Consider the following 70,589-nt stretch of genomic DNA (forward strand, 5'->3'; position numbering starts at 1 on the left):
TTTCTTCCTTCTCTGGTAATTCCTGTTAAAAGGAAAACCCCGGGGTTTTCTTATCTCTTATGTGGCGCTCAGGATGGGCCTCCTACCTCCCTGGCGGCCCAGCATCCCTCTCTCTCGCACAGCAGGAGCCCAGCTCGCTCCATCCTTTCCCGTGACGCCGTTCCCTCCCAGCGCCCCCTTTCCGTCAGGCTCCAGAGAGAGAGCATGCCGACGCCGTGAGCGCGCACGTCGAGGTCCCCCCTATAACCTGGGCGTCCGTGCCCTCCTCGTCCTAGGGTTCCTCCCTTTCCTCTCCTGCCGCCACCACCTCTCTTCTCCCCCATCTCCATCTCTATTCTTCCTCCTGTCCTGGTAAGTCTGTGTAGAGATTCAGTAACAGAGAGAGATAGAGAGCTCCGCCGCGTCTACCCTCGCCTCTCCGTCGAACTTCGCCGGCGACCATGTCCGGGGGCTCGGGTAGGGTGCCCGCGCTCCATTCCCGGCGCTAGGAGCTCCGGGAGACGACTGCATCGACGAGCTCGACCTCGTCAACAGCAAGGTCCCGGTGGTCTCTCCGTCCTCTGCTTCGGTTCCACGTCAGGGGCTCCTTCCGCTTCGGTCTTCTTCCCCTCCGGTCCGGCTTCCTCCCTCAGGTCGGAGCCCCCTTCCTTCCCAAGGTGAGGACGCACCTTCCCCTTCCTTCCTCCTCCGTAGTCAGCCGGGATCTGATGAGTGCGTGTGCACCCTCTGCCTTGAGCAGCAGCAGTAGCAGCGGATGTGTGTGTACGTGTGTTTCTCCTTCTATCAGGGCGACGTGTAGGTTGCAGCGGTAGCAAGAGCTCTCCTCCGTCATGTTGCGACGACGTGGAGATAGAGTCTTCCGGTAGGAGCTGCAGCAGTAAGGCACGGCGACCTCCCTGTCGCGAGTCCTCTGCCGATCTGCAGCAGCAGCAGTTCGTGTGTGTGATGTTGTGGGTGTCTCGCCGTTGCAGGGTAGCAGGGCTCCCTCCCCGCGTAGCCGTCGAGTAGTAGCAGTACGTGATAGACCTCCGGTAGCAGGCGTCCAGCAGCAGCAGGCGTCGGCCTCCTTGTCGTGCAGCAGCAGCAGCAGAGAAGCGCACCGTCGCCTCCGTGTCGCCGGCGTGCGTGCGTGTGCAGAGTAGTCTGAAGGCACGGGTTTTCTTGATACAGTTCCCCTAGTTAGCAGACTTCGATTCATAGCACAGTGGTTGGAGTCTCGTGTTTGTCCTCGTGAGGTAGCGGGTTCGAGTCCCCCCTCAACCCTTTTGTTGTCTGTCTATTTTTTTCGTGCAACAGTAGCAGCAGGGGATGGCTTATCCTGTATAAGCCCTCTGTTCTATCGAGAGGCAGGTGTTAGCCCAGTGGTTGTGTGGTGGTGTGGTAGACCAATAGGTCCTAGGTTCGATTCCCAGGGCATCCTCTTTTCTTTTTCTTGCTATTGTTTTTGCCTTGTGCTGTTTTGCCTTGCTAGTAAATTGTGATGCTTGGGCAGCAAGGTTGTGTTGCCAAAAATGTGGACACCAGTAGGTTTTACCCCTTGTTATAGTTATGTGCATGGTAGATATAGCTTGTGAAGGTAAGCATGCATATATTTGAGAGCATATATGGGTGTGTGTGTAAGTAGATGTGTGTGTGTGCTCTAGAGGGAGTGCATGTAGGTGCATATGCTAGTATAATCTTGAGCTTGCAAGCATAGCATTTTGTTGTGTGTGATGCACTAGAGTTTCATGTGTAAGTGCATCTTATGGGGGTTATGATGTGTGCATGGTTGCCATGTGATGCAAGCTATGTTTAACATGTGTGAGCGTGTGGTGATGATCTTGAGCATGTTGTGCTTGTGGGTGATGTGGTCTAGGTGTGTGTGTGAGTAGCATCCCACCTTGGCAAGCAAGCCTTGCACCTCCACATGACTATATGTGAGAGGGCATGATATGTTGTTTGTGTGGGAGGCTTAGTAGTAGGGGTTGAGAAGTTGATGTGCATGACGCAAACATGGGGTTCAAACCCCCATGTCACTTTGTCATTGTGCACATGAGCTCAGCCTTTGTAGTTGTTGTTTTAGTAGGAACTACATGAAATGATGCCCATTCCCTAGGCATGATTTGGAGTAGTTCCCTCTCCCTTAAATTGTGGTCATTTGATCCAAGTAGATGCCCACATTTTATATATGTTTTTAGGGTAGAAACTCCCAAGGAATCAAGTGGTGAAGTTAGTTTTGCCATTGGGATACTTTATGGAGTGGACATATTCAGATTTGTTGCAAGTTTGATCTTGGTTTCCATGGAATAGGTGGAGCCCAAGGGCATGTGTTTTTGTTGGATAGAAGTAGGGGTTTTGCTCTACACCATAGTGGTGTCATTTATCACTTGGTGTTATTTGCATGCAAACTATGCCTAGACAAAGTGGGCATGTGGCTGAAAAAGTCCAGCTTAGTGAAATCTGGAATTTCACCAAGTCTAGGAATTCTGGAAACATTTTCTTCGCCTATAGATAAGGATGTGATGGTCATTGTGTTGAGAACTAGCCTTAGTTCAGTGCTAGGATTTTGGACCTTATATGTGTGCGAAGCTCCCTGTCAAATTTCATCTCATTTGGAGTCCAGTAGGTTGTGTTTTGATTGCTGTCAAAAAGCTTCAGAACAAAGACAGAAAGTAAGGTGCAGGAATTTTTACTAAGTCCCTGAGATCTGATGGTTTTGGGAAAGTTTGTGGCCTTGTATCTTCTAGAGTTTAATTCCTTTTGCTGTGATTCTTGCTGGTGCTTGTAGTGTTCTTGGTTGGCTACAGCCACATATATTATTTGTCATAGTTAGAGGGCTATAGCTATGTTGCATGTAGCTCAAAAAGAGCTAAGATGCAGATTATGGCAGATTGAGTAGTATAGTCTCTTTGATCATTGTGTGTGCTTAGTTGATGTTGTGGTGTTCTTCCTTGCTCCAATCCATTCATGTTGGGTTGTTATATGTCTTGGCAACCTGGGAATACCAGATTTGTGCCAATTGTGGGTGTGGTGTTGATTCTTCCACGTAGAGCTTCATATCTTGTTTCGTTGATTCCCGTTGATCCGTAGCTCCGTTTGCAATGTTCTTTATATGGTTTTGCATCGTTTTCACGAGACGCATCTGTTCATGCCATCCTCATGCATGTAAAAATAGCTTAGTGTACAGTTCTGTCCAGAAACTTGTAGTAGTTTCTTTTGCTTGTGCTAGTGATAGAAATAGTGGTGCATGCTCATTTATTATCTCATGCATCATGTGATTATTGCATCTTGTGGTGCTGCTGTTAATTGGTTGTTATTCTTGTGTTGGGTAGCACCGGAATCGGAGAACGAATACGTGGAGTCAGGAGAGTACGTGCAGGACGAACCAGAACCATTCCAAGCTGAGGATATCACAGGCAAGATGATATGACCTTGATTCCATCTCTAGACTTGTTATGCTAGTTTCGTTTCCATGTCATATTGCTCGCTGCCTATCACTGAAATTAAATTGCCTCTTCATATGACATGAGCCCAAACACTGTTCCCCTTCCTAGCAAAACTTGGATGGCTAAGTAGGCTTGCTCAGCTACTAATGTTAGCGTTGCTAGTTGCAGGTGCTTTGACTCATGTGATAACATGAGCTTGATATCATTACCTTAAATTCTGTTATTTAATTAATGCACCTATATACTTGGTAAATGACGGGAGGCCTAGCCTTTTGCCGGGTGCTTTGTTCCGTTATTGCCGCCTTAGTTACCGGTTGCCGGTGTTTGATTCCATAATGATCGCTCCTAACACGTTCGGGGTTGTTATGGGGACCCCCTCGATAAATCGCGTAGTGCTAAGGCTTGTCCGGCAGGACCCAACATTGGTGTTAATTTTCTAATCACTTAATAATAATCTGCATAGGGAGTAGCTACCCCGAGGACTTTAATCAACAACCTGGGCCAGTGCTCCTCATGAGTGTTGGTCCAACCCAGAGCAACTTATTACGCTCCCCGGGGCAACTCGGTGTTTTGGCATGGTAACCATCGCTCATCCGGCGTGTCCTGAGACTGAGGTACGCGGCTCTTATCAGGGTCGTCGACACGTCGGGAGGTCCTGCTAGCCTTGTCTTACCTTAGCGGTATATCTTGCGTATAGGAATCCCAGTGAAGCTTTGGTTTCTCCCAGAGTTGAGGTTTTCCTCTAAGGAATCCGACGAGATCACGAGATTCGTGATAGAGGATGCCTTTGCGGCCTGTGTTCGTTTGTGATGGACTAGTTGGCACACCCCTGCAGGGTTTAATCTTTCGGAAAGCCGTGCCCACGGTTATGTGGAAACTTGGAATATTTTGTTAACATCCGGTATTAGATAACTCAAACAAAAGCTAATAAAATTGCCAACTGTGTGCGTAACCGTGACTGTCCCCTCGAAGATCTCTCTTCGATCGGGAACACGGTGGGGTTATGAATGCCGTAGGTAGGTGTTCAGGATCACTTAGTGATCAAGTAATCCCGACCGCTAGTGTTGAAAAGACCTCGATGACGCCTAGAGGGGGGTGAATAGGCTATTTAAAAACTTCTTCGGATTTGGCTTGAACCTAATGCGGAAATAAACTAAGAGGGTACTTGTCAAGCACAAATCCTAAATGCACTAGGCACTGCAACGTGTATCAGCAACACGATCTACAAAGATGGACACAATATAGTTACTAACAAGCACATGTAAGTTACACAAACTTACTTGAGCTATACGACAAGTAGGTGAACAACACAAGATACTAGATCACACTATATCACACGATATATCAAAGGCTGCAAGTATGAACGTGTGGATATAGAGGGTATGCTTGAATGATTAATCTTGTACAAGAAATAGCCAACACAATATAATGAGCACAACCAATATGCAATGTATGTATGCTCAAATAACACAAGTAAACCACAAGTAAGGAGTTAGGCTTAAGGATAACCAAGGTCACTGAGACGAAGATGTATCCCGATGTTCACTTCCTTGGAGGGAAGCTAGTCACCGTTAGAGAGGTGGATGTTACCACGAAGGCACACCAACGCCACGAAGGCTCACCCTATTCTCCCTTTGAGATAACACCACGAAGGCGTTTCTCAACCACTAGTTGTAAGCCTTTGAGGTGGCTTCCAAACCCTCACAAACTTTTCCGGGGGAAATCACACGGATTGATTCCTCCCCAAAGAACTCCTACCGCCTAGGAGTCTCCAACCTCCAAGAGTAACAAGATCACGGGGAATGCTCAAAACTTGCTCAAATCACAAATAGCTTGGGTTGAGAGAAGGAGAGGGAGACGATCTATCTTTTGATTGGAAAAACTCTCAAAGGGGCTCACAAATGCTCTTGGGATCTAAGATTTGGAGTGAGCAAATGTGTGTGAGGTGGAAATGTGTTCTTATGAGGACAAGGCTGTGTTAGGCAACCCTCTCACGAAGTGGGAGGGGGTATTTATAGTGGGGAGAGAAAAACAGCCGTTGGGAAAACTTTAAGTCACACAGGGTCCGGACGTCCGACAGTTTCCGGAAGTCCGGGCGTCCGCGAGGGGTCCGACGTCCGACAGGGGTCGGTCGTCCGAGGCCTGTAGATATCACTGAAAATACTGTGATTTGAACAGCGACCGGACGTCCGGAGAAGGCCGGAAATCCGAGTTATTCAACTCAACTTCTACTGGTGGGAGGTTCCGGATTTCCGAAAGGGGACGAACGTCCGGCCCTCGGACGTCCGGAGGGAGCCGGAAATCCGAGTTATAGAGATCATGTTCTTCTGGTGCAGGGCTCTGGATTTCCGAAGCTAGTCGGTCGTCCGACCCTTGACCGGCCCTCGGACGTTCGGAGGGAGCCGGAAGTCTGAGTTATATGGCTCAAGTTTCTCTGGTGCATAGTTTCGAAATTCCGAAGCTGGTCGGATATCCGGGCCTCGGACGTCCGGAGGGAGCCGGAAGTCCGAGTTATATGGCTCTGATTTCTCTGGTATAGGATTCCGGATTTCCGAAGTAGTCGGTCGTCCAGCCCTCGGACGTCCGGAGGAAGCCGGATGTCCGAGGCATTGGTTCTGTTTTCAGATAACAGCAGAGCAGTGGAGATGTGGTCTGAGCAGAACAGTGGAGATGTAGTTTGAGCAAGTTCATCGCAAAACCTGTGATCCCCTCTTAATAGTGCGGGATCCCTAAAGACTCAAGAATCATAAAAGGGGTACTGATGATCCATACTTGAGTGTATACTTTTATTCGCTGATCATCACTCCGCACAACTAACGTCAAAGGAACTGATACCTTTGAGTTAGCCCTTTCACTTGAGCTTGATGTTGTTGTTCCTTCTTGGCTCAAGTTGAAAGCAAGACATGATGAAGTCTTCAAGTAGCTCTCCCATACACAATGTGGAAAGCCTAGCTTATGTATTCATCTTCATTTGTCCACCATGTGAACATCCACAAGAATCAAGCATGTAGTGCTCAGGAATGCTTATCTTGATCTTGTCCTTGTTAGCACATGAGCTTGTCCTTATCAACACATGATCATTAACAATAGTTTCAATGATATATTCGTGCTGATCCACTTGAACTTGCACACCACAATCTTGATGACGATCGCCACTTGACGTCATCCTTCATGGGTTGTATGAGATCTTCCTTTTGACGCAAGCCCATGGAAGCACACCTAACCCCCACATAGGACTCTCACAAAGACCATGGGTTAGTATACAAACACGTAATGGACAATGCTTACCATACCATGGGATCACTTGATTCCTCTCGGTACATCTTATACGCTTTGTGTGTTGATAATCTTGATTTACTCTTTGTCTAAGATCTTGATCAACCTAGTGTATCTATGACCATTCTTTGGATAATACCTTGAATACCATCTTGGTCATCATATAAACTCCTTGAACCCAACAGATGGACTTCAAGAAGTGCCTATGGACAAATCCTATAAATATAACTTAAGGCAACCATTAGTCCATAGGAATTGTCATCAATTACCAAAACTACATATGGAGATATATGCTCTAACAAGTGTAGACCACCTTCACAATTACTTTGCGTAAGTTAGCCACTAAAACAAGCTTAGGACGCTGCAGCCTTATACACTTCACCCTAACCCACCTAATAACATGACTAGTTCTGGCACCAAGGTCTTAGATTGCTGAGTCCCCGTGGCTCACGGATTCCTCCGAAACTCCCAAAAGGTACACGTACCCCAGAGACAGATGATCCCGACAGCACCCAGCTGGCGTGGCAGTACGACGAGGAGACGGACCGCCTCTACGTGAGCTATCCAGAGGACTGAGCCGTGGCCGTGATCGTGGGCCTACAGGCAGGGTAGCATAGCATTTTCATGTTTTGTAGTCCGTAGCGGAACTACCATGATTGTATCTGTGATGTACTCTGAGTTATTAATGAGAAGACAGTTGAATCCCGAATTGTCTACTTTTATTATTATTTGTGCTATGTTACTTTCTTGCGAAACGCTTAGATGCGCTTCTTTCCTATTTGGGGCCCTCGACCCCAGATCGGAAAGGACCGCATCTTGGTCGTTACACCTAGCTAACTATAGGTCGTTTCGAAGCTAACTTGGGTAAAATAGGTCATTTCAGAGCAAACTATGCTTATTGAGCCATTTTGGATCTAGCTAGGCTAATTATAGGCCATTTAATACCTAAGTTAGGGGGAATAGGTCATCTTGCAGCTACGTAAGCCTTATTATGTCATTTAGGAGAGAACTTAGCTAACTATAGGTCATTTTTTATTAAATAGGTCATTTTGCAGCTAACTAAGCTAATTATGTCCTTTTGTAGGATAATTAGGCAATTTAGTCTTTCTTGGATGAGTCTAAGCTACGTAGAAGAAGAGAAAGCGAAGAAGAAGTAAAAGAAGGAGGAGGAGGAGAAGGAGAAGGAAGAGGAGAAGAAGAAGAAAAGAAGAAGGAGAAGGAGAAGGAGGAAGAAGGAGGAAGAAGATGGAGAAGGAGGAGCTCCTTCTCCTTCTTCTCCTCCCTCTTCTCCTTGTTCTTATCCTCCTCCTTCTCTTCTTCTTATTCTCTTCTTCTTCTTCTTCCTTCCTTTCATTTTCCTCTTTCTTCGCCTCTTGTCCACTTCTTCGGGCTAAATTAGCTAAGAATGCCTTTTTGGAGCTAATTATGTCATTTCGAGGAAAATTAGCTAAGTATAGGTCATGTTTTATTAAATAGACCATTTTGGAGCTAACTAAGCTAATTATGTCATTTAGGTGGAACCCTAGCTAACTATAGGTCGTTTCGGAGCTAACTTGGATAAAATAGGTCATTCCGGAGCAAACTATGCTTATTAAGCCATTTTGGATCTAGCTAGGCTAATTATAGGCCATTTAATACCTAAGTTAGGGGGAATAGGTCATCTTGCAGCTACGTAAGCCTTATTATGTCATTTAGGAGAGAACTTAGCTAACTATAGGTCATTTTTTATTAAATAGGTCATTTTGGAGCTAACTAAGCTAATTACGTCCTTTTGTAGGATAATTAGCCAATTTAGTCTTTCTTGGATGAGTCTAAGCTACGTTGAAGAAGAGAAAGAGAAGAAGAAGTAAAAGAAGGAGGAGGAGGAGGAGGAGGAGGAGGAGAAGGAGATGGAAGAGGAGAAGAAGAAGAAAACAAGAAGGAGAAGGAGGAAGAAGGAGGAAGAAGGAGGAAGAAGAAGGAGAAGGAGGAGCTCCTTCTCCTTCTTCTCCTTCTTCTTATCCTCCTCCTTCTCTTCTTCTTCTTCTTCCTTCCTTTCATTTTTCCTCTTTCTTCTCCTCTTGTCCCCTTCTTCGGGCTAAATTAGCTAAGAATGCCTTTTTGGACCTAATTAAGTCATTTCAAGGATAATTAGCTAAGTATAGGTCATGTTTTATTAAATAGACCATATTGGAGCTAACTAAGCTAATTATGTCATTTAGGTGGAACCCTAGCTAACTATAGGTCGTTTCGGAGCTAACTTGGGTAAAATAGGTCGTTCCGGAGCAAACTATGCTTATTAAGCCATTTTGGATCTAGCTAGGCTAATTATAGGCCATTTAATACCTAAGTTAGGGGGAATAGGTCATCTTGCAGCTACGTAAGCCTTATTATGTCATTTAGGAGAGAACTTAGCTAACTATAGGTCATTTTTTATTAAATAGGTCATTTTGGAGCTAACTAAGATAATTATGTCCTTTTGTAGGATAATTAGCCAATTTAGTCTTTCTTGGATGAGTCTAAGCTACGTAGAAGAAGAGAAAGAGAAGAAGAAGTAGAAGAAAGAGGAGGAGGAGGAGGAGGAGGAGAAGGAAGAGGAGAAGAAGAAGAAAAGAAGAAGGAGAAGGAGGAAGAAGGAGGAAGAAGAAGGAGAGGGAGGAGCTCCTTCTCCTTCTTCTCCTCCTTCTTCTTATCCTCCTCCTTCTCTTCTTCTTCTTCTTCTCTTCTTCTTCTTCTTCCTTCCTTTCATTTTTCCTCTTTCTTCTCCTCTTGTCCCCTTCTTCAGGCTAAATTAGCTAAGAATGCCTTTTTGGAGCTAATTATGTCATTTCGAGGATAATTAGCTAAGTATAGGTCACGTTTTATTAAATAGACCATTTTGGAGCTAACTAAGCTAATTATGTCATTTATGTGGAACCTAGCTAGCTATAGGTCATTTCGGAGCTAACTTGGGTAAAATAGGTCATTCCGGAGCAAACTATGCTTATTAAGCCATTTTGGATCTAGCTAGGCTAATTATAGGCCATCTAATACCTAAGTTAGGGGGAATAGGTCATCTTGCAGCTACGTAAGCCTTATTATGTCATTTAGGAGAAAACTTAGCTAACTATAGGTCATTTGTTATTAAGTAGGTCATTTTGCAGCTAACTAAGCTAATTATGTCATTTTGTAGGATAATTAGCCAATTTAGTCTTTCTTGGATGAGTCTAAGCTACGTAGAAGAAGAGAAAGAGAAGAAGAAGTAAAAGAAGGAGGAGGAGGAGGAGGAGAAGGATAAGGAAGAGGAGAAGAAGAAGGAAAGAAGAAGGAGAAGGCGAAGGAGGAAGGAGGAAGAAGAAGGAGAAGGAGGAGCTCCTTCTCCTTCTTCTCCTTCTTCTTATCCTCCTCCTTCTCTTCTTCTTCTTCTTCTTCCTTCCTTTAATTTTTCCTCTTTCTTCTCCTCTTGTCCCCTTCTTTGGGCCAAATTAGCTAAGAATGCCTTTTTGGAGCTAATTGTGTCATTTCAAGGATAATTAGCTAAGTATAGGTCATGTTTTATTAAATAGACCATTTTGGAGCTAACTAAGCTAATTATGTCATTTAGGTGGAACCCTAGCTAACTATAGGTCGTTTCGGAGCTAACTTGGATAAAATAGGTCATTCCGGAGCAAACTATGCTTATTAAGCCATTTTGGATGTGGCTAGTCTAATTATAGGCCATTTAATACCTAAGTTAGGGGGAATAGGTCATCTTGCAGCTACGTAAGCCTTATTATGTCATTTAGGAGAGAACTTAGCTAACTATAGGTCATTTTTTATTAAATAGGTCATTTTGGAGCTAACTAAGCTAATTATGTCCTTTTGTATGATAATTATCCAATTTAGTCTTTCTTGGATGAGTCTAAGCTACATAGAAGAAGAGAAAGAGAAGAAGAAGTAAAAGAAGGAGGAGGAGGAGGAGGAGGAGGAGAAGGAGAAGGAAGAGGAGAAGAAGAAGAAAAGAAGAAGGAGAAGGAGAAGGAGGAAGAAGGAGGAAGAAGAAGGAGAAGGAGGAGCTCCTTCTCCTTCTCCTCCTCCTTCTCCTTCTTCTTATCCTCCTCCTTCTCTTCTTCTTCTTCTCTTCTTCTTCTTCTTCCTTCCTTTCATTTTTCCTCTTTCTTATCCTCTTGTCCCCTTCTTCGGGCTAAATTAGCTAAGAATGTCGTTTTCGAGCTAATTATGTCATTTCGAGGATAATTAGCTAAGTATAGGTCATGTTTTATTAAATAGACCATTTTGGAGTTAACTAAGCTAATTATGTCATTTAGGTGGAACCCTAGCTAACTATAGGTCGTTTCGGAGCTAACTTGGGTAAAATAGATCATTCCAGAGCAAACTATGCTTATTAAGCCATTTTGGATCTAGCTAGGCTAATTATAGGCCATTTAATACCTAAGTTAGGGGTAATAGGTCATTTTGCAGCTACGTAAGCCTTATTATGCCATTTAGGAGAGAACTTACCTAACTATAGGTCATTTTTTATTAAATAGGTCATTTTGGAGCTAACTAAGCTAATTATGTCATTTTGTAGGATAATTAGCCAATTTAGCCATTTTGGAGCTAACTAAGCTAATTATGTCATTTAGATAGAAGTCTAGCTATGTTTTATTTAAACACTAGAAATAACATACCATTATCGTCATCACGGCGGTGAAGCACGGTGGCTCTGGCTTGTTTCACCTGGACAAGGCTCCACTGTAGAAGGGTCGTGCGATGCGTTTCGAGAGATATTCTGAACCAAACATCGTTTGCAATGTGTCGTTAGCATGAGGGCACTCTTAAGATCACTACACTGAAATGAAACTCACCGTCCCCGCCACGTTAATGACTTGCATCAGCGGAGGGACTTGGCCGCTCTTCTCGCACATAGACTCTACATTTGGTTTCGACAAGTCAAACTTTTTATTTATTAATGAAACGGACATTCAAATGCAAGATTTGAAATAACATGAAGAAGAAACTTACCACGAAGAGCTCGTATATGGCCCTGTTAGACGCATCATTCCGTGCCCTCTCCGCGTCCACCAATGCAATCGTCCTCTCCTCCAGCTCCCTAATCTCCTTATCCTTCTCCGCCATAGCCGCCTGCATTGCCTCTCTCTCTTTCTGAATAGCAGCCTGCAACACAACTCATTGTTAGCAATGTAATCATATTGGTTCCAACGTACAACATAATGCGGAAAGATAGTTGAGTCCATTAAACTAACCTCGATGGCGAGCTGGACTGGCCGTGGATGACGTGTTATCTCCGGACAAGAGCTCGTTTGGCATGCCTTTATCTGCCGGAGAGTGCTAGGACAACGTATAAGGTCGTCTCCAATGGCGATCGAGCCATGGGGCCTCCCGTTGCCAGCTATCATCACCAGCTCTGGATCAATATGTTGGAAATATGCCCTAGAGGCAATAATAAATTAGTTATTATTATATTTCTTTGTTCATGATAATCGTTTATTATCCATGCTATAATTGTATTGATTGGAAACACAGTGCATGTGTGGATACATAGACAAAACACTGTCCCTAGTAAGCCTCTAGTTGACTAGCTCGTTGATCAAAGATGGTCAAGGTTTCCTGACCATAGGCAAGTGTTGTCACTTGATAACGGGATCACATCATTAGGAGAATCATGTGATGGACTAGACCCAAACAAATAGAAGTAGCATGTTGATCGTGTCATTTTGTTGCTACTGTTTTCTGCGTGTCAAGTATTTGTTCCTATGACCATGAGATCATATAACTCACTGACACCGGAGGTATGCTTTGTGTGTATCAAACGTCGCAACGTAATTGGGTGACTATAAAGATGCTCTACAGGTATCTCCGAAGGTGTTCGTTGAGTTAATATGGATCGAGACTGGGATTTGTCACTCCGTGTGACGGAGAGGTGTCTCGAGACCCACTCGGTAATACAACATCACACACAAGCCTTGCAAGCATTGTGACTTAGTATAAGTTGCGGGATATTGTATTACGGAACGAGTAAAGAGACTTGCCGGTAAACGAGATTGAAATAGGTATGCGGATACTGACGATCGAATCTCGGACAAGTAACATACCGAAGGACAAAGGGAATGACATACGGGATTATATGAATCCTTGGCACTGAGGTTCAAATGATAAGATCTTTGTAGAATATGTAGGATCCAATATGGGCATTCAGGTCCCGCTATTGGATATTGACCGAGGAGTCACTCGGGTCATGTCTACATAGTTCTCGAACCCGCAGGGTCTGCACACTTAAGGTTCGACGTTGTTTTATGCGTATTTGAGTTATATGGTTGGTTGCCGAATGTTGTTCGGAGTCCCGGATGAGATCACGGACGTCACGAGGAGCTCCGGAATGGTCCGGAAGTAAAGATTGATATATAGGAAGTCCTGTTTAGGTCATCGGAAAAGTTTCGGGCTCATCGGTAGTGTACCGGGAGTGTCGGGACGGGTGCCGGGGACCATCGGGAGGGGTGTCACGCCCCAAGGGGTCTCATGGGCTATGGGAAGAGATAAACCAGCCCCTAGTGGGCTGGAATAAGTTCCCACTAAGGCCCATAAGGTTTGAGAAGGAAAAAACACAAGGTGGAAAGAGTTTCCAACTGGGAAGGTGGAATCCTACTCCAAGTAGGATTGGAGTAGGACTCCTCCACCTCCAATTTCAGCCAAACCTTGAGGGTTTGAGGCTGCCTCTTCCCTCCCCCTCCCTCCTACATATACTAAGGTATTAGGGCTGATTTGAGACAACTTTGCCACGGCAGCCCGACCACATATCTCCACGGTTTTACCTCTAGATCGCGTTTCTGCGGAGCTCGGGAGGAGCCCTGCTGAGACGAGATCATCACCAACCTCCGGAGCGCCGTCACGCTGCCGAAGAACTCTTCTACCTCTCCGTCTCTCTTGCTGGATCAAGAAGGCCGAGATCATCATCGACCTGTACGTGTGCTGAACGCGCAGGTGCCGTCCGTTCGGCACTAGATCGTGGGACGGATCGCGGGACGGTTCGTGGGACGGTTCGCGGGGCGGATCGAGGGACGGGAGGACGTTCCACTACATCAACCGCGTTCACTAACGCTTCTTCTGTGCGATCTACAAGGGTACGTACATCTGAAATCCCCTCTCGTAGATGGACATCACCATGATAGGTCTTCGTGCGCGTAGGAAATTTTTTGTTTCCCATGCGACGTTCCCCAACACAATAGGCCCCTCGCTCGGGTAAAAGTCCTCCCCTTTCCTCGCCTTCCCGTGATCTATGTACTTCACGAGCTTGTGGTGGGAGGAGATGTTGGTGAAGTTTTCTGGATGCTCGAGGTCAGACTCAGAGAATGCCTTGACCTTCTTGTACGAGGCGGTATGGGCCATCGCATACATGTCATACATCTGTGGCACCTTCGTCTTATTGTGACGCGCCTAAAAGAGAGAGAGAGGAAAATTGTATTAGTAATGGGCTCAAGATAGCATTAAGAATGAATTGCATGAGGCATGAAGCAAACCACATACCCAGTTCTCGCCAAATTGGATTAAGTTGACGCTCCCTTGATGGTGTGGCACACCAACCATTTTTCCACGCCTCTCCTTGGCGTTGTTGTGGCTGGCCTCCCATGTTTCGGAGCACCACTGGTCCACCAAGGCCTCCCAACAATCCATCTTATCCACTCACCATCTCGGGGGCACCTAAGTTAATAAAGAGAAATTTGAGCGTGTAAGAACCAAATCAAGGAAACTAACTACAAAGCCTTAATAATATGTAATTACCTTCATGTAATGCTCCTTCTCCATCTTAGCATCACGGCACTTCGCCTTGTCAATCCTAATACGCCGCGTGGCATAGTAGTCTTGAACAGCCTGCACCCAATCCTTGTGCCGAAAGTTTTGAAGTAGGCGGTGACATTCGGTTTTGATAACCTTTGTCGCATCCTCCTCGTATCCCTCCTCACACCTGTAGTAGGTCTGCAAACGAGACAACACCGATTAGTACAATAAATAGCTATGGTTGATTTATAATTGTGTGAAGGAGAAATTACCCAAAACTTTCGGATCACCATGTCCGCCCTCGTGTCGCACAAAACACCGTCGATCTCCACCTCCTGCGGGGCCGGGGCACCCAAGTAGTGCTCCCAGGTCATTCCTATCTCTCGCTCCCGACCGGGCAACGTAACAAACCCTGGGAAGTTTTTACGGCAAAGCACACCAAGGACATTGTTGGGCTTGCGGACACCCTTGGCAACAATCCAACCCCTACAGTATGACAAATTAAAGCCAAAACATTAGATATTTGAGAAAACGCGAAGGCAAAAGGTTAAATAAGAGTAAATTAACTTACCTGTCCCCATTTGGCCTAATCGACCACCTCTGCTCGGGGGTCGCCGGCACGAGCGGGAGCCCCAAACTACCATGCTGGTAGACGGTAGCCCCCTCACCCAGCTCCTCGTCGCTACCAGCATGGCCACTTGTCTCAGCCCAGGTATCCCACTGGGTCTCTTGGGACGTACCCTCATCCCTGCTTTGCTCCGGAGTCGCCTGGAATGAAGCCTCTGGGACACGAGTCTTGTGGGTCGAAGGCTCGTCGACCCGAGGCTCGTGAACCGGAGACCGTGTAGCCTCCACCTCAGACGAATCCGCCCTAGAAGTCCTGTACTCAGGTGAATCAGCTTGGGGTGGTGGCGGAGACCGTGTAGCCTCCACCTCAGAAGGCGTGGCAGCCACCGCCCTACCTCTCCCACGGCCACGTGTACCTTTAGCACAACATAAATACCAACATGAGTAATAAAATGTGTTGGAAATATGCCCTAGAGGCAATAATAAAATGGTTATTATCATATTTACTTGTTCATTATAATCTTCTATTGTTCATGCTATAATTGTATTAACAGGAAACAGTAATACATGTGTGAATAAATAGATCACAATGTGTCCCTAGCAAGCCTCTAGTTGGCTGGCTCGTTAGTCAATAGATCATCATGGTTTCCTGGTCATGGGCATTGGATGTCATTGATAACGGGATCACATCATTGGGAGAATGATGTGATGGACAAGACCCAATCCTAAGCATAGCACTAGATCGTATTGTTCGTATGCTAAAGCTTTTCTAATGTCAAGTGTCTTTTCCTTCGACCGTGAGATTGTGCAACTCCCGGATACCGTACGAGTGCTTTGGGTGTATCAAACGTCACAACGTAACTGGGTGACTATAAAGGTGCACTACGAGTACCTCTGAAAGTGTCTGTTGGGTTGGTACGAATCGAGGTCGGGATTTGTCACTCCGCGTGACGGAGAGGTATCTCTCGGCCCACTCGGTAGAACATCATCATGAGCTCAATGTGACTAAGGAGTTAGGCACACGATGACGTGCTACGGAACAAGTAAAGAGAGACTTACCGGTAACGAGATTGAACAAGGTATAGGTATACCGACGATAGAATCTCGGGCAAGTTCTATACCGACAGACAAAGGGAATTGTATACGAGATTGATTGATTGAATCCTTGACATCGTGGTTCATCCGATGAGATCATCATGGAGCAAGTGGGAGCCACCATGGGTATCCAGACCCTGCTGATGGTTATTGGCCGGAGAGGTGTCTTGGTCATGTCTGCCTGTCTCCCGAACCCATAGGGTCTACACACTTAAGGTTCGATGATGCTAGGGTTGTGGGGAATTGTTATACGAGGTTATCGAAAGTTGTTCGGAGTCCCGGATGAGATCCCAGACGTCGCGAGGAGCTCCGGAATGGTCCGAAGGTAAAGATTGATATATAGGACGGGTGGTTTTGGACACCGGAAGTGTTTCGGGCGTCGCCGGTAATGTACTGGGACCACCGGGACCACCGGAAGTGGGCCCGGGGGTCCACCGGAAGGGGGCCACGACCCCGGGAGGCTAGATGGGCCAAGTGCTGGAGGGAACCAGCCCCTACGTGGGATGGTGTGCCCCCCACACTCAGTCCATGGCACAAGAAGAGGGGAGAGGGGGAACCCTAGCGCAGGTGGGCCTAAGGCCCACCAAAAGGGTGCGCCACCCCTCCTCCCCTCGTGCGGCCGCACCTCCTCCCCATCTAGGGCTGCTGCCCCTCCCAGGAGAGGGAAACCCTCAAGGGGGCGTAGCCCCTCCCTCCCCCTATATATAGTGGGCACTTTGGGCTGTTGGAGACACCAATCTTCCTCTCCCTCGGCGCAGCCCTGCTCTTCTTTCTCCTCCTCTCTGTCGGTGCTTGGTGAAGCCCTGCCGGGAGACCTCGTCTCTCCATCGACACCACGCCATCGTGCTGCCGGAGATATTCCCCAACCTCTCCCTCCTCCTTGCTGGATCAAGGTGCGGGAGACGTCACCGGGCTGCACGTGTGTTAAACGCGGAGGTGTCGTGGTTCGGCACTAGATCGGAATCACACCGCGATATGAATCGCCGCGAGTACGACTCCATCAACCGCGTTCTAGAAACGCTTCCGCTTAGCGATCTTCAAAGGTATGAAGATGCACTCACCCCTCTCTTGTTGTTGGTCTCTCCATAGGAAGATCTGAATATGCGTAGGAAATTTGTTGAATTTATGCTACGTTACCCAACAAAATGTATATAAATACCAATATGCATACAACATGAGTACAACATAAATACCAACATGAATACAACGTGTACCTTTAGTACCTCTCGGCTTCGCGGGGGGTCGACCTCCTCTCACGGGGGGCGCTCCTTGCAGAGTAGAGAGCAACGCTCTCCGAAGAGGCGAGGCAGGAATGGAAGTACCCATCCCATCACCCGCCGACGAAGAAGGAGCCGCGGAGTGCTTTCGACCCTTTCCCACCATCTTTCAACACCTGTCATGACAAAGAGTAAATGAAATTAGTACAACATAAATACCAACATGAGTAATAAAATTTATATAATTTAGTTGAATACCTCACATGAACTAATAACAATCGTACTCATCTATATATGCTTCGGGGTCAATAAATGCATCATGATCATCACTATCGTCAATAAATGCATCATCATCATCACTATCACGAAGAAAATGTGGAAGGCCACCATTATGTAATCGGTCAAGAAGTGACAGGTCATCCGCAGTAGTAACCTCTTCTTCTTCCAGCTCTTCATGTTCGGCCTCAGGGGTTAAGACGGATTCACTATCGCTGTCTACTTCAATGTTCTGGGGTGAAGTAGAGCGGTTCTTGAAACGTTTCTTGGACATATGTGTTTCTTGGAAGAATTCTCCTTCATATGTGTCTGGGTTAATGTGAGGTTCCTAATCCTCCTCACTTAGGGTAGGTGGTCTAAAATGTGGTGGCACTTCATAAACGACATCCCAACCTTTGAGATTTGGATCAGTTTGGCAGGCCCACGGTACATAGAAAACTTGTGTCGCCTGTTGAGCCGTAATATAGACATCGGGAACATCTAAGTGGGTGTTTTGGTTGATTTCGACTAGTCCTATATGTTCATGAGTCCTTCTAGTCTCCCTCGGCTCAAAGCAATAACATTTGAAGAGTACGACGGTCGGTGGGTTTTCACCATAGAATAGAAGTTCATAAATTGCTTCAACTCTTCCATAATACACGGTGTCTCCTTCGCTGATAGCAGAGACAGAACAATTTGTAGTCTTTAGGTCGGGCATAGATAGCTCTTTGCCAAAGGTACGAAAGTGATACCCGTTGATGTTGTATTTGTCAAATGAACGGACCTTATAGTCAAAACCATTAGCGACTTGTCTCAACTCGGCGTCCATAGACTCTGCATCAGCCTACAAGTTTAATACAAAAGAATGGATGCATTAGCCGCAAATTAGACCAAGAAATCAAATGGGCCCTTAATGGTAATTAATTACCCTTTGTTTGAACCAAGAGATAAAACCGGGATAGTCGCCTCCATGCTTTGCGAGAAGCTCATACTCTTCGACGGAATCCTTTTCGATGACCGCTCCATCCGAGAATTTGGCGACGTATCGACTATATCAAATATCCAGGAATAAGAGTAGTTCAAAGCAATTAGAAGTTGCGGAACAATAAATTACCGAGAACTTACTCGATGTACAGCCGCACTTCTGTTAGGTTGGTGAAGATATACAAAGAAATAGTCCGCCATTCTTCGACATCCAACGATTTCCCTTTCGACGCATCGGATGGTGCGAGCTTACCTTTGAATAGGCTGAGGTTGGATCGAACTTTTTTTGGATCGCCATCATTGTACCGAGGCTTCGGGTTATGCAAATGATGATTTTTGGCTTCGTAGTGTGCTGTCACGAAGTTTGCCGCCTCCTCAGTAATGAATGCCTCGGCCATCGATGCTTCAATTCTACGTTTATTTTTACACTTAGCTCGAAGTGTCTTCTGCATCCTCTCAGTTGAGTAGCACCATCGATTTTGAATGGGCCCCCCCATTCTTGCCTCAGTCGGGAGATGCAAAATCAAATGTTGCATTGGATTAAAGAAGCCCGGTGGAAAGATCTTTTCTAATTTGCAGATCAACTCCGACACCTACTCTTCCATTTCATCTAGCACGCCAGGCGATAGTTCTTTCGCACAAAGAGAACGGAAGAAATAGCTCAGCTCTGCCAGTATTATCCATTCATCCTCAGGGATAAAGCCACGCAACATCACCGGCATTACCCGCTCAATCCATATGTGCCAATCATGACTCTTGAGCCCAAATATTTTCAATTTCTCAAGACTCTCTCCCCTCTTTAGATTCGCAGCATACCCATCGGGGAACATCAACCGCATTTTCACCCCCAATAGCATTTCCCTCATAGCTGGCCTTTCAAGATTGAACCATGCCTTTGGCTTCGCTATGCTTTGCTTTCCTTTCCGTTGTCGCAAGTTTTGCAACGGTCTATCACATAGAGCCTCCAGGTCGATTCTAGCCTTAGGATTATCTTTTGACTTCCCCTCTATGCCGAACAATGTACCAAAAATGGCCTCCGCAATATTATTTTCAGTGTGCATCACGTCGATGTTGTGTGGGCAAAGGAGGTCTTTGAAGTAAGGCAGATCCCATAAGCATTACTTGTGAGTCCAGGCGTGTTCCATATTATACCCTTTGAAGTATCCTGGACGCAAAGGATCAGGCTCGAGAGCGTTTAACTGATCAAGGGTCTGTTGGCCTGTCAACGCAGCTGGTGCAGTGTTTTTGACAACTCTACCTTTGATGAAATTCTTCTTGTCTTTTCTGAACTATGGTCAGGATCCATGAATTGTCTATGCATGTCGAAGCAAGAATACCTGTGACCAGTCTGCAGCCAACGGAACTGAAGAGCTGCCTTGCATGTGGTGCACGGGAACCTTCCATGCACACACCAGCCAGCGAATACCGCAAACGCCGGATAATCATGCATCGAGTACATGTACCACACATGCATTTTGAAATTTGTTTTGGTAGCCGCGTCGTAGGTCTTGATCCCATTATCCCAGGCTTCTTGCAACTCATCCTTAAGTGGTTGCATGTACACATTCATATTCTTCCCCGGATAGTTGGGCCCTGGAATTATCAACGTCAGGAAAATGCTCTTTCTTTTCATAATCTCTCCGGGTGGCAAATTTAGTGGAATGACAAATACAGGCCAACAATTGTATTGTGCTGCCATCATACCATACACATTGAACCCATCCGTGCTGATGGCAACTCTAGGTTGCCTTGGATCTTCCGATTTATCCTTATGTAATGCATGGAAGTGCCTCCACGCAAAACCATCTGAAGTGTGTACCAGCATCTTGTTCCCATCCGCATCTAGTTCGGTTCTTTTGCCCAATTTGTGCCATGTCATCTGTCTGGCCGTCTCTTCGACCATGAAAAGACGTTGAAGTCTTGGTACGATTGGTAGATACCGAAGAACACTAATGGGGATTTTGGTCTGATTCTTCTCACCCATGCCGTTGTCTACCACAATATACCTGGACGAATTCCAAATGGGGCAATAGTTCAAGGCCGCATACTCAAGCCTAAATAAGGCACATCCATTCTCACAGGCATGTATCTTCTCATAGGGCATCTTAAGTACATGGAGGATTTTCTCTGACTGGTATAGGTTTGCAGGCAGTACATGGCCTTTGGGTAGAAAGCGTCCAAATATCGTCATCATCGCGTCGTAGCATTCTCTGCCTAGGTTGAATTGAGCCTTCAGATCGATTACTTGCGCGATGGCATCCAGCTGACAAAGCTCAGTCTGCTCGTGGAGAGGATGTTTTGAAGACTCCAACATTTCATAGAAGGCCTTTGCATATTCCTCCATCTCATCGTCCGAATCCCGAGCATCATCAAAGTCTTGCACCATGTCTTAAATCCCGGTACCATGCTCGCCGGTGCGACGACGAATCACCAAAGCTCTGGCACGTTGGTCAGACTCACCATGAAAAGTCCACACCGTATAATTAGGCGTAAAACCCCACTTCTGCAGGTGTTTACCCATTTCAAACTATGTCTGCTTTTTCCAGTTGTCGCAGTTGGGACAGGGGCACCATGTTTTTTGCTAACCATTTGCAAATGCGGCTCTCACAAACCCCCTGGTTTTTGTTAACCATTCATGGGTCATGTCTTTCTGACTAGGGTGACCAGTGTACATCCATGCACGATCACTCATGTTGCCTAGCTACCTATGAGGGCACAAGAAATAAATATATAATTCATCATCTATATTCATACGCTAATCAAGTTTGTCAGTTTTATTATGTCCATGGAACCTACACGCTAATTGGTAAAGATAGGTCCTAATCCCACCCGAGTATGTGTAGATTGGGTTCGTTTTCCCATGCTCTGCTCCAGATGCGGCGCAGAATTTCGGCAGCACCTCCCCGCTGTTCTCCTGATACATGTCTCGGCAATAAGCAGAGAGTATGTGTACCCGAGAACAACAGGGGAGGCACTGACGAAATTCCGCATCGGATCCGGATCACAGCATACGGGAAAACAAACCCAATCTACACATACTCGGGCTGTCCATGGATAATGTTGGATAATTCGAATGGATGGCGGTTATAAATATGCAAAGAAATGCATATTTATAGATGTCGCCCTTTCGAACGGGAGACACATACTGGTCACACATACTCATGATTGAAGAAACCTATAGCTAGCAAGTTTCATCGGCACGAAGACCGGGACAGAGCAAATTAAGGGAGTAGGAGGAGAAGTCATTTGTGCTCACCAACAAACGCAAGGGCGAAGCTCGTCCAACGCACGTGGAGGTCGTCGAACAACTTCACATTGAAATTCACACGATCAACACAAATATGATGTTTTTATAATAAACATAATCGGAAAATATGTGACCTAACTCATAATTTACAAAACTATGACCCCGTGGGCCTCTAGAAGGCCGAAAATCACCTTCTCGTTCAACAGTAAGTAGAAGAGGTGTCGGGGGTTGGGGCTTAGTGGTGTCGAGGGTCGGTGGTGTCGGGTGTCGGTGGTCGGGAGTCGGGTTAAATGCGTCGATGGTCGGGGGTCAGTGTCGTCGGGGGTCGAGGGTCACTAGCGTCGGGGGTTGGGGTCTTTTCGATCAACAAGAGGCCAAAGAGGTGTCGGGGGCCCGGTGTTGGGGGTTAGTGGCGTCGGGGGTCGGGAGTAGGGGTCGAGGGTCAGTGGCGTCGGGGGTCGGGGGTCGGGGGGTCAGTGGTGTCGGGCGTCGGGGGTCGGGAGTTGGGGGTCGAGGGTCGGGGGTCAGTGGTGTCGGGCTTCGGGAGTTGGGGGTCGGGGGTTAGTAGTGTCGGGCGTCGGGGGTCGGGAGTCGGGTGTCAGTGGCGTCGGGGGTCGGGGGTTGGTGGCATCGGGCGTCAAGGGTTGGTGGCGTCGGGCGTCGGGGGTCGGGAGTAGGGTGTCGGGGGTCAGGGTCAGTGGTGTCGGGTGTCGGGGGTCGGGAGTCGGGTGTCAGTGGCGTCGGGGGTCTGGGGTTGGTGGCGTCAGGCCTCGGGGGTTGGTGGCGTCGGGCGTCGGGGGTCGTGGGCGGGGGGTCGGGGGTCGGGGTCCTTTTCTTTCTTCTTCCCCTCTCTCCTCCTTTTCTTCTTCTTCTTCTTCTTCTTCTTCTTCTTCTTCTTCTTCTTTCTCCTCCTCCTCCTCCTCCTCTTCTAACAGTAACCTAATTAACACTAAACTAATAGTAACCTAATTAACCTAAACTAACAATAACCTAATTAACCTAAACTAACAATAACCTAATTAACATTAAACTAATAGTAACCTAATTAACCTAAACTAACATTAACCTAATTAACACTCACAGTAACCTAAACTAACAGATGCAATGAAATGAAAAAAGAAAAAAAATGAAAGAAAATGAACTCACCAGGGAGGAGGTGTGGTGGTGGGGGAGGAGGGCCGCGGGGAGGGGGTCACCGCGGGGAGGGGGTGGCCGTAGGGAGGGGTCGCCGCGGGGAGGGGGTTGCCACGGGGAGGGGTGGCCGCAGGGAGGGGCCGGGGTGGCCGCGGGAGGGGGTCGCCGCGGGAAGGGGGTCGCCGCGGGGAGGGGGTCGCCGCGGGGAGGGGCCGGGGTGGCCGCGGGGAGGGGTGGCCGCGGGGAGGGGCCGGGGTGGCCGCGGGGAGGGGTGGCCGCGGGGAGGGGCCGGGGTGGCCGCGGGGAGGGGTGGCCGCGGGGAAGGGGTCGCCGCGGGGAGGGGAGCGCCGCGGGGAGGGGGTCGCCGGTGGGAGCGAGGCGGGGCGGCGGCGGGGGCGAGTGACAGTGAGCGCGAGGGGGAGAGAGAGACAGTGTGGGGGGAGAGAGAGACAGTGAGCGCGAGGGGGAGTAGACGGCCGTTACACGATCGGCCCCTTTGTCGTCCGCCCCCAACGGCAAAGGGCCCCACGACAGACGGCAAAGGCCGACACATGGCAAAGTTAGCCTTCCGTCGGACACGGCAGGCATGGGAGCCACACGTGCTCTTTGTCGTCTGCCCTTGGTCCCTTTGTCGTCCACTGGCAACGACAAAAGGCCGACACATGGCAAATGGTATTTTTGCCATCAGTCAGGCCTTTGCCGTCCGCCTTGTGTCAACTGACGGCAAAGAGGTTCTTTGCCATCAGCCAGCAGACGGCAAAGACCTGGCTGACGACAAAGAATTGGATTCCAGTAGTGACATGCATTTCCTATAACTATCAGAGATCGAACACGAGATAAATCAATGTCAGGCATGGTTCCAGTATTTACGCCATTGCAATCATGGATGAAGAAGTGACAGACTTTTTCTTGCTGAGCACCAAAGGGTATGATGAATTTATTAGACATGGACTTGTGCAACATGAACGCCTGCATGATACCATGAGCTTTACACGTCTTTCCCATGGCATTACTGATTGGAACAATAGGCAGAATGATACTTCTATTGATAAATGCCTTGAAGTTTTCATTGGGTGCAGTTTGGTGCCGGCCTTGATGATGGCGTGCTTATCCTTCAGCCAACCATCGCCTGATTATGACATTTTTCTTGAAGGGGCGTTCAATTAGGAATATACCTAGATACATCACGCAAGTTTTGACAGTGTAATCAGACAAATTGATGTAATTTTCTGTAAGCACACCTCGAAGCTTTGCAAAGTTAGGCTCGTCGTCTTCGCGTTCCAGATATGTACCCAGCTCATTGCACAATTTGTTGCAGAATGTACTCGTGGCCGTGAGTACATTTTCACAGTTCAATTGGCAGGCCACACTATAAAGAGCAAGCGGAAGACCACCACATTTCTTAGCACCCACTAACTCAGGTGTACATCTTCCTAGGAGATCTATCTTTATAGAATCTTGTTCCCCAAGACTTTTCATATTGTACACATAGCCAAAGGTACATCTATCCTCTTTCCGGGGATGATTGCAACATCTATTAGCTACAGACTGAGTGGCTGTTGTCACAATTATTCTGCCATTATTCCTGAAGGCATTACTCAGTGTATTCCAGTGCATCAAGTGCTTGTCCTTAATGTCATGCATCAACAACTATTAAGTACCTGTTAGACAGGTTAATTAATGGAATAACGTTTATAGTCATAAAGTAGTGGGTAGTTCAAACATTGGTGGTATCTTTGTTCCGTATATATAAAAGCGTACAGACATATGAAAATCACCCACTGTACAGTTCACATCATCGTAAGAAAAGGTTGAAGGTTGATTTAAGCCTGATTGGATACCCACTAATACATGATATTCTAGGCTATCTTGTACTACTTTTTACTAATTAAGTGGGCAGAAGCAAAATAAAAAATAGTTGATGTGCAGGATTAGTTACCCTTATTACCTGTCCTGGTATTCTGTAGGAAGTGTTGCAGAACACCCTTCCTCCAATTGAAGCTTCTCTCTTATATGTTTGATGATCCCATTGGCATCCCTATGATCCAGCGAGTGCCCATCAACCCAGTCACAACGGAGTGATCCTTCAATGTGGATGGTGTCGTAGACTGCCTTGGCGAGGGTCGTCTTCCCCGAGCCACCACCCGTAGCTGAGCCTGAGCTGCAGCCGGTGTGCCCTCTGCTTCACCTTGGTTTGGTTCGATGTCGAGCAGCCTACGGAGCTCCATGACGGCTTCCTCGATGCCCACATGGTGATGACAGTCCTACGCGAATACCATTGATTGGCGTGCGGTCTCGTTGCTGGATGCTTGGGCACCATGAGCGAGCATGGCAGCATTCAACGCCCGCTCGTGTGCTTCAGCAACGCGGCTCTTGAACTCCTTGATCTTGGCGGCGAACCAGAGACGGAGGCGGAACGTCCTGATAGCGTGAACGGACCGGTGAGCCCGGGAGGCGCCCGACTTGCAGGTGATGTGGTGCAGGAAGCGCTCGATGTAGTCCTCGATGTCATGGGTCAGCTCGCGGATCTCCTTGCCGTAGACCCTAGTGACGGCCGTGCGTGGAGCGGCAGGCATGGTCTGGTGGTCGTCCACGACCGCTGTCAGGATGCCGAGGTCTGTCTGAAGAGACGAGATCTCGGTCCTGATGTTCTTCCACATCTGGTACTTCTTCTCGAGCTCCCTGTTGAGCCTCCCCATGACGGCGTTCGCGAAGGCGGTCGCCGCCACTTTCTCCGCCACCAGCCCGGGATGATGTCGAACAAATCCGGTGATGGAGGAGCTCGAGGCCGTGGGCAGCGACGATGCCGGCGGCGGTGCGAGGCGAGGCCGGAGAAGGCCGGGGCAAGGTGGGTCTGGGTTGGGGTCAACAGATCCGGGCGGCTCGAGCTCGGATCTGGCCAGAGACGGGGCGAGGTGGTCGACGACGGAGCTTTGAGCTCGGGCTCCCATGTCGGCAGCCTCGCCGCAGGGAAGAGGGAGACCGAGTGAGGGAGAGAGACAAGGAAAGATAGGGACAACAGTGCGAGAGGAAGGCGGGGGCCTGGCCTGGCGCGACGCTGCGATCGCCGGCAGCAAGGTGGAGCGGCGTGCGGCGACGGTGCGAAGCTCCGACGGAGGTCAGCGTCGACCTTCTGTGCCACTGGATAAGGAGCGTGGGCGGAATTTTTACATGACGCAAGGGTTATTTTGTAAACTCGAAACGTTTTTTTCGAGATCTACTTACATAGGGACTGCGGGTTGAATACCTAGAAGCGAAGAGACTTTTGTGCGAAAGTGACGACGACGGACGACAGAAGTCATCGGTGCTTTATTATTAGGGAGAGATATCGCAGTATTGTACTTTCTATGTAAATTAATATAAGAGTGTTTAGATAATTAAAATAATAACTTAAACGTTTTTATATTAATTTACTGAAGGAGCAGTTTAATCTTCAGAAGGTGAAGATGTAAATTTTTTATCTACATCATTTGTTGAAGGTGTGTTTTTAAACCTTAAAGATGTAAAAAATACAAGTAGTTATTTTTACATCTATATCATCTATTGAAGATGCTTTTATGCTGTTTCCATTTCACTGTGTTTGCCTCACATCAAACACCAGACGGTGAGACGGCGACCCCTCATGAATCAAAGGAAAATAAGAAAAACGACATGCTCTTCCCCGACGCGACAGCCAACCTGCGCCGCGGCATCGAAGGTTCCCTGTTTGCGGCTACCCGTCGCGTATCTGCCGGGAGAGTTCTCTTCTTTTTCCTGAGACACCATCTCCCGACAGCAGAGCTAAGCGCTGATGCCACCAGCCAAGCAACGCGTCCTGGAGTTCCGAGGCCGTGAAGCAACGAGGAAGACGCACCGCAAATTCGCCAGCCGTCGGATGCCGATCGGGCGGCAGGACCCCGGGCGTCGGCCGGGCCGGGATTCCCTTCACACGTGGCGGACCCGCGACGCCGAACGTGGCCAGAGGCCAGCCCCATCCAAGACGAGCGTTTCTTTTGCAACTCGTTCACACTCACTCCGGAACGCAAAGTCGAAGCAGATATACTGTCATCAAATAAAAAGAAATAAAAAAGCCGAAGCAGATATCGTTCTCCTCCCCGCGCACCCACGATTTCCGCTATAAAGCCCGGTCTCCGATCCCCGATGCCTTCTCGCCCCGCCCCGTTCATCCACCGCCTCCGCCTCCTGAGAAGCGCCGTCGTCTCTCCCTCCTCCGCGCCGCTGCCGTGCAGCCGCCCGCGCCTCGCCGTCCCGTTCTCGCAGCCGCCGATCCGCGCCCCCGCCTTCGCCGCCGCTGCCTCGCCGCTGCTCCGCCCGGTCGGCGCCCGATTCTCGCTGTCCAGCAACATGGCCGCCGCCGCCTCCTCCGCCTCCTCCGTCCACGACTTCACCGTCAAGGTTCGCCGGCCTCATGTCACGCCTGCCCCTTATCCTTATTTCGATCCGGATTTCGGATTTCGCATCCAAGCCCCTGCGAATTCCCCGTGTTTGCAACTGCGCCTGGACATGTGCCTACCATTGACCCTGCTGTCATTTCACTCTTGTGTTTGCAATTGTTCGTTACCAATGTTCTCCAGTTGAAGTTTCTTCATGCACGGATGTCTGCATCTAAGTTTCTTCATTTTGTGCCCTGCAGGATGCAAGTGGAAAAGATGTCGATCTGAGCACCTACAAGGGGAAGGTTCTCCTCATTGTCAATGTTGCATCCCAGTGGTATGAAATGAACTATTATTACTGCTCCTTCATATCTGCTCTTCATCTTTTATGTTGAGATTATTTAGAAATGGTCGTGTGATTCTCTTATTCATGTTGTGGTGTATTGGTATTACCTAGAGTGCTTCTTAAGACTTTAAGGTTAATGTTATGCTCATTTCGTCTAGTCCCTCTCATTTATTGTACTAGTAATGAAAATCTGGCTTTACATTAATTATTATTATTATTATGAGGCTAGAGAATGAAAATAAACGATATATGTATTCTTGGTGTGCATTTTAAACTGTAAAGTTTCATTTGCCATTCATAAAGTTGAGTATACCGTGTGTATCATATAGCTCAAAGTTTAAAATATGGTTCTGCTAAATATCCAGTCATCGCACTGGTTTATGGTTTATTAGGATCAGCATTTGCGATTTGCATCAGAGTTGTCTATACATGGAGAAAATTACTCTGATCAAGTTAGTTTGGAGTTGGACAACCTGATTATCTTTGTGCACATTAAGTGTCATGACATTTACTCTGACTCATGTTCCAGTTTTATTTAATTGGCCACGTGTGGAGAGATGTAAGTACTGAAAGGATGACCATTTTGTTAAACTAACAAAGATAATCGTTGCCTATAACTACTGCAGTGGATTGACCAATTCCAACTATACGGAACTCGCTCAGTTGTATGAGAAGTACAAGGACCAGGGTATGATCTATCTGCACATGGATTAGTCCTTGATTTTCAGTTATGATCTACTCCCTCCGTTCCTAAATATAAGTCTTTGTAGAGATTTCACTAGTGGGCTACATACGGATGTATATAGACATACTTTAGAGTGTACATTCAATCATTTTGCTCCGTATGTAGACATATAGTGAAATCGCTTAAAAGACTTATATTTAGGAACGGAGGAAGTATTATGCTAACAATTTGATTTGACCAACAGGTTTTGAGATCCTTGCTTTCCCATGCAACCAGTTTGGTGGGCAGGAACCTGGCACTAATGAGGAAATTGTTCAGTTTGCTTGCACTCGCTTCAAGGCCGAGTATCCAATTTTTGACAAGGTAAATGTGTACTTAATATTTCTTCCTTCCTTCCTTTTCTCTTTTGTGTTTCTGTTTCGAGCTGAAAGAAACAATTGATTTAGTGTACAGTGTACAGGATGACTTGCGTCCATGACTAGTCAGTATCATTTGATTGAGGAAACCTAGTCCAACATGAGTTCTCTAATTTGTATGCAGTCTCTGTGATATGAACTCTGAAATGGCTGTTAGTTATCAGATGGTCGTACTTTAGTTGTAGCAACTGACTTTCCTTTCTTTCTGAAAATAGCAACTAGTTTTGTCGCTTGATTTTCTTCACATACTACAGTTATCTACCAGAGAGGCAAGCAGCTAGGTGTACTAACTTAACTTCCATTATCTGTTATCTGTCAGGTTGATGTCAATGGTGACAATGTTGCACCTGTCTACAAGTTTCTGAAGTCAAGCAAAGGCAGTCTCTTCGGGGACAACATCAAATGGAACTTCTCCAAGTTCTTGGTTGACAAGGATGGGAATGTTGTGGATCGCTACGCGCCGACCACCTCCCCCCTCAGCATCGAGGTAAGTCCCGACAGTGCAATACGTGCTCCATTTGATCAAGCCTCCTTTTGTGATTGTGTAGCGCTCACTCCTTGTGTCTTTTGCAGAAGGACATCAAGAAGTTGCTCGCGAGTTCTTAAATCTTTATGCTGGATCAACTCGACGCATCGGTACACCTGAAGCTTCAATAATGTTGTAATAAGGGTCGTGCTCGGAACTGGCTATGTTATGCGTGCTCAGCAGCCTCCGATACCTTGCGCATTCCAATCTCGTATTGCCCGTCTCGTAGTATATATGACATGTAATGGATTTGGTGGAATGCATTACTTCTGTTGCAGAGATATCTCCTCTATCTGTGTCTTTATTGTTGTTGTGAGATTCATGTTCCTGAGGAACAAGTTTGGAATGTGATGCATGCCTGTTGTTCGTGGCTCTGACCGATGGTGTGCTCATTGGAAACTTTCCTGTAGCTTGTTTTCCGGCGCGGCTTTGCTGCCAGCGAAGCCTATGAGAACTTGAAAAAAAAAAACGCACGTCTACACTTTGCGCGTAAACTATGTACATATGGCGATGGCATATTTGAGGAGGAAGATGGCGATGGCATATTTGAGGAGGAAGAAGAGATAAAAAATTCCAAACACCGTAATGTTCAGTACTCTATCACGGATAAACCATCCTTCCAAGGCCACAAATATCTCCCACATCTCTTTTTGGATGATCCATGTATCATCAAAGGCAGCCAAATTATCTATTCAGCACCAGCTAGGCTGCCCCTAGCCAACCACCGGCTGCCAGCCTACGCCCACCTCCCAGCGGGCGCTTGGCACAGTCTCCATTGCCGCTCAGCTCTGGCACAGCAGTTCCGCCATTTTCAATTTCACTCATTCATTGCCCCCCATCATCATCATCATCATCATCATCATCATCATCATCATCATCATCAGCCATGCTTTCCACGCAGATTCCGCAACCGAGCTGAACATTCGGAATCCATTCAAAAATAAACAAACCCCGAAATCACTTGGAAAAGTGTAAAGGAGAAGCCACCCAATGTGGCACGGGAGCTGCGCTACCGCAGGAGCCGCAGCCGCGCTACATAAACCCGTCGCCCAGCTGCGGCCCCTCCTCAGAGTCTCCGCCTGTTCCTCCACCCCCGCCCCACCGCTCCACGCCCACGCCCGCCCCTCCGCCGCGGCCGGCCCGACCCGAGGCGTCGCGCCCACCGCGATGCCGTCTTCCTCCTCCGCGCCGACGACGACGACGCCGCCCGCCGAGGAGACGACCGCCGCCGCCGCCAGCGGGTTCCGCCTCACCGAGCCCTCCTTCCTCGAGTCCCTGATGCCGAAGAAGGAGACCGGCGTTGACCGCTTCCTCGCCGCGCACCCCGAGTACGACGGCCGCGGCTCGCTCATCGCCATCTTCGGTGAGTTCCTCCCGGTTGCCCCCGGTTCACTGCTCCCTGCTCCCTGCTCCGGCCAGTCGGTACTACGTGCCATCGTTTGCTCTGAGGGTTGACTGTAGTTGACCTCAGCTTCTGGGCTGGAGAATGGATTTCGTCGATGCGGTCTAAATTGGCAGTTCAGCCGGATCCCTAGACGATACTTTGATCCGACAGAGGTTAAACCGCGTCTGAGTTCTCATATGGCATGCCGTCAACTGCAGTTTAAGCGCACGTATGTAATGCTTGTAGGATGTGGGAGATTAATGAAATGGTTAATTGACTTATATGGGAGGTGATCTGCTGTTTCTATAATCCTATTTGCAGCTTATTGGGCGCGACTTCACTTGCTTGTTGTATGGTTCGGACTGTTGCGGCAGCACTTACCCGGTTTGCATGATCCTAACTTAAAATGGGCTTAGATGTTGCCATGTTGCAGCACATGGCATAACACCTCTTGTTGCTAGCACAACCAATTTCTTTTGAAAAAAGATAAATACTCCTGCGACAGTGCCGGAGCTAGGTGAAAATGTTTTTTTTTGGGGGGGGGGGGGGGGGGCAAGGTTAAAACCTGACTATTTGAGGGTATAAAATGCTCCAAAAAAATCTCATCTAAGCTCCCCCCAAATAATTTCTTCACAGTTTAGTCAAAAGTGTGTGTGTGGGTGGGGGGGGGGGGGGGGTGTGCTGCGAGTAGTCATCTATGTAAGGACGTGATAAACATGCTCCAAAGCTCATGCGCATGAGGCTATTACAAGTTAACAACTTGCGTAGATGGTGGTTGGAAGGTTTCTTCGTTTGGGGAAGAGCTCAGGCAGGTTACATGGGTATAGCTCGAGTCTCGGACGATCTGTGATGGATCTGACTCTGGCATGCAATTATTATGTGTATTTCATAGGATTTCATTGTCCTGCTTGTTTTGCGCTGATGTGACTTGTATGTCTGATAGATTCTGGAGTTGATCCGGCTGCAGCTGGGTTGCAGAAAACTTCTGACGGGAAGCCCAAGATCCTTGATGTTATTGATTGGTACTTAAGGCTCTTCCATAATTTGGAAACTGCACTATTTGTTTATTTATTTTCAGATGCCAACTTCTCTTGAATGATGTATTTGCCAACGAGTATGCTTTTAAATGTAGCACGGGTAGTGGTGATGTTGACACGTCCAAAGTGGTGAAAGCTGATGCTGATGGTGTTATAGTTGGTGCTTCAGGTTGGTCATGCCCTGAGGGTTTATTACTCATTTAAGGGGATATAATTTGAAGCTAAACACTTATTTATGTCAATTAGCAAAATGTGTTTAAACCAAACTCGTTTTTTTCCCTTGTCGTAGACACTGCAACTTTTTTTTGTTAATGCTGTTCAACTTTAGCATGTACATATTGATTATGATTCTATTGGTATCTGAGGTAACATATACCAATTGTATTGTCTTTTCAATAGTTGCTACCTGTAGCGCTCCATGCCTTGAAGAATATCCATATATTCTGAAAGGCAATTTCCTGTCCTGATTCCCTGATATGCTAAGCTCTGTTTACACTCAGGCGCCCATTTGTCTGTAAACTCCTCATGGAAGAACCCTTCTCAAGAGTGGCGTGTTGGCTGCAAACTAGTATATGAACTCTTCACGGACACACTTATATCTCGATTGAAGGTAAATACGGCATTTAGTGCCTGCATTCTGAAGGTTTTATATCACACTCAATATCGATATTTTAATGAAAATCTACTAAATATGACTTCAGAAAGAAAGAAAGAAGAAATGGGATGAAGAAAACCAAGAAGCGATATCCAGAGCTCTGAACCAGCTGAATGAGTTTGAAAAGGTTGAAGTGACTTCTTTTGTTGCGGATAGATTCATTTGGTTTACAATTTTGATTCTCCTTCGCACGCTGTTTTTCTTTTTATTATATGTACTCCTTGTAGATTACACTTTGCATGATAGCTATTGTCAAGCTAGGAGATAGAGAAAAGCATTAATCAAGTGATTTTGCATATGTACTGCTAATACTGAGTCTATATTCCAGTTAAGAGTGATACTGCTGGCCTTGCACACTGCTTTTTATGAGGTTCTTTAAACACCTATTTAAATGGGTGGCTCACCTCCACCGAAAATGATTGCAGAAGCATAGTAAGCCTGATGATTCTAAACTGAAAAAGGCTCAAGAAGACCTGCAAAACAGACTTGATTGCCTGAGGAAACAAGCAGATGTAAGAAATCGATCATACTTCCCTGAAGTTTAGCCGATTTCAGCTATTGTACATGTCTTATTTCTGTTTCTGCAGGGTTATGATGACAGGGGACCTGTGATTGATGTTGTTGTATGGCATGATGGTGATGTGTGGAGGGTTGCAGTTGATACTCAGGGGCTTGAGGATAAGAAAGATTGTGGAAAACTAGCAGATTTTGTGCCCTTGACAAACTACAGGTATGGTCGATCTTGTGGTGTTGATGTTGTAAAGTAGACTATGTAATCCCTTGCACACACAGTTCGTTGCTCCTTCTAGTCCTCGAAAGACATTTTATTTTCTAGTGTCCTGTTTGATGTGATGTGTCCACATGAATACTTCAGGTGCTTAAAGTGCTAATTTGAAGGTCTTCATCAGAGAATTCGTCCTATTTTTATTACGTGCGCAAACATACGGTTATGGAATATTCAAATGAATATGGAATATTATTTGAATAGAAATATTAGTTATTTAAATAACCAGGAGATAGAGATTGAGTCTGTATCCTTCTGATTATTACTTGGTGTTCAAGTAAGTCCTCCTACAGGGACATCATATGTATCAGCTTTAAAATACGTCTTCCATCCCAAAAATATAAGGCACATTTATTAGGACACGTTTCACCAACATTTATACTCTACTAATTTGTGATTTATGTGATACAAAATCATTATCATAAGTACTCCTGAAGATGAATCTGTTACATCAAATCCCTATCTGTACTGCCTAGCCATCTCCATGGCGGTAGTTACCTAGTTGTATACAATTACTGCTGCACCTCTTCTTCTGGTTGGAGAAGCTAGGCAGTTTAGGTTCTTTACAAATGTATATATGATTTGTAGGTCCAGTGACCAGAAGCCAGTGATTCAATATGAGATCCTTTATTACAATTTTTATAAACTTGATATACCAGACATGTTCTCACTTGTAGTTGAAGCAGTATGTTGTTCCCATATATTACCATCTGCAATTTATCTGTATTACGTTTGTAACCTATAGAAGTATTACAATTATTACAATTTTTAGCAGTATGTTGTTCCCATCGTCCATATATTGTGTTTCTGATCTATACAAATTCATCTGCAGGATTGAGCGGAAGTTTGGAATTTTTAGCAAATTAGATGCTTGCTCTTTTGTAGCAAATGTGTATGATGATGGGAACCTTGTCAGCATAGTAACTGATTGCTCTCCACACGCCACCCATGTCGCCGGCATTGCAGCTGCTTTTCATCCTGAAGTATGCTCCTTAACTTTTGTCTTTTCATTTAAACCACAATTATACAAGCACCAGCTTATTGAAATGTTTTTAAACAGGAACCTTTGCTGAATGGAGTTGCACCAGGGGCACAATTGATTTCTTGTAGAATAGGAGATACCCGCTTAGGATCAATGGAGACAGGGACAGGCTTGGTTAGGGCCCTGATAGCTGCAGTAGAGGTGATAATACTCCCTCCCTTTTGTGCCATCATTTATCAGAGTAAATAACAGTGTATTTGCCTCTGTTATATTTACAACTCCTTAAACGCCTCCCAATGAAGTGCTTAATGTTTGAGAAATAATTATGCTTTCTTCCCCTGACATCTCATTTGTTTTATTGACCTGCTTCCTTGAATTCTTGTATATCCAGCACAAATGCGATCTGATTAATATGAGCTATGGTGAGCCTGCTCTTCTTCCTGACTATGGAAGATTCATTGATATTGTCAATGAGGTGAACTCCTTTTGTCTGCTATTGTTTCTTATCCATATTCATTCTTGGACATTCTAGTCTTCTTTCTTAGAATGTTTTGTAGGAATTTAGCTGGATCTCTATGTTATTTCACAGGTTGTAGACAAGCATCGTATTATATTTATTAGTAGTGCTGGAAACAACGGTCCGGCTTTAAACACTGTTGGTGCACCTGGTGGGACTAGTTCAAGCATTATTGGTATTGGTGCCTATGTCTCACCAGCTATGGCTGCTGGAGCTCACTGTGTCGTACAACCTCCGTTGGAGGGGATGGAGTACACATGGTATGTGATCAGTTGGTAATTCTTTTATTGCATTAGTACAATATAATTCTATTAACAATGGCATCATCTGAGGTCATCTTGGGTCTAGTCCTCTAACGTACGGCGAACAACTGGACGACACTAGCTCGGGAATGCTCGTCGACCTCTAGTTCTCAAACAATAAATTTTTATTGCTAATTGAACTTTCTGGATTTTTAAGGTCTAGTCGAGGTCCCACAGCTGATGGAGATCTTGGTGTCTCCATTAGCGCACCTGGTGGAGCTGTGGCCCCTGTGCCAACATGGACACTTCAGTCTCGCATGCTCATGAATGGTACTTCCATGTCATCTCCTTCTGCCTGTGGTGGGGTTGCTCTCCTTGTTAGTGCCATGAAGGTTAGTCTTGCCAACATCTTTTTCGTTAATGCAATGTGAAGTATGAAACATTTATTCAATTACTTCAATGAGGCGTATATTTTAGGCTGGAGGCATTCCAGTAAGCCCTTATACTGTGAGGAAGGCAATCGAGAATACAGCTTCATCTATAAGTGATGTGCCTGAGGAGAAACTGACAACTGGACATGGGCTTTTGCAAGTTGATAGGTTAGCACAATTTTTCTTCTCTCTGTTATGCTCTAGAGGGATACATTTTTCTTAATCTAATGCTGTTGATTTTGAGTACAATCATCATACCATTGCTGTTTTCTCAGGGCTTATGAATATGCGCGGCAAGCTAAGAAGTTGCCACTTGTTTCTTACAGAATCTCAATCAGTCAAGTTGGGAAGTCAAGTATGCATCATATTTTCCCATAATAAATCTTCTTCTGAATAAACTTATGAGTTCCAACAGAAATTAATAAGAATGAAGAATGACCTCTACTGAACACTACAGCCACTCAATTTTTTCTGAAGCATTTTTTTTTTCATTCTGTTTTCTTCGGAAAAGCTCTTCTGAAGCATTTTAAGCACAGACAAGTCACATTCATCTAACATAATTGAAACATGAAAAAAGAAATCAATTTTTTGGCATGTACAAGTACAACTTTTTTACATGTACAAGTACATTTTTTTACATGTTTATTTACCTTAAAATGTTTTGTGGAATCAAATCATACTCCCTCCGATCCATATTACTTGTCGCTCAAATGGATGTATCTAGAACAAGTAACATGGAACGGAGGGAGTAATAAAAATAATGCAACTGTGCATACACATTTTTTAATCCCCGTACGTCCGTCATCCTTAAAATGTCATATAAAACTAAAATATATTATTAGAGAAGTTCTGATAACTTCTCATCTTGAGAGCAAAGACATGAACTACCTTTTTGATGAAATAAATATCACGTCAAAGACAAATCTGCAAGGATGAAAGAAGAACAATTCTCATAGCAGTGGTTAGAGGAGCGTATAACATTTCTGCACAACCATTGGGTGGATAACTAAGAAAGGGAGTTAAAGATTTTGGATGGCTCGGATCAAAATTATCTCATCTTAACTCGTGCTTATTGGTATTGTACTAGAAGGGTTCGTTGGTGTTGTTAGGTTTCTTAAAAAGATACTCACTCTGTTTCAAAATATAAGGTGTATTACTTTTTTTGAAAAGTCAAACTTTTTAAATTTGATCAAATTTGTAGAGAAATATATCAAAATCCATAATATCTGTTACAATATATGTGGATTGCACTAGCCCTTTCCATCAGTTCGGACTTTTGGTTGCGTTGGCTAGTGCAATGAAGCTTAACATGGTATCAGAGCTAAGGTCTTGAGTTCAAGTCCTGGCTTTCGCAATTTATTTAAAAAATTACTGCTAGCCCCCCTTTGTGTCCACGTGGAGGTCTTTTGAGTCATACGTGAGTTTCGCGCGCCGTCGCTCTCTTCCGGTTGCACGTGTTGACTTGTCTTTCCCGTCACACATGAGAGGGGGTGTTACAGTGTATGTAGATTGCACTAGCCCTTTCCATCAGTTCGGACTTTTGGTTGCATTGGCTAGTGCATGAAGCTTAACAATATCAAATCGGTACGATTAGATTCATCATGAAATGAATTTCCATACTTTTTTTGTTCAATATTGCTGATGTCACTATATTTTGCTCTGAACTTGGTAAAAGTTTTAGAAATTTGACTTCTCAAAAATATAATACCCTTATATTTTGGAACTGATGGAATATTTAGTTTACCGGGTGGGGAGATGATGGAGTGTGTTTTATTTTCATTTATAATGTGGTGATTTGGTGGGCCTTTCATGGTGATTTTGTGTTATCCGCTAACCAACCTATATTTATGTGGGGAAATTTCTGTGTTGGTGGCTGCATGTACTATGTTGGTGCTACAGTATCACATGGTGGCACTTTTTTTTTCCAGGTGGAGGGAGGGTGCGCGGGGTTGATATGTTTTTATACCCCGATTGCTGCTGATTGATTTGGAAAATTGTTGGCACGGTCAAAATCGTAAACCAGATCCAAAATTGAATACCTCAATTGAATGAAGAGCTTCAAAATTAGGGAACATAGTGAATTAAAAGAATTGAATGGGAGAGCTCCTTGAGAAATTGTTGACCTGGTCAAAATCGAGTGATCCAATTCTAAATTGAAGACCTCAATTAATTTTGTGGCCTTAAAAATTAGGAAGCATAATGTATAGTATAAAAGAATTGAATGAGAGCTTCAATAAATTGTTAAGTTGGTCAAAATCAGGTGACCCAATTTCAATTGGAGACCTCAGTTGAATGTAATCTCTTTAAAACTAGGGAGCATAGTGTTATAGAGAATAGCGGAGTGGAAATACTACACCTACTATACTCGATTTTCTTAATGGATGAACAATTTGAAACCGAGACTCTCAAGGCCTTGAAATGTAGTGAACAGATGGATTAGTCACAGTTACAACTAATACTGAACAATATTGTATTGGTAATTTGATATTTTCTATTCCTCCGATCCATAGAGCTTCAAATCTAAGACAAGTAATATGGATCGGAGGGAGTATTGATTTTGGGACGCTGTTCTACTCTAGAATAGCACTTTATAGTAAATCAGGCAAAACAATTGGGGAAGGGGGGGGGGGGGGGGGTTATGATGACCTGTGATTCACACTAATTGATGTTGAGTTCATACATTATATTTGATTACTAAACTCAATGTATTATCTGCAGTTCCAAAACTAAGAGGGATATATCTACGTGGGAGTAATTCATGTCAACAAACGAGTGAGGTCTGTTCCTGCTAACTTGTTTGGGTTATCCTGGCATGCTTATATTTCCCCTATCCCCAAAAAGAACGTTGGTTTTGTAGCAGTGTATTTGATCACTGTAAGATGATTCTTTTACTATTTAGTACTCACTCTGTAAAGAAATATATGACCTTTTAGATCACTGCTTAGTATGTGTATATGACTTGTTTATGATCAGTAAGATTAAAAAAATGTTTTACCAGTTCTTCTGTCTGGTGGAGCACGAAATTATTATCTGTACTAGGTGTTTTCATTTGTTTTAAACATTACAATTCACTATATGTTATTATCCTCTGCTTTACAGTGGACTGTTCAACTTAACCCAAAATTTCACGACGATGCGAGTAATTTGGAGCAATTGGTTCCATTTGAGGAGTGCCTGCAGCTGCATTCCACTGATAGCTCCGTTATTAATATTCCTGAGTATATATTGTTGACAAACAATGGGCGCAGTTTCAAGTTGGTACCTTCTTTCTGTTCAACTAGATGTTATTTTCCTCATTCTCCTTCTCAAGAGCAATAATTTTAGATATCAACTTGTAGTTAGTCTTGCTATAACTGTTGATACTTTGGTTTATAAGCACATGCCCGTTAAACTGAACTGCATTATAGTAAATCTCGTTAAAGGTAATGCTTATGCATATATGTGTCATCCAAACATGATTACTGATGCTGAATATTCTTGTATATTTGTGCATGTAGCAATCTGGCATCACTAAAAACCAGCGGCACATTATAACTTATAAAGGCTTTTCAACCAAAGGAATGTGTAGGTTGGTTGGTATCATAGCACACAATGGCAGATGAAATTAAAGGCCTTTAAGTTAGACATGCAGAATAGCAGTAGTAAATAAGTTGATCAATTACATGCCCTGTTCATTTTGTCAAGTGTCCTGCTTTCATTTGGTTTGCTTTGCCTTTTTGCAGCATTGTTGTCAATCCTGTTGACATCAGTAGTGGCCTTCACTACTATGAAGTTTATGGCATGGATTGCAGAGCACCATGGCGTGGACCCATTTTCCGAGTGCCAATCACCATAATTAAGCCTATTGCTCTATCAGGAGTGCCGCCAGTATTGTCGCTTTCCAAACTGTACTTCAAGTCAGGTACTAATTATTATTCTTGCTTACTGGGAGCTCTGATTTAACTTAAATTTAAGAAAATTATTGTTGCTCCCATTCTTTTGCATATGCTAGCATTGCTTGTATTCATTGACATTTGGAGAGTGGGTGGATGATGCCATTTGCTTGTATTCAATTACTGGTTGCGCTTTTGTCCCCATAAACACAATAGAACTGTCTTTCTCCACAGATTTTGTTCACTTACAGCGTACTGAAACTCTATTGTCTCAAATCTTGATTTTATCTTTGTTGATGAATCAGCCACCATACTTTGTTTATTTTGACCTATCATTACTACAATACTGAACCAAAGAAGTGAGCCTAGCCAACTTGGGTTGGGGAATGGATGTACAATCCGACCACCTGGGAACTGATGATGAACAATGATCATACTTTTTTTTTTCAACCAATACCATCGAGTTTTTTTTTTTCAACTCTGGCTCATGCTTTGTTTTCTCATTTCTGTTGACATGCTTCCAGATATTTTAATTACTTCCATTTTGTTTTAATGTATGAAATAAAGTGAAGTTGGTATATTTCCATCTTCTTGATTGCAGGTCACATCGAAAGGAGGTTCATAAATGTGCCAATTGGGGCCTCGTGGGCGGAAGTTACTATGCGCACATCAGCCTTTGACACTCCTAGAAGGTTCTTTTTGGATACTGTTCAGGTATACCTGCATCGAGATTTTATCTTTAGTCCTATGAGTTAAAGATGTGAATTCTAACGTCAAATGGGAGTATATGACAGATGTGTCCACTGAAGCGACCTATCAAATGGGAGTCTGTTGTTACTTTCTCGTCACCATCTATCAAGAATTTCAGTTTTCCTGTTGAAGGTGGCTTAACCTTAGAATTGTCTATAGCCCAGTTCTGGTCCAGTGGAAATGCTAGCCATGAACCTACCTGTGTTGATTTCGAGGTACTTTTATCAACTTCCAAGACGTAGCATCTGGTTTATATTAAATGACGTGCTAAATATATTCATTTGCAACTTGGCAGATTGTGTTTCATGGAATTTCCATTGATGATAAAGTAATTACCCTTGATGGTAGTGAGTCACCTATGCGTATTGTTGCTAGATCATTATTGGCATCAGAAAGGCTTGTTCCTGTTGCCACTCTGAACAAGGTTAGTCAAGAATCAATAGAAGGCTATGACAGTTACTCTTTTGACCAGATATTGACTTTTGTGGCTTGCAGATCAAGATACCTTATCGACCAGTGGATTCTAACTTTTGTCCGCTTCCCACCAGCCGTGATAGATTACCCTCTGGCAAGCAAATTATTGCACTGACTTTGACGTGAGTTATATTTGGTTCTGGGGTAAACATGTTTGAGTTAGTCCTTGATGTGGTTTTCACAATCTTTTCTCCCTCTTAACCCTCTACAGTTACAAATTCAAACTGGAGGACGGTGCTGAAGTAAAGCCCCATCTGCCCCTACTCAACAACAGAATATACGATAATAAGTTTGAGTCTCAGTTCTATAGAATTTCAGATTCAAATAAGGTACAATTCTTTTCATTATAAAAAATTATCTCTTTAATTCCTGTATCTCTCCAATGGGAGGAGGGTTTACATGTGATTCGAGTAACTGTTATTCCTGCTGGCGGTTTAAATTGTCACGAATTGACTTGGATAACATTTAGTTAACACATTGAGGCCCAAATGACACATATAGCAGAGTTTAAGAGACACAAACCTAGACTAAGTATGGAATTATACTCTTAATAACAGTTAGCAGAAACTTTTTACCTTTTAATATTTTATTTCTATTATTGTGCTTGCACTAGTCCAGTATGAAAGTATACTTTGCACATGACCGATATCATCTTCTACCTAAACATACCATTTGGTTGCCATACTAAAAATAGATGACCAGAAATGCGCTACAACAGCCAAATTATTGGTCTTGTGATTTCAATTGTACTATAACCTAAGGATGTGCTTGAAGTTCCATGCGCCCCAGCGAAGATGATGCAGCCCTCTCACACGGTTGTCATGTGTGGATAGCAGTATAGATGAAGCCATTTTTGCATGCATGCATTTGCGCCTAGATTTCAAGATACATTAGAGAGTTGGAGTTCAGTGCTACCTCTTGTATTCATAAAAATACAAAAAGTTCTCAACAAACAATGAATTATACTCCCTCCGTCCCAAAATAAGTGTCTTAAGCTTAGTACAAATTTGTACTAGAGCTAGTACAAAGTTAAGACAGTTATTTTGGGACGGAGGGAGTATATAACAAGATGTACATGCTAGATGTTTAAGTTAAGCTTAGAAATCCAACTAGAGGCATGCAATCTGTAGGGAAGGCTTGCGTTTGGAAGTGCAAGGTGATTAAATGGCCTAAGGATAGAAGTAGCATATGCCCATTTAGTAATGGAGCATGACACCTACTTTGCATTTTGTAGTTCGGTAATATGATCAGTTTTCACATTACGAAAACTGTGCCGTTTACTATGTGCCAAATAAGGTGATATTTTGTATCATTCAAATGCCGATAAGCAATTAGGTATTTTTTCAGCACAGTCCCTGTGGCTTATTCCTTTTAGGGCTGTCCTTACTCTTTGACTTGTCATTAGTTCAATCTACATATCTAATGCACTGTTACTGACTTAGAATGTTTCCTTTTTGTTTGAAAATAGTGTGTTTACTCTTCTGGTGATGTCTATCCTAGTTATGTGAAACTTCCAAAAGGTGAATACACACTGCAATTGTACATAAGGTACAGCTCTCCCACCTACTAAGTAATGCTGCATATATGGTTAGATGACTAATATGATTTTACATAAGGTACAGCTCTCCCACCTACTAAGTAATGCTGCATATATAGTTAGATGACTAATATGATTTTACTAAGTAATATCTAATGTGTCAGCACTGAAGAATCAGAACTAAATAAATCACTATAGCTTGGTTAAGGGCCTTGTGTTGTTTTCTCAAAAGCATTTCGTACTTATAGATATGTCAATTAGTTGGAAGCACCTTCTTTTTAGGGCAACAACAACAAAGCCTTTAGTCCCAAACAAGTTGGGCTAGGCTAGAGGTGAAACCCATAAGATCTCGCGACCAACTGATGGTTCTGGCACATGGATAGCAAGCTTCAACGCGCCCCTGTCCATGGCTAGTTCTTTGGTGATACTCCAGTCCTTCTGATCTCTCTTTACGGACTCCTCCCATGTCAAGTCCGGTCTACCCTGACCTCTTTTGACATTATCAGCACGCTTTAGCCGTCCACTATGCGCTCGAGCTTCTGGAGGCCTGCGCTGAATATGCCCAAGCTATCGCAGACGATGTTGGACAAGCACCTTCATTTTAGGAATGTAACATAAAAGATTTTACTAGAATTACTAAAGATTCACCTAACTTGGTAAATTCCATTTAGCTACAAACTGAGTCTAAGTTCAGGAGAGTTATAATAACAGTGAATCATCTAGACACAACAGGGGAGTAGGGATTAACTGGTCAACCATTAATCTGTGTGTCAATTAGGGCCAAGCCAGCAGCAGCAGAGAGGAGGGAGGACAGCAACATAGCAACCGGTGGAGGGAGGAGCAGCAACATACTCCCTCTGTTTCTTTTTACTTTGCATATTAGTTCTGTTGTAAGTCAAAACATACCAAATCACTCTGCCTGGGCAAGGGGTATGTCGTTGAGGAACTGTCTTGCGCCCGGCGGGATCGAGCGGGAGAAGAGATTAGAGGAGCGGGAACTGTCCGTCGCTCTCTCCCTGATTATTTGTTCTGTCACAGGATTAATTGGCTCGTTAGACCAATTAATCGCCTCTGGCGGTTAACACACTGAATTGGACCTATTTGCATCGGTGTGCCTCCGAGTTGCATTTAGCCGGCTGGTTTTTGCAACAGTGCCTCACCAATACTTTGGTGTTATTCTGACTATACTACTTTTAGTCCATTCTTGCCCTATACTAGAGGTTGATATGAATACAAATATGACTAGAGCACCAGTTCTGAATGTTAACACGATATATAATATGTTGCTAATTGGTATATGGACAAAAGCAAGATTAGCTTTGCCTATGGGTCTTCTAGGCTGCATTTATTTGATGCTTTTCTTAGTTTGTTAACTATATGGTGCTTTTCTGGTTTTATTCCAAATAATTCAGATTGCTATGCATTCTTAAACAGTCTGAGGAAAATGTAGAGATGGAAAGTACTCCCTCCGTAAAGAAATATAAGAACGTTTAGATAACTATTTTAGTTATCTAAACGCTCTTATATTTCTTTAGGAGGGAGTAATTCATTTCTTTGCGCCCTCTGGCTTATGGGATCTTTTTGTTATATATTTGCGCGGTTATCTTATTTTAGATGTTGTTCATATATGATTTGTTGCATGAATTTATCTTATGGATGGCTGTAGGCATGAAAATGTGCAAATCTTGGAGAAGCTGAAGCAATTGGTTCTATTTATTGAGAGAAAACTAGAGAAGAAGGTATTGCATATAATACTAAAAGGATGTTGCTAATCGTGCTTTATTGATGGCTTGATGATGATTTTCTTGTTGATTGTGCATCACTTTATATATACATAGAAGCCATTATATTTTCCTTCCCTTTGTGGGGACATTGGTTGGGCTCATATAGGTAATGTTGTAGATGTTAGCTTAATCGTCTTTTGGGGAATTATCCTGAGCAAAGATTAGAGTTGTATATTAACATCTGCCACTTTAATGTTGTTTTGTACATAGGGGACGGACACAAAAGATGTATCATCAACTGGCATTATTTAGCATGCATAGAATCGCACTCCTATAGATGTTCATACTACTCAGTTTGTTGCTCACAGACAGATGGAATAAACCACATGATAAGTTGTGTTCTTTCATGCATTCCACTATGCTTGATATTGTTGAGCTTCATGCACTAGCCAACACAACCATAAGTCCGAACTTATGGAAAGGGTTAGGCAATCCACATATACACATCAACACCCCCTCTCACGTGTGACGTGGGAAGTCAACACGTGAATATACTAAGAGGTATGGCTCAAGAGGCCTATACGTGGACATTGGGGGGGGGGGGGGGGGGGACAACAATTTTTGGATGAATTGCGAAAGCCATGACTTGAACAATACACTTAGGCAACTCCATAAGCTTCAGCACTAGCCAACGCAACCAAAAGTCCGAAGTTATGAAAGGGCTAGGCAATCCATATATACACTTCAATAGATACAACTGTATTTTTTTGCTCCATGGGGTAAAACATTATCCTCTTGGCTCCCCTTAGCTGGCGATTTTTTGTCAGGAGGGGGTGGCATTTGCGAACGATTTCTCTGCCATTTTTAGTTGTGAGGGGGTGCCAGTTTCTTCAGAGCGACATGGCAGTTTCTGTCAGAAAAGGCATTTTTTTTGTTTGAAACTGCCACCGTTTGGTTGTGTCTCAGAACTAAAACTGACATAAAAAAGGGTTCGTTTGCCATCCCTCTTTCTCTCAGTATGTCCAGTTACTATGCAAGTTGCAAGCAGAATGAATGATGCTTATCACGATTTGTGCGCATGCAGATTATTTATCTAGCAATTTACTGATACAGGGTTAATTTAAATGTTCAATCTAATTGCAGGATTTCATTCAATTAAGTTTCTACTCTGAACCTGACGGTCCTATAATTGGAAATGCCACCTTTAAGTCCTCTGTTTTAGTTCCCGGGTATGTTCCTTTTGAATGTTCACTACGGTCTTAATAAAACAACACATTGTTCACCACCCTTGTTTATTGTTAACAGAGAACCTGAAGCATTCTATGTGGGTCCACCATCTAGAGAAAAACTTCCAAAGGTACATATCCTGTTGATGTAATTTTATTAGATATCACTAAAATACCATATCAGTTTTTAAGCAGCTTTGTGATATTGTTCTGGTTTTATATGTTGGATTGCTTTACAGGGTGCCATACCTGGGTCTGTTTTAGTTGGCTCCATAACCTATGGTATAGTAAGCTCATTCAACAAGAGAGATGAACAGCATGCTCCAGCATCTTATAGCATTTTGTGTATCATTCCACCACCATCAAAGGTCAGTCGTACTGGAATAAATTATGAACTCCTTTTAGTTTACCATTATCTTCATTTGTTATTATTATCCTTATAATGCTAGACCACCAGTTCAGATGTTAATTGTGTAGGGTCTCAATAAGGCCATATTAGTTTCCAGCTTTCACCCATCGTGTCAGCTCTATGTTGTCTCACATATTCCGGGTACTTTTTCATGATTATGTAAATTGCAGGTTGATGATACTAAAGAAAAGGGGGTTTCAGTTGAAACAAAGAAGAGTATCTCTGAGAGGTTAAATGATGAGGTTGGCACACTGCACTAGTTAGTTAAATGCTATTTTCTTGATTTCAGATTGTTGTTGAAATTTGTAGCACGCCTTTTTTTCTTCTAATTCTTGACAATTCATGATTTATAAGGTATGTTGGTAATCTAAATTCTATGTCTATGTACTTTTTCATCAATGATAAATCTTGGTCCTTGGATAGATTACATCAAGCTTTGATTAGTTGGAAAGAATCATGAACAATGCTAATGGTTTGGCTTTACTGCAACTGAAATCCATCTTCATAATTAATTGTATTAATAGGTTCGAGACACCAAGATAAAGTTCCTTTCGGGACTTAAGCAAGACAATGAGGACAACAAGTCTGCCTGGACTGAGCTTGTCGCTTCTCTTAAGGTAATAGTGATGACTAACCTTCATTAATCATTTTGTGAGCTTATAATTTCAGATACAATCAGAAGCACCAGATGTGAGGATTTCGTCATACCTATGTGCTATTGAATGTATCGCTATGTCAGTACTTTGTTAATTATGCACATATATTCTTCTTACTCAAAGCACTAGAGAATCTTATATGCAAGCATTGTTATTCCTTTTTTATCATCTTTTATGTGGTTATACACGAATATGACTCAAGCCTTCGAAGGTGTTTATTGTTCCGTTCATGCCTTCCACTAATCTTGTCCATCTGAATTTGTAACTCCTTTCATGCCTGTGTTTTCCTTTTCTAATTCTTTTTGAGAATATGTTGCTTGAAAATGACTGGTCCCTCTGCCAAATCTAGGTTCTACATAAAAATACATGCAGTTAATACATGCAATAAGATGCTGTTTGAATAATAATGACTGCTCCCTCTGCCAAATCTAGGAGTCTATCTTATTAGATTTTTGCTAAACATGTTTTCTGCTACTCTGCTATTGAAACTGTGAGCTATATTGGGTTACATCATTGTTTTCTGTGATGTCAATTAACCTTTCCTGGCATATTGCAGTCGGAGTATCCAAAATATACACCTTTGCTTGCCAAAATTTTGGAATGTGTACTTGAGGAATCAACCTCTGATGATAAGATTAGCCATCACAAAGAGGTAACTGAAATTGATTCTTCGTTTATATTGTACTGCATGCATCTTGAATTGTTGGTCTTAACAACTACTCGCTCCGTTCCTAAATATAAGTCTTTAAAGAGGTTTCATTAGTGTACTACATACGGATGTATATAGACATACTTTAGAGTGTAGATTCACTCATTTTGTTTCGTATGTAGACTCCTAGTGAAATATGTTAAAAGACTTATATTTAGGAACTGAGGGAGTATGAACAAAGGTGTTTTCTTTATACGAAGCATGTTGCTTGTTCAGACTTCCATCACATTTTACCATCTCTATGATTGATTAATGTCCTCTAAATAAATATATGACGAAGAAAGAAGAAACTAGTAGGGGCAATCTGATGTGTTAGGAATATGCAACTTAGTATTCCGATGAGGCCATAGGCCGATATATATACATGTACAGGTGTGGAACATATGCAGGAAATCCCTTATATAATGGGATAAATACAAAGGGGTACATGACTATTATATATACTCTAACACCCCCCTCAAACTCATGGTGGATGAACAACACTGAGTTTGGAGAGATAGAAGCCATGTTGCGCTCTAGTCTGGGCCTTCGTCAGGAAATCCGCCAACTGTAACTCAGAAGGCACATACTGAAGAGCAATAACCTGATCCTGCACACCAGCGCGCACATAGAAAGCATCAACACCAATATGCTTGGTGAGCTCATGCTTCACAGGATCGCACGCAATGCTAATAGCACCTATACTGTCAGATAAGAGCAGAGTCGGTGTAGTGACAGAAACACCAAAATCCTGAAGTAACCACCGTAACCAAGTCACCTTTGCCGTCAAAAGAGCCATCGCTCGCAACTCAGCCTCTGCACTCGAACGGGAAACTGCAGTCTCTTTCTTTGTCTTCCAGGCAATGAGAGAACCACCAAGAAAAACACAGTAAGCAGAAAGTGAACGGCGATCTGAAGGATCAGTAGCCCACTTAGCATCCGAATAGGCCTGAAGCTGTAAAGAACTGGAGCGAGGAAAGAATAGAAGATGAGAGATCGTGCCTCAAAGATATCGGAGAACACGAAGGAGATGACTATAGTGAACAGAGGTGGGAGCGGAGACGAACTGACTCAGAATATGAACTTGATAAGAGATATCTGGACGAGTGACAGCTAGATAGACAAAACTGCCAACAAGATGACGATAACGCGTCGTGTCAGGCAGGGGATCACCATCAGTATCACGGAGGTGAACATTGAGCTCCATGGGAGTCTCAACAATGCGCTCGTCAGTAAGAGCAGCACGAGCAAGAAGATCTTGGATATACTTTTTCTGGGATATAAAAAAGCCATCAGAGGTAGAAGAGACTTCAATCCCAAGAAAGTAGCGAAGAGGTCCAAGATCAGACATAAGAAACTGCTCACTAAGACGGGCCTTTACAAAGGCAATATACTCGGGGTCATCCCCAGTGATGATCATGTCATCAACATAGAGAAGAAGAGTCCGACCACGAGGAGAAAGGTGAACAAACAATGCTGGATCATGAGCACTTGCTGAAAAACCAGCGGCAGTCACCAAGAGTCGTGCAAACGGAAGAGAGCGCCGGCGCGCGAAACTCACGTATGAGTCAAGAGGCCTCTACGTGGACACAAAGGGGACCTTAGCTCCGATACCATGTTAGGAATATGCAACTTAGTATTCCAATGAGGCCATAGGCCGATATATATACATGTACAGGTGTGGAACATATGCAGGAAACCCCTTATATAATGGGATAAATACAAAGGAGTACATGACTATTATATATACTCTAACATGATGTACCTTTTACTTCTTTTTTCCACAAAAGGATCTGATCCTCTAGTCGATGACTTAATGCAACAGAATGTTATCATGTGTCTTGACTCCTTTAAATAGGGGAACTTTTGCTGATGACAATGCTGGCATTAAGGGTGCTCAAGTGCAGGTTGAGATAAACCTGGACAAAACCGGCTACGCGATGTTAGTTCAACCTTTTTCGTTAAATGTGATGTCAGCAGCAGCGCTGGTTATCATTTTTTGTACAGGATGGCTTCATGGGTTATGCAACTTAGTATCGGAAGGCGGACTCTAGAATCGAAAGGTTTTAGGCTTAGTAGAACTAAAACTGAATACATGAGGTGCAGTTTTAGTGCTACTAGGCACGAGGATGGAGAGACACGTTTCGAAATTTGGGATCCATGTTGCAGAAGGATGGCGATATCGATGAAGACGTGGGCCACCGAATCAAGGCTGGGTGGATGAAGTGGCCAAGCTTCTAGCGTACTTTGTGACAAGAGAGTGCCACAAAAGCTAAAAGGCAGGTTTTATAGGACAGCTATCCGACCTACGATGTTGTATGGCGCGGAGTGTTGGCCAACCAAGAGACGACATATCCAACAGTCAGGTGTAGCAGAGTTGCACATGTTGAGATGGATATGTGGCCACACAAGGAAGGATCGGGTACGGAATGACGATATACGAGAGAGACTTGGAGTAGCACCGATTGAAGAGAAGCTGGTCCAATATCGTCTCAGATGGTTTGGACATATTCAACGGAGGCCACTGGAAGCGCCGGTGCATAGCGGACGGATAAAGCGTGCTGAGAATGTTAAGAAGGGTCGTGGTAGACCAAACTTGACATGGGAGGAGTCCATTAAGAGAGACCTGAAGGTTTGGAATATCGACAAAGACTTAGCCATGGACAGGGGTGCGTGGAAGTTAGCTATCCACGTTCCAGAGCCATGACTTGGCTTCGAGATCTTATGGGTTTTAACTCTAGCCTACCCCAACTTGTTTGGGACTGAAAGGCTTGGTTGTTGTTGTTGTATGGCTTCATGGGTTGGTGCAAAACCGAGTTTGAACATGCCAAACTGGCATGCAGTTCCTTAATATATCCTGACGTCCAATATGCTGTCAATACTGAATTTAGGTCTTAAGCGAACAGAAAATTTGAGCTGATTTTGTTGCTGTTTAAGGACATCAAAACTCCTGGTATGCATATATTGATTCTAGCCAACAACCAGACAATCACATGGTCCACAGTCTTGCATCTTTAACATGATCTATAACTTTATAACTGCCTGATAGAATTCCCCAGGTTAATTTGTTTAGTTAACTAATTATTATACACAGAGCACTTCAATCTCACTTCAGATGGCACTGCCACTTTGGTGGGAGATTATTTCTTTGCTGTCAAAATGTAGATATATTACCACTGTAGTTCTGTATCAGTATTCATGCTCCAATCAACTATCTTTATATCTACTTGACTATCAAAATTATTTTCCAGTAAGAGATTTGTTTCTGACTTTGTCTATGGTATTCTTGGTGTTCAGGTTATTGTTGCAGCAGATGAGGTCGTGGACAGTATTGACAAAGAGCAACTGGCAAAGATTTTGTCTTTAAAACCCGATCCTGAGGACGAAGAATCACAGGTATATAACATTATAATTATTTATTATTATTGCTCCTTAATTAATCAAATGCACCAGCTCCTACTGAATGCTGTTTTCCTTGAACATTTACTGGCAAATAGAAAACTAAGAAAAAGATGGAAGAAACACGTGACCAGTTAGCGGATGCACTATACCAAAAAGGTCTTGCACTGGCAGAGATTGAGTCGTTAAAGGTACAATACTTTACTTTTAGCATATTTTCCTTTACCTGAATGTCAAGTTCCCTTTGAAGTGTATACTATATACTCATACGATCAATTGTCATAAGAAGTTGGGTTCTGCACCAGGTTGTTTGATGATCAACTATAGAAACCTCTGTTATATTTGAAATTTCTGGTCGTTGAAATGAGGAGCATGCCCCTACTTCCTACTTCATGCCCAGCAAATGTGCATATTCTGTATTTTTTTTGTGTTAGCCAATGTTATCTAAGGGGCCACCTTGGTTTTCGGTAGATGCAATTCTAGAGTCATCGTGCCCGGTTGCCCTGCCTTCAGAGGCAGATCGAAAGAGAGAAATGCATGCTCATTGTCGCTGCAGCTCTGTGATTGTTGCTTTTTTTTATCTCCATTGCTAGTCAGTGTTGCTGGCAGCCTTGCCAGCCTCTTTGCCAATTGCACTCTGGTGGAAGGGAGGGAGAAACAGTTGGAAGCAAAAGGAGAGAGGTAGGGATGGAGAGGCAGGTTGAAGCAGGACGGGCAAACCAGTGAGGGAGATGGAGTGAGGTGTTTAGGGTCACGGATTGGTTAAGTGCCCTCTGGGCCAGGCTGGTGGAACTGGTGGCGGTGGCTAAAGAGGATTGGTTAATGCCCCCTGGGCCAGGCTGGTGGAACTGTTGGCGGTGGCTAAAGAGTACAGCGGCATGCAGTAGCACCATGGTAGCAAGAAGAGCGGTCACAGAAGCAAGTGGTGTAGAAGGCATGGTAGAAACTATCGGCTGGCAGAGATGAGGCCAAGCTCGTCTTGCCACCACAGTGCTACTGCTTCTGTGTGGCTCTAGGACAGCACAGTACGTGTAGAGGTGTGTATGGACACCTAAAACAGCTACTCCCTCCGTCCCCTAATGTAGGACGCACATAGTGTCAAAAAACGTCCTACATTATGGGACGGAGGGAGTACAATATACAATATCTAACAACCTACTAGTACTACTTTTAGCCCCTCCTTTTTGCCTTGTTAGGTAGGTGAGTTGGTTTGGGCGTTATACATTGGTCTTTTAGCTTTGTACATTGTCAACTGGCAGTCTAGTCTAGAATATGTATTTATGATAGCGTGCATATTATTAAGGTATTACTTGTGATGAAATCTTTCTTTCAGCCTGATGAGTCAACTGAGGCATCTGCTAAAGATGTTTTTGAGGAGAATTACAAAGAATTAATCAAATGGGTTGATGCCAAATCTACAAAGTACGGTACTCTGACCGTCTTACGTGAGAGGCGCTGTGGAAGATGTGGCACGGCACTAAAGGTATATTCTACCTACCAAGTGCCCGTTATCTGTATTCTTAGCATTTGCAGATGCAATTAAAGGTTGGGACAATTATGACAACTTTAATGAAAATGAATGGTTGACTCTGTCAAATAGTTCTATGACTGAGTACCCAAGAGTTCTTATGCAGACTATCTTGTTTAGTGGATCTAGTCCACACATGTATTTTGATTTGTGCAATTCTTCAGCCTATCTTTGTTAGCTTAGCTTGGGTCAGCAAGTGATATGTCCAAGATTTTCGATGGCAACTTGTCATAGTTACAAAAAACAACAAAATATTTTCATTACGTCCTACCAATCAATACAGTATCACCCCCACAACCTATCTTATTCTCATAACTCTCCGATAATCTAATTTTAATACTGCTTATTCATAGTGAGTCGAATTTTTATCAAGCTCCATTGTAACTAACATGCTATGGTTCAACTGTATTATGATGTCAGCACTACCAACATAATTTTCACTGCCACACTATCAGACAAATGTTTACACATATGGGATGGATATTATTACTATTATATTAATCAATTTGAACTGCCTGATCTATTTGGGATGTAGCAAGGATGGAACCAGAGTATATTCGATAGTTGAAAGACCTCCATCAAAAGAAGATGAAATATCAAAACCCAACAAAAACTGGATTATTTGGCATTCCTGAAATCTGACACAATTATTTACTTCTATCTTCTCCGTAAAGAACCAAAGAACCTACTGCTTTTGTTTTACTTTGAATTCATGCTTACATTAGTTATCTTTGTGATGTGTTAGGTTCTGAATGACATGATTCAAGAGGATTCTGAGCAACCAAAGAAAAAGTTATACGATCTGAAGATCCAGCTGATTGAGGAGATAGGATGGGCACATGTATCGGCTTATGAAAAGCAGTGGATGCATGTCCGCTTTCCCCCATCTCTGCCTCCCTTTTAGTTGGGTGTGCTTACCATTTATTTAGGCATCAGTAGGTTCAGTACTTTGTCATTGTTGGATGCAACATTTGTCGTTTCAGGGATCTTCCATTTGACATTTCAATTCTTGGTATGGTAATAAGGCATGCAAGCGAGGCCGCATTGGATTCTCTGTTTATCCACTTTTGCTTGCTTGTCGAATTCTTCACCTGGATGATTTAGGTTATCGATTGTAGTTCCATTGTGTGTCTGCGTGATTAAGCTGCTCATAGCCTTATACGCCTGAATTTAGTTTGAGAGCATGTAAGGGTATAGTAAAACTATTTCCCTAGAAAATAGTACTCCCTCCAATCCGAATTAATTGACGCAGATTCTATACAATGTAATTAAGACATCAAACTGACCTGGATAGGAGTAGTAGTATATTACCTCCATTCCAAATTACTCCCTCCCTTTCCTAAATATAAGTGGTTGTTTGGATTCAAGAGACTAAAACTAGTCTTTTTAAGAGGTTAAAGTTTCAAGCACTCCTGACTAAAGAGAGGCTAAAACTAGTCTAGAGGCTAAAATCTTTTAGTCAGGGATACCCCTACTAAAATGTGCATTAGTCCTCTCTCTTCTCATTTAACTCCTTAGGTAAGTTTTGGATTGGAGGGTTTGAAGGATAATAAATGCTCATTAACTTGTTTTTTTAGTCTTTTTAGTATTTGGATCGAAGCATGGATGAAGCTAGCAAGTTTTAGCCTCGTTACTTTTAGTCATGGGACTAAAACGTATTCAAGCACCCTCTAAGTCTTTTTAGAGGTTTCACTAGTGACTGTGTACGAATGTATACAGATATATTTTAGATTGTAGATTCTCTTATTTTTTCTTCGTTTGTAGACTCCTAATAAAATCTTTTAAAAGACTTATATTTAAGAACGGAGGGTATAGTTGTTTTAGAGTTGTCTAGATACATCCTTGTGTCTAGATACATCTATATCAAGAAAATCAAATCTAAGACAACTAATTCGGGATGGAGGGAGTATTAAACTGATTCACAAAAGTTGGTGGCGAGCCATTTGTGGTCTACTGGCACCTTTGGCGTCACTGTGCTGCCAGCCATCTGCCCCCTCCGTCCATCGTTGTGTTGCTCGGAAGTTGTCTTTTTGTTGCTGTGCGTGCTCAACTCATGGTGTTCAATTATGTTGAAGTGAGGTTTGTGTTTCCTCGCCTTCTCGGTTGGTATTTGCTCTTTGCTGGCGCATGATGCCCATCCCCATCTTGCAAAATGCTCCGGTTGTCCTTTTGGTGGAGTTTGCAGTCAAGGTTAGCGTTCATCGGTGGTCTCACGGCCTGTATTGCTTGCACCTTGTAGGTCAATGCCGCTGACACTTGTTGATTGACTTTGCCCCAGTATTGTGTCATTGGGATAGTTGCATGTATGCGGGTGGTGTTGTGCCTACTTGCAAGGTCTCGATTTTGTGATATCTTCCTACGGCACTCCATGAATTTCATTGTTTTTTTTGAAACGTAAGCAAAAGTTTTGCCTCATCGATTAATTAAAAAGACGAAAATTGCTCAGTTAATTAATAAAAAATAGGCCACATGCGGACTACTAGCTAAGAAAGAAACTCTAATGGACTCTATTGTGACTGTTCTATTGTGATTGTTTTTGTGGTGATACACCGACAAGACAGCTTGTCATGGGCACTCACTTTGCTCTTTTCCCTTTGGCTAATCTCCTAATGCTTGCATATATGTTCATGCACTACATCAGAAGTCCACAGTATATGCATTTTAATGGACACTCCCTTCAGGAGCGGAGCCAGGTCGGCGGCAGGCCATAGCCACATTGAAGCAATATTCGTAAATATGGGTCTCACGTCCTTAGTAAAAGCTTTAGTCACCAAAGGAGTAGGGGCTCACGCCCCGGGCCAGGCCATGGGTGCCTGGATCCTGCCCCTGACTCCCGTCATTAATTTACATTGTTGTGCCTTTCATGTCTTTGGTGGACTAAGTGGCGGGGAAATGATCTTTATATGATATGCTGATGGTACGATGATGAATTATCTAATGCTACCACCCTCTTCTGTGCTAACGTATTGAATTTAACAACTGAAAACTCACAAAAACTATCAACAATATCAATGAAGTATGTTGAAATGGATATGTGACCACACAAGGACCAAAACCGGAATGATGATATAAGAGATAGAGTTGGGGTAGCATTGATTGAAGAGAAGCTTATCCAACATCGTCTCAGGTGGTTTGGACATATTCAACGCAGGCCTTCAGAATCCTAAGTGCATAGCAGATGGCTAAAACGTGCTGATAATGTCAAAAAAGGTCGCGCTAGACCAAACTTGACATGGGAAGAGTCTGTAAAGAAAGCCATGGTCAGGGATGCATGAAAGCGCGCTATCTATGTGCCAGAACCATGAGTTGATCACAAGATCTTATGGGCTTGGAAGGCGAGATCAAGATCAATGGAGAATCATGCTTGGAACATCTTGCTGACTTGCTCGATCCCTTAGAAAAGTGTGAGAGGCAATTGTTCAATGCTTTTGTGCGGGTTCAGCTGGGAAATTGATCACTACAAGAAATATGTCAACTAGCGACCTTCTGTGAGTGACCCCAGCTGAATTTGTCGTAAATCCATGACCATTTCGCTAGGAAGGGCTCAAATCCACGTCAGCTCGGTCATAAAGCAGACAACAGTTGTTAATGACCTTATTTCTACCTGATTACGACCAATATAAATGGTCATGATGTTGTGAGCGTGGATGCATTGACACTTAAGGCCACCTCCTTTTAAATGTATTGTGAAGGAAGTATCATTTTTACTTATCCAAATGGTATGATTTTTTTACAGCGCCTTTATATGCCCAAATTATCATCCTTCTCCAAATTGCAGCTCAATCCAATCATCTATGTGAGCCCAACTTCAATTTCTATTTTTTTGTCCAGATTGGCACATTGCAAAGCAAGTGCTATCTAGACCCCTCCTATTTCCCTTCGACTTTTCGGGCTCTCTTACATATTCAAATCATTTCTTCATGCCAATATTCAACTCCATTTGCCTAGTGGGTCCTACTTTAAAACGGGAAAGAAACAAAAGAAAACTGACAAGCGGGCTGGAAAAAGGCTAAGGCCCAAAACAATATGGCCTGTAAAAGGCTGCAGCCCAAAAAATAAAAGGCTGTTGGGCTTGGCCCATGTAGATGACCAAAATTGTAAGGAAAAATAATAATAAATAGGCTAAATTACCGGGCTCGGTCCATATAGACACCGAATTGGACCAGGCTGATTCTAATCGACGACCTTTTCATTTGGTCGCAATTTTGCCACGTCAGCTTACCATGTGAGATCCGACGTGGTGTGGGCAGATTGCGAGCGACCAAAAAATTGGTCGTAGAATCAACAACCTTTCATTTTGGTCGTTATAGTTCATTAGAGACCCTCAAGTTTTGACCTTCTATTTTTGGTCGTAAAAAGGTCGTCAATGGAAACCAAGGACCATTCGGTGACAAATATTGAAGGTCGTAAGTTAGCATATTTCTTGTAGTGGATCAACATGTTTTTTTTCTGGATGGATAGGTGGGTAGAGTGGCTGTGGAGGATCTTGCACCGAATGTTTTTCGGGTTGTTCCTCCGGTTGTCAGAGCCATGAACAATGGTATATGAAGCCATGAACAATAGAACATGTATTAGGATATCAACGGGCGAATTAGATGGATCTGTTGTATGCTAGTATTTCAGAGAGAGCGGTTCGCTCGTCCCGCTCCCGCGAGCGGGGGCGAACCCTAAATCGAGTGCCGCCAGCCCTCACACCTCGATCCCCTCCCCCAGCCGTCGCCCGAGCGTGGGGGGCTGGCATGGGTCGGCCTACTCGGGTGGTGGCGCAACATTGGGTAGGGCGCGGCGGCACAACGGCGGCGGGCGCCCCGGTGACGACGACGGCTGCAGTTGGCATGTGGTGGCCTGCTAGGGCCTCGGTGGTGGCGGGTTGGCCTTTTCCCGGTCAGATCTGGTGCGGGAAGTGGCGGACGGCGCATGGCTAGGTGCTCGGGGGGCGACAGGTGCGTGTGGCCGGTGCAGATCCGGCAAGGCAGCGCGCACCCGTCGCGGTGGTGCTGCTCGTGGTTTCCCAGTCGACGGTGGGGCGGGGCTGCTGCCTCGGTTGGCAGCGGTCGATCTGGGACTGCAGGTGGTAGTGTGGATCAAGTCCGTGGCGGAGGATGGCGGTCGGTGGTGCACTGGCAGTGGGCCGACCTAGTCCGTGGTGGTGCTTGCCGCCGCGTTAGTGCCCCTTCTTGTTGCTCCTTCGTGACGTTGGTCCAAGTGGGCGCCCGTGTTGCTGCTATGCTACGGACGCATCGATGACGCTGACTATGGCTGTGGCGGCGTGTGAGTTTGTCTCGGGCTGGTTGTGGACCATGCCGGGGCTTGCTCGGCGGTGGCCGTCGGCAGTTACTAGGCCGTGCTCCCCACAGTCGACGATGATTGTCGGGGGACGCACGCGTGGATGCCCCCTACTATGGGGGCGTTCACCCAGGCCAGGTGGCTGATGCCGGGCTAGGAGCGGAGACACCTCCCGTCTCTCCCACCATGGTTGCGCGTTGTGAGGACGGCGGTTGGCTGTGACGGCGTGGGTGGGGGCTGGGGTCCGGCTTTGGTCCCTCGGCGGTTGTGGTTGGTCCCTTACTGTTGGGGAACGTCGCATGGGAAACAAAAATTTTCCTACGCGCACGAAGACCTATCATGGTGATGTCCATCTACGAGAGGGGATGAGTGATCTACGTACCCTTGTAGATCATACAGCAAAAGCGTTAGAGAACGCGGTTGATGTAGTGGAACGTCCTCACGTCCCTCGATCCGCCCCGCGATCAATCCCGCGATCAGTCCCACGATCTAGTACCGAACGGACGGCACCTCCGCGTTCAACACACGTACAGCTTGACGATGATCTCGGCCTTCTTGATCCAGCAAGAGAGACGGAGAGGTAGAAGAGTTCTCCGGCAGCGTGACGGCGCTCCGGAGGTTGGTGATGATCTTGTCTCAGCAGGGCTCCGCCCGAGCTCCATAGAAACGCGATCTAGAGGAAAAACTATGGAGGTATGTGGTCGGGCAGCCGTGAGAAAGTCGTCTCAAATCTGCCCTAAAAGCCCCACATATATAGGAGGAGGGAGGGGGACCTTGCCTTGGGGTCCAAGGGATCCCCAAGGGGTCGGCCGAGCCAGGGGGGAGGACTCTCCCCCCCCCAAACCGAGTCCTACTTGGTTTGGTGGGAGGGAGTCCTTCCCCCTTCCCACTTCTTCCTTTTTTTTCTTTCCTTTGATTTTTTCTCTCTTGGCGCATAGGGGATTGGTGGGCTGTCCCACCAGCCCACTAAGGGCTGGTGTGACCCCCCCAAATGCCTATGGGCTTCCCCGGAGTGGGTTGCCCCCCTCCGGTGAACTCCCGGAACCCATTCGTCATTCCCGGTACATTCCCGGTAACTCCGAAAACCTTCCGGTAATCAAATGAGGTCATCCTATATATCAATCTTCGTTTCCGGACTATTTCGGAAACCCTCGTGACGTCCGTGATCTCATCCGGGACTCCGAACAACATTCGGTAACCAACCATATAACTCAAATACGCATAAAACAACGTCGAACCTTAAGTGTGCAGACCCTGCGGGTTCGAGAACTATGTAGACATGACCCGAGAGACTCCTCGGTCAATATCCAACAGCGGGACCTGGATGCCCATATTGGATCCTACATATTCTACGAAGATCTTATCGTTTGAACCTCAGTGCCAAGGATTCGTATAATCCCGTATGTCATTCCCTTTGTCCTTCGGTATGTTACTTGCCCGAGATTCGATCGTCAGTATCCGTATACCTATTTCAACCTCGTTTACCGGCAAGTCTCTTTACTCGTTCCGTAATACAAGATCCCACAACTTACACTAAGTTACATTGCTTGCAAGGCTTGTGTGTGATGTTGTATTACCGAGTGGGCCCCGAGATACCTCTCCGTCACACGGAGTGACAAATCCCAGTCTTGATCCATACTAACTCAACTAATACCTTCGGAGATACCTGTAGAGCATCTTTATAGTCACCCAGTTACGTTGCGACGTTTGATACACACAAAGCATTCCTCCGGTGTCAGTGAGTTATATGATCTCATGGTCATAGGAATAAATACTTGACACGCAGAAAACAGTAGCAACAAAATGACACGATCAACATGCTACGTCTATTAGTTTGGGTCTAGTCCATCACGTGATTCTCCCAATGACGTGATCCAGTTATCAAGCAACAACACCTTGTTCATAATCAGAAGACACTGACTATCATCGATCAACTGGCTAGCCAACTAGAGGCATGCTAGGGATGGTGTTTTGTCTATGTATCCACACATGTAAATGAGTCTTCATTCAATACAATTATAGCATGGATAATAAACTATTATCTTGATACAGGAATTATAATAATAACTATACATTTATCATTGCCTCTAGGGCATAATTCCAACAGTCTCCCACTTGCACTAGAGTCAATAATCTAACCCTCACATCACCATGTGAATTACATTGTAATAAATCTAACACCCATACAGTTCTGGTGTCGATCATGTTTTGGCCGTGGAAGAGGTTTAGTCAGCGGGTCTGCTACATTCAGATCCGTGTGCACTTTGCATATATTTACGTCCTCCTCCTCGACGTAGTCGCGGATGAGGTTGAAGCGTCGTTTGATGTGTCTGGTCTTCTTGTGAAACCTTGGTTCCTTTGCTAAGGCAATGACACCAGTGTTGTCACAGAACAAGGCTATTGGATCCAGTGCACTTGGCACCACTCCAAGATCCGTCATGAACTGCTTCATCCAGACACCCTCCTTAGCCGCCTCCGAGGCAGCCATGTACTCCGCTTCACATGTAGAATCTGCTACGACGCTTTGCTTGGAACTGCACCAGCTTACTGCACCCTCATTAAGAATAAATACGTATCCGGTTTGCGATTTAGAGTCGTCCGGATCTGTGTCAAAGCTTGCATCGACGTAACCTTTTACGGCGAGCTCTTCGTCACCTCCATACACGAGAAACATCGTCACCCCCATTAAGAATAAATACGTATCCGGTTTGCGATTTATTTCTTTTACTCTTTCTTTGTTGTTTCTTTTGGGCGTGCATGTACTGTTTCCGTCCCAGCACCTATCGTTGGATGTACCAGAAGTGGTTGCTTTGTAATACAAAGCGAGGTGAAAGCCTCTTTCAAGATGCTAGTATTTCAAAAGTGCAAGGCATAGAGGACTAATTGGACTCCCAAGGGTGAGTTCCCTATGAGATCGGTTTGCGCTGTTAATTTTAGTGCACTCAATTCCATGGGGATGGTTGCTCCTTGTGGGATTGGGCGCTCAATGCTTGGTTGATTTTATTTGCATTTTCCTCTCTATCTACATGGTTTTTTTGTCTAGTTGGAAGCATCTCCTAAAGACTCATAGCCCAAACTTAGAGGGCAGCAGTTGGGAAGCATACCTAAACTCAGTTTCTTAAATTTTAACTCACTTTTTAATTTCACTTTCATTTTTTGTTTCAGATTTGTTCCCAAGTAGTTAACCTAATCTTCTTACTCTTTTTATTCTATTTCTTTGTTCTCAATTCCAAATTTGATCTATGTTTGTTCAAAAGCACCATGCTGCAGAACTAATATGAAAAGTCAAAGTGTAGTCTCGTCTTGTAGTCATGATCGACAATTCTGAATTTGATGTCCTGGAAATTAAGCTATAAAAGGGCACACTATATGACTAGGGCAATGCAATCCGGCCATGGAATCGTCTACGATTCTTTCCGTTGCTTCTTCTTCTTCGCCCGCTGGCGCTGCTCCTCTTCCTGAAGTAGGCGATATTCCTCTTCATCCTCTTTTCTTGCAATCTTTGCACTGGATGTTCAAAGCAAACAACGCAAGGGAAAAATCAGTAAGGTTTAGGCAAACCATCGTTAGCAATGAAAGAAAACTAGCCTGCACTTTTTGCTAAGAAGGCAATTTGCTAAGTACGTACCTTCTTCTCTCTTCCATCTGTATGCTGGCATAATTTGCTTCCATGTCGCTATCATCATCTTTATCCTTGTGAGAGTACTTGTTCGGGTCGTAGCTGCACATAAGCACAAAAGTAGCAGCAATCAGCGAAGAAAGGCCACACAGATTGCTCAGCTTCATCTCTAGTGGGCTAGAACTACTTCACCAGATCAGGGTCGGTGACCAAACAATAAGGATAATATGATAATATCAAAGACTAGGTTGATAATAAGCAAACCATACTTGAGCACATCTCTGACCATTTGACGAACTTTCTCCGCGTCACTGACTTTCCTCTTCGCTCCACCCTTTTTCTTTGCAGGGTCACCGTAAACTGCACTTGTTGGAGATGGCTGCAAACAAGCAGGAACAGATTCAGACACACGTTCCGGAATGGTTGGTAACATTTCCGTAGTCTTGACAGGAATTGTTATCACATTGCTGGGATTAAAAAGACGGTACTGAGAGCAAAAAACAGAAGGTACCTTTGGTCTTGAGGAAGGAGCCAGCTGCTTCTGCCCCAATTTTGTTCTATCCCGAGGCAGAGCAGAACCCTTGTGCGCAGGCTGCTGGCCCTGCACTGACAAATTCGTCCTTCGAACTTGCGGCGAAGGTGGGACATGGTTCTGCTGCCTCGGACCCTGCGGTTTCAGTGGCCGCTGCTGCTGCCGCTGGGAAGCAGGCAACACCTGCGGGCTTTTGCTCTGTATCGAGCACTGTGGGTTTTGGCCATTGGAGGATGGCTGCAGCCCCGGACGAGCTTTGCCGTTGGCCGATCTGGATCCGTTCCTGGCAGAAGCATTCGGTTTCCTCCCGTTTGGGAGTGGCTCCTTCTTCACCTGAGAGAAGACCTTGTTTTCCACGCGCCTCTGGATGGATCCATGGTCTTTTGATGGTCTGGCAGTATGGCTTGTGGGCACCTTGTTGTTTCTTGCAGTAGATTGCATTGCTTTCATCCGATGAGCTTGGACATCTACCATACAATGTCAAAAGAATTAAGCATTTCACCTACACGAATTATGGCTATGGAAAGAGCTATCGTGTTTATCATACTAACCAGATTTTGGGTCCATGACAGGCTTCTTTTCTGCGTCTTCTTTTGTTAGGGGAGGTGTATCGGCATCGTCCGAGAACAGGTTCGAGTAGTCCCTGTTCTCGCGAAGGGTGTCAACCTTACGTTTCACCTACAAATGCCAAACCTTCAAATTATCATTCACATTTCAAAATCATAACAATCTGGTAATGTCAACTGAAACCCTTAAAACCTGAGGTACGATCTTGGGTTTCTGCTCATGGGTGCTTGCACTTTGCTGCGTTTTTGAAGCTGAAGACGGAGCGGCATGTTTCTGCATACAGTTTTTATGTTTGCGTGAATCAGTTCAAAGAGTTGGATACTACAAGATGAAAGAGTTTATTTAGCAGGACATACTCTGAATGGCACGTCCTGGTTCTCCTTCATCATCGACGAGCACCCTGCCTCCATGAGCCGGGGAGCAAGTACCGGCGTGGACGGCCCAAAGAAGGTGCCAAATCTGTGACAAGTTATTACTGAAGCCGTTAAGAGCTGCAAGCGGATGCTAAAAACAAGAAACCAAGCAAAAACTCACCTGGACCTGACCGACGGTTGATCGGACGACGAGCAGCTAGGGTTCCCGTCGGCATCGGCGCCGCTAGACTGATGTTGTTTTCTTAATTTGGCCTTTAATTGCTCCCTGAAGGAAAGGATTTCCTGCGTGCCAACAGGCGGCTCTTCCTCTTCTTCCTCCTCATACTCTTCTTCGGCTTCTACCTCCTCAGCCTCAGGCAGCTCGTCCTCCTCCTCCTCGGCTACATTGTCGCCCTCATCATCGCTTCCCACGATAAAATCATCAAGGTCGTCGTACTCGTCCTCCACTAGCTGGATGCACATATGTGTTTGCGATAAATAGCATCGGTTAGGTTAGAATTATAAAGGCTGAAATCTGCTATCGAAAGTGCTAATTCCGCAAATCAGCACTGGCTCGTGGTTGTGAATTCGCGCCACGATCTCCAATAATGAATGAAGGGAGAAATTATTGATTGTACCAATAGAGAGAGATAGAGAGAGAGATTGATCTTACGTTGGTTTCGTTGTCGTCATCATAACCCGACATCTCCTCGGCGATCTTGTCGTGCGAGACTGAGAGTAACAATGCCTACACAGGGACGGCCGCACAAGGTGTTAAAATCGATGACAAATCGAAAAAAAATCATTGATCGCGTTGAGCAAGAAGAAACAAGATCGCATGCAAGCAATCCGCAAGAAAAGAAAGGCCGCATGCAGACGATCATCGTCTCTGGCTGGAGAAAAGGAAACGGATTTGTTGTGGCGAAGGAAAGATCCCCGGCCGCCTGCTGAAAGGAAACGATCCAGAGGACGTTTTCCGGGCAGCGATCGATCGATCCGGCGAGAAATTCGGATCGATCGGCGAAACAGGAAGAGACCTAATTAAACCCTAGACGCGCGTCGGAACGAGAGAGCTCACCTGGCGATCGATCGAGGAGGGGCGCCCTCGCGTCCGGGGGCCTTGGATCGTCTCGTCGCCTGGTTCTGGGAGCCGCGCGCGCGCGTGGGCGGGGGTGGGAGCCCTGGGTACTTATAGCGGGGGCGGCCTCCTCCTCCATGCGGATGCGGGAGCGGGACGAGGAGAAGCGGCAGCCGCCTCGCCGATCCCATGTTATCATCGTATACGGGGCCGGGGTGGGAGCCAGCCAACGCTGCCTCCGCGCTACGCCAATATAGCGCGACCGCGATCCATCGGCGAGCCACGGCCGATCCGGTCGTTGGTGTTGGTGGTGGGGGGAAGGAAGGAAGGCCTTCCACCCCCCGCGCGCGCGCGGAATCCGCGGCATCGCCGATCCATCATATCCCGCGCGCCCGTAACGTAGGTAGACCCGAGCGTCTTTGTAGCTCCCAGTTCGAGCCCTCCCCTCTCCTCTGCACGCCACCGCGTACGTGCCAGGGAGAACGGGATCGTGGTCAGGCCTGTTGGTGGTGATCGCGGGCTGACCATTGCTGGGCGTGATTGTCGATGGACTCGGATCTGATGCCGAATTAAAAGGGGAAAAAGATGGCATTTCTGCTGGAAAATCGTGTTAGGCGGTTAGGGTTTCGTAAATGACAGGTTCAGTCAAAAATAGGGTGCTTAAAAAAGAGTTTTGCAGTGTGTATCTACTTTTTTGGCCCAGAAAACATGCATGCTCCTGTTTTTAGTAACTCTGCGCTAATTATAGGATCGTCTCCGATAATAGGGACCTTGTGGTCTTGGCTTATGATCGGCATCCCTACTTTTTGTTAACCGCACGCGCCCGCTGCGGTAGTACAGAATTTCTTTAATCAGTTAGAGCATCTCCAATAGGTGTTGTATCTTTACCTCTTTACCTAATAATAAAGAGGCTATTGCTTCTGTCGAAAAAACCCGTCGTGGACGTTTTGCAAAAAAAGCCCTCCTTTTTTCAGTTAATCAACCTGTAGTCCTTTCTTCAGTGAGGAAAATGTTTCGTTCATGAATTTACAAGTAAGTCCTTATAGTTTACGGTATTTGACCCGCGGTCCCTTTTTAAAGTTGAGCTGGAGGTTTGAGTGTGGCTGCGATGCAGACGACGTCGGGTGCGACGGCGATCTCCGCCAGATCCGGTAGAGGAGGCGCAGCAGGGGACTAGTTGATCCCTATCGAGTCCTCGGGGGAGGAATGGGGTGGTTGGGGGAGGTGGAGGAGGAGGAGGAGGACGACGATGATCCGAGTAAGGATGTGTTCTGGGATCGGCTCCTGAGATCCGATGATGATGAGTAGATGTAGTTGTAGCAAGGATGAGTTCGAACTAGTAGTACTATTGTAGTAGATGAATCTAGTATCTTCAGTTGAACTAGTAGTAGATGAATGAAGAACTATGTTTAATTATGTTTGGAATGAAGTAGTAGTTCAACTTGCTATGTCTCAAGTATGCATTTCAAATGAAATAGTAGTTCAAGTTTAGTTTTACAACACCATTTACAACATCTATTGGAGTTGGAGTTTTACAGCACGAATATACAACATCTGTTGGAGTCGGCCGTTTTTTGATGTTGTAAAAAGCACTTCTTGGTGTTGTAAATTATACAACACCTAGTTTACAACACCAAAATATAAAAAATCTATTGGAGATGCTCTTAGTGATCCATTTATTGGGATCTGCATGGATGAGCCCGGATACACACGAACCCATTTAAAAAAAAATCGATGTAAAAAAATTCGAAACGGACGACTCATGAGTGCTCCTGCGACTCGCTCCCCCCACCTACCGCGTCCACCACCGCCACCGCCGTTGCCATCGTCCCTGCCGCTCGTCGTCGGTGCCTACTGCGCAGTAGCCGATGCCGAGCCACCATGCGATTACAAGAGTGCGGGAGCAAAGAGGCTTCCGGATGCCGCTCCCGCACATCTACCAGACTTTCCCCGAGATGTTGCTGTTGGAAATATGCCCTAGAGGCAATAATAAATTGGTTATTATTATATTTCCTTGCTCATGATAATTGTCTATTATTCATGCTATAATTGTATTAACCGGAAACCGTAATACATGTGTGAATACATAGACCACAACATGTCCCTAGTAAGCCTCTAGTTGGCTACCTCATTGATCAATAGATGATCATGGACATTGGATGTGATGGACAAGACCCAATCCTAAGCACAACACTGGATCGTCTTGTTCGTCTGCTAGATATTTTCTAATGTCAAGTATCATTTCCTTAAACCATGAGATTGTACAACTCCCACATATCGTAGGAGTGCTTTGGGTGTATCAAAAGTCACAACGTAACTTGGTGATTGTAAAGGTGCACTACAGGTATCTCCGAAAGTGTCTGTTGTGTTGGTACGAATCGAGACTCAGATTTGTCACTTCGTGTGACGGAGAGGTATCTCTGGGCCCACTCGGTAATGCATCATCATACTAAGCTCAATATGACTAAGGAGTTAGCCACGAGATGATGTGTTACGAAATGAGTAAAGAGACTTGCTGATAACGAGATTGAACAAGGTATATGGATACCGACGATCAAATCTCGGGCAAGTATCATACCGGTAAACGAAGGGAATTGTATACGGGATTGACTTGTTGGAAGTAATACATTTTGATGTATGCAGTCCAATGAGTGCTGAGGCACGTAGTGGATATCATTATGTTCTTACTTCACAGATGATTGGAGTAGATACTAGTATATTTACTTGATGAAACACAAGTCTGAATTATTGAAAGATTCAAATAATTTCAGAGTGAAGTTGAGGATCATCGTGTCAAGAGGATAATATGTCTACAATGTGATCGTGGAGGTAAACATATATATCTGAGTTGCGAGTTTGGTAAACATTTAAGACAATGTGAAAATTGTTTCACAACTCATGCCACCTGGAACACCATAGTCTGATGGTGTGTCTGTATGTCATAGTCGTGCCCTATTAGATACGGTGCATACTATGATGTCTCTTATAAAATTACCACTATCGTTTATGGGTTAGGAATTAGAGACGACCACATTCACTTTAAATAGGGAACCACGTAATTCCGTTTGAGATGGCACCGTATGAACTATGGTTTAGAGAAACCTAAGTTGTTGTTTCTTAAAAGTTTGGGGCTGCGCTGCTTATGTGACAGAGTTTCAGCCTGATAAGCTCGAACCCAAAGTGGATAAATGTGTCTTCATAGGACACCCAAAATAGTTGGATATACCTCCTATCTCAGATCCGGAAGCAAAAGTGTTTGTTTCTAGAAATGGGTCCTTTCTCGAGGAAAAGTTTCTCTTGAAAGAGTCGAGTGGGAGTATGGTGGAGACTTGATGAGGTTATTGAACCATCACTTCAACGAGTGTGTAGTAGGGCGCATGAAGTTGTTCCTGTGGTGCCTACACCAATTGAAGTGGAAGCTAATGATAGTGATCATGAAGCTTCGGATCAAGTCACTGCCAAACCTCGTAGGTCGACAAGGACGCGTACTACTACAAAGTGGTACTGTAATCCTGTCTTGGAGGTCATGTTGCTAGACAACAATGAACCTACGAGCTATGGAGAAGCGATGGTGGGCCCGGATTCCGACAAATGGCTGGAGGCCATGAAATACGAGAGGAGGATCCATGTATGAAAACAAAGCATAGACTTTGGAAGAACTACTTGATGGTCGTAAGACTATTAAATACAAATGGATCTTTAAAAGGAAGACACACGATGATGGTGAAAAGTCACCATTAAGAAAGCTCAACTTGTCGCAAAGATGTTTCCGACAAAGTTCAAAGAGTTGACACAATGAGACTTTCTCACTCGTAGTGATGCTGAAAGTCTGTTGGAATTATGTTAGCAGTTGCTGCATCATTTATGAAATCTTGCAGATAGGATGTCAAAATATTGTTTCCTCGATGGTTTCCTTGAGGAAAGGTTGTATATGATACAACAAGAAGATTTTGTCGATCCTAAAGGATGCTAACAAGTATGCAAAGCTCCAACGATCCTTCTATGGACTCGAGCAAGCATCTCAGAGTTGGAATATACGCTTTGATGAGATGATCAAAGATTTTGGTTTTATACAAAGTTTATGAGAAACTTGTATTTCCAAAGAAGTGAGTGGGATCACTATAAAATTCCTGATAAATATATGTGGTTGACATATTGTTGATCGGAAATGATGTAGAATTTATGGAAAACATATAGGGTTTTTGTAAAAGTGTTTTTCAAAGAAAACCAGTATTAAGATACTTGAACATTGAGCATCAAGATCTATGGAGATAGATCAAAGTGCTTAATAGAACTTTCAACGAAATGCATGCCTTGACAAGTTTTTGAAGGAGTTCAAAATAGATCGGCAAAGAAGGAGTTCTTGGCTGTGTTGTAAGGTGTGAATTTGAGTAAGACTCAAAAGCCCGACCACGACAGAAGAAAGAAAAAGGACGACGGTCGTCCCCTATGCATCAGCCGTAGGCTCTATAGTATGCTATGCTGTGTACCGCACGTGAAGTGTGCCTTGCCATGACTCAGTCAAGGGGTACAAGAGTGATCCAGGAATGGATCACTGGACAGATGTCAAAGTTATCCTTAGTAACTAGTGGACAAAGATTTTTTCTTGATTATGGAGGTGATTAAAGAGTTCGTCATAAAGGATTACGTCGATGCAAGCTTTGACACTAATCCGGATAACTCCGAGTAGTGAACCGGATTCGTATAGTGGAGCAGTCATTTGGAATAGTTCCAAATGGTGCGTGGTAGCAACATCTATAGAATGACATAGAGATTTGTAAAGCACACACAGATCTGAAAGGTTCAGACCCATTGACTAATAAACCTCTCTCACAAGCAAGATATGATCGAACCCCAGAACTGTATGGGTGTTAGATTCATTGCAATCACATAGTGATGTGAACTAGATTACTTACTCTAGTGCAAGTGGGATACTGTTGGAAATATGCCATAGAGGTAACAATAAATTGGTTATTATTATATTTCCTTGTTCATGATAATTGTCTATTATTCATGCTATAATTGTATTAACCGGAAACCGTAATACATGTGTGCATACATAGACCACAACATGTCCCTAGTGAGCCTCTAGTTGGCTAGCTCATTGATCAATAGATGATCATGGTTTCCTGATTATGGACATTGGATATCATTGATAACGGGATCACATCATTAGGAGAGTGATGTGATGGACAAGACCCAATCCTAAGCATAGCACTAGATCATATTGTTCGTCTGCTAATGCTTTTCTAATGTCAAGTATCATTTCCTTAGACCATGAGATTGTACAACTCCCAGATACCATAGGAGAGCTTTGGGTGTATCAAACATCAGAACGTAACTGGGTGATTATAAAGGTGCACTACAAGTATCTCCGAAAGTGTCTGTTGTGTTGGTACAAATCAAGACTGGGATTTGTCACTCTGTGTGACGGAGAGGTATCTCTGGGCCCACTCGGTAATGCATCATCATACTGAGCTGAATGCGACTAAGGAGTTAGCCATGGGATGATCTGTTACAAAACGAGTAAAGAGACTTACCGGCAACGAGATTGAACAAGGTATATGGATACCGACGATCGAATCTCGGGTAGGTATCATACCGGTAGACAAAGGGAATTGTATACGGGATTGATTGAATCCCCGACATCGTGGTTCATCCGATGAGATCATCGTGGAACATGCGAGAACCAACATGGATATCCAGACTCCGTTGTTGGTTATTGACCGGAGAGGTGTCTCGGTCATGTCTGCATGGTTTCCGAACCCATAGGGTCTACACACTTAAGGTTCGATGACGCTAGGGTTATATGGGAATAGTATACGCGGTTACCGAAGGTTGTTTGGAGTCCCGGATGAGATCGCGGATGTCACGAGGAGTTTTGGAATGGTCTGGAGGTAAAGATTCATATATAGGAAGTAGAGATTTGATCGCCGAAAGTGTTTCGGGGATTGCCGGTAATGTACCGGGACCACCGGAAGGGTTCCGGGGGTCCACCAGGAAGGGCCACCAGCCCCAAAGTGCCACATGGCCCAAAAGGTGGATGGGAACCAGCCCCTGGGTGGGTTGGTGCACCTCCCACCTGAGGCCCAAGGCGCACAAGGGTGGAGGGGGCCAAACCTAGGCATGGAGGGGCAGCCTTGGGCTCCAAGCCCACCCTAGGGCGCCACCCTCCACCCCATCTAGGGATGCCGCACCCCTTAGGGTGCAAACCCTATGGGTGGGAACCCTCCTCCCTCTCCTCCTATATATAGTGGTGGGTTTTGGGGATGCACATAACAGAATTTCACCTCTCCACGGCGCAGCCCTACTCCTCCTTCTCCTCATCCTCCGTAGAGCTTGGCGAAGCCCTGTCGGAGTACCACGTAGCTCCACCTTCCCCATGCCGCCATGCTACCGGAGCTCTCCCTCAACCTCTCCTCCCCTCCTTGCTGGATCAAGGTGTTGGAGACATCATCGGGCTGCACGTGTGTTGAACGCGGAGGCACCGGTGTTCGATGCTTAGATCGGAATCCACCGCGATCTGAATCCCTACGAGTATGACTCCATCAATCGCGTTCTAGAAACGCTTCTGCTTAGCAATCTTCAAAGGTACGAAGATGCTCTACCCCTTGGCTCATTGCTGGTTTCTCCTAGATAGATCCATGCGTGGCTTAAGATTTTTTTTGAAATTACTACGTTCCCCAACAGTTGCGGCCGATCCATTCGATCCCGACGACGACCTTGAGGGAGACGAGGGGAAGGCGCTTGGCGGAGCGTGCGGTGCGGATCCGTGATGATGCCCTTTCATGGACATTGTGTGCGTGCGAATGGAGGGAGGTGGATCTGTGGGTGGATGTGGGATCAAACCCGATGTCCCTTCACGAAGATTTACCCAGGTGTCGTGGTTTTGTCACGGCAGATGTCCTCGTGAAAGGACTTAGTATGGGAACCATCGCACTTTGGTGGCGACTCAAAGGGGTTGAACAGGAGGAACGCGGCGGGTTACCCAGGTTCGGCCCCTCGCGTGGAGGTAATAGCCTACTTCCTGCTTGGCGTGTATTGATGTGGATTCGATTACAAGAAAGGCGTAGCTCGCCTTACCTAGCACTCGATGATTTCTAACCTATCTATCCCCCTTCAAACTCGCCTTTATATAGAGGTCGAGGCTTTAGGGTTTACAAGAGTCCCTTCCTCTTTACAAATCGTGACCACCGCGGTCTCTGAGTCGCTGTCTTGCAAAACCCAGAGACCTTCCATAAATCATAACCATCCCGCGACCTTGAACCGCTCAGGCTGAGGCCCAACTAGCCCTAAAGGATGAATCGCCTTACTAGTAACCCGGCCCATATTGGGCGGGTCACTTAATAAGCAATATCCCCAACATTAGGCCCCAAATTGACTTGAATCTTCATGCCAATGCTTCTGTTTTAGTTGAAGGTGATTCACTCCTTTGTGTTCCTCCATACGCCAGAAATTTTAACTCGCCAACTGGTACCAGAAAAAGTCTTTGAGCCGCCAATGCATTTCCCATCAGCACTTTCCTTAGCCCTCGATTTTCGGGAAATTTAACACAATCCCAACGGATCTTTTAGTGCAT

The 70,589-nt window shown here is 44.8% G+C and overlaps 4 protein-coding genes across 5 annotated transcripts; 2 read left to right on the top strand and 2 right to left on the bottom strand.

Annotated features, from left to right (window-relative positions):
• Window positions 1-23,784: 23,784 nt before the first annotated feature.
• LOC123401467 lies at window positions 23,785-26,323 on the bottom strand. Of its 2 annotated transcripts, XM_045095292.1 has the most exons (3): window positions 24,883-26,323; window positions 24,176-24,595; window positions 23,785-24,109 (listed from the first exon to the last, which is right to left on the bottom strand). In XM_045095292.1, exon 1 carries the CDS (start codon window positions 25,883-25,885, stop codon window positions 25,199-25,201), a length of 687 nt encoding a protein of 228 aa, XP_044951227.1. In that variant the 5' UTR covers window positions 25,886-26,323; the 3' UTR covers window positions 23,785-24,109; window positions 24,176-24,595; window positions 24,883-25,198. The 2 variants fall into 2 exon arrangements, with proteins under 2 accessions (XP_044951227.1, XP_044951226.1); XM_045095291.1 differs by having other exon boundaries at window positions 23,785-24,595.
• A 650-nt stretch (window positions 26,324-26,973) lies between these two features.
• On the top strand, window positions 26,974-29,655 carry LOC123401469 (probable phospholipid hydroperoxide glutathione peroxidase). The gene is made up of 6 exons (XM_045095294.1): window positions 26,974-27,329; window positions 27,568-27,644; window positions 28,280-28,341; window positions 28,583-28,701; window positions 29,074-29,241; window positions 29,328-29,655. The coding sequence occupies exons 1-6, from the start codon at window positions 27,075-27,077 to the stop codon at window positions 29,358-29,360; spliced, it is 714 nt and encodes a 237-aa protein (XP_044951229.1). The 5' UTR covers window positions 26,974-27,074; the 3' UTR covers window positions 29,361-29,655.
• Window positions 29,656-30,021: 366 nt separating this feature from the next.
• Window positions 30,022-52,635, top strand: LOC123401468 (tripeptidyl-peptidase 2). Its single transcript, XM_045095293.1, has 34 exons — window positions 30,022-30,643; window positions 31,608-31,686; window positions 31,797-31,870; window positions 32,202-32,311; window positions 32,403-32,483; window positions 32,782-32,868; window positions 32,944-33,086; window positions 33,973-34,123; window positions 34,201-34,323; window positions 34,514-34,597; window positions 34,712-34,899; window positions 35,099-35,273; window positions 35,359-35,480; window positions 35,588-35,667; window positions 38,031-38,089; window positions 38,412-38,566; window positions 39,035-39,213; window positions 39,786-39,898; window positions 39,979-40,149; window positions 40,230-40,358; window positions 40,430-40,530; window positions 40,620-40,737; window positions 41,877-41,956; window positions 43,612-43,684; window positions 44,813-44,898; window positions 44,975-45,026; window positions 45,135-45,263; window positions 45,475-45,546; window positions 45,829-45,921; window positions 46,517-46,612; window positions 49,946-50,044; window positions 50,146-50,238; window positions 51,381-51,530; window positions 52,321-52,635. The coding sequence occupies exons 1-34, from the start codon at window positions 30,271-30,273 to the stop codon at window positions 52,477-52,479; spliced, it is 4,077 nt and encodes a 1,358-aa protein (XP_044951228.1). The 5' UTR covers window positions 30,022-30,270; the 3' UTR covers window positions 52,480-52,635.
• A 7,506-nt stretch (window positions 52,636-60,141) lies between these two features.
• Window positions 60,142-63,550, bottom strand: LOC123403498 (histone H3.v1-like). Its single transcript, XM_045097428.1, has 10 exons — window positions 63,011-63,550; window positions 62,606-62,680; window positions 62,114-62,403; window positions 61,936-62,038; window positions 61,772-61,852; window positions 61,564-61,690; window positions 60,992-61,479; window positions 60,750-60,859; window positions 60,490-60,582; window positions 60,142-60,368 (listed from the first exon to the last, which is right to left on the bottom strand). The coding sequence occupies exons 2-10, from the start codon at window positions 62,636-62,638 to the stop codon at window positions 60,266-60,268; spliced, it is 1,428 nt and encodes a 475-aa protein (XP_044953363.1). The 5' UTR covers window positions 62,639-62,680; window positions 63,011-63,550; the 3' UTR covers window positions 60,142-60,265.
• Window positions 63,551-70,589: the final 7,039 nt, after the last annotated feature.

Source organism: Hordeum vulgare, chromosome 6H, assembly GCF_904849725.1.
Source record: "Hordeum vulgare subsp. vulgare chromosome 6H, MorexV3_pseudomolecules_assembly, whole genome shotgun sequence".
Lineage (NCBI taxonomy): Eukaryota > Viridiplantae > Streptophyta > Magnoliopsida > Poales > Poaceae > Hordeum > Hordeum vulgare.

Excerpts from the sequence above, each read along its gene's own strand:
- LOC123401467 (XM_045095292.1), bottom strand. The coding sequence starts at position 25,885 with ATGGGAGCCCGAGCTCAAAGCTCCGTCGTCGACCACCTCGCCCCGTCT.
- LOC123401469 (XM_045095294.1), top strand. The coding sequence starts at position 27,075 with ATGCCTTCTCGCCCCGCCCCGTTCATCCACCGCCTCCGCCTCCTGAGA. Across the intron at positions 27,645-28,279 it reads GTCAATGTTGCATCCCAGTG|TGGATTGACCAATTCCAACT; the intron begins GTATGAAATGAA and ends TAACTACTGCAG. Across the intron at positions 29,242-29,327 it reads CCTCCCCCCTCAGCATCGAG|AAGGACATCAAGAAGTTGCT; the intron begins GTAAGTCCCGAC and ends TGTCTTTTGCAG.
- LOC123401468 (XM_045095293.1), top strand. The coding sequence starts at position 30,271 with ATGTGGCACGGGAGCTGCGCTACCGCAGGAGCCGCAGCCGCGCTACAT. Across the intron at positions 40,738-41,876 it reads GAATTTCAGATTCAAATAAG|TGTGTTTACTCTTCTGGTGA; the intron begins GTACAATTCTTT and ends GTTTGAAAATAG. Across the intron at positions 45,027-45,134 it reads CTAGAGAAAAACTTCCAAAG|GGTGCCATACCTGGGTCTGT; the intron begins GTACATATCCTG and ends ATTGCTTTACAG.
- LOC123403498 (XM_045097428.1), bottom strand. The coding sequence starts at position 62,638 with ATGTCGGGTTATGATGACGACAACGAAACCAAC. Across the intron at positions 61,853-61,935 it reads ACCAGGACGTGCCATTCAGA|AAACATGCCGCTCCGTCTTC; the intron begins GTATGTCCTGCT and ends AACTGTATGCAG. Across the intron at positions 60,369-60,489 it reads CAGATGGAAGAGAGAAGAAG|TGCAAAGATTGCAAGAAAAG; the intron begins GTACGTACTTAG and ends TTGAACATCCAG.